The sequence below is a fragment of the Pinus tabuliformis genome, chromosome X (genome assembly GCF_031772625.1).
Source record: "Pinus tabuliformis cultivar Carrire ecotype Pingquan chromosome X, CPIR1, whole genome shotgun sequence".
In the NCBI taxonomy this organism is placed as follows: Eukaryota; Viridiplantae; Streptophyta; class Pinopsida; order Pinales; family Pinaceae; genus Pinus; species Pinus tabuliformis.
Genome location: NC_142308.1, coordinates 783,475,412 through 783,547,500, shown reverse-complemented (window position 1 = coordinate 783,547,500; position 72,089 = coordinate 783,475,412).

Genomic DNA, 72,089 nt, shown 5'->3' with positions numbered 1-72,089 from the left:
AAAGGTATTGCCATTATTTTTTTATTTCAAGATGCTATTTGGTTTAAATGTTGATTATCTCCTCAATTTCACTAACGTTTTCCCTCACATAAACATTCTTCTTACTTAATGGCTTTCATTCCACTCACAAGTGCATATATAACATTCTCAGAAAATCATTTTATAAATTGCAAACTTGTGTAGTCCATAATTTTTCTCATGGAGGTTTTCTTTCAAGATAAGTATTTTATTGACTTTAAATCCCTATGCAATTGTTTCAGTTCCATTTATTTAGCATACCCTAACTCAATTATCTTCTGGTCTATAGAGAAAACGACAATATTGGAATTTTTTCTCTAGTCCTATATGCCATATATGAAGTGTACAAGGTATGAGGTCTTTGCTTTTCCCTCGCATTAATTTAAGGAGAGCATGACTCGCATGCCTGCCATAGGATAATTTTTTAGGTCGTCCCTTCAAATTTGGTTTAGGATATCGTATTGTGATTTGTGGTGTCCCTTATTTCTCAAGCATATTATAGTGAGTTGGATTTTTGAAACCTGAACCCTAAGGCTCTCAATTGTCTTTCTACAATTGTTATATCCTTATGGCCATGGCGCTGAGGCTTCTTCCTTTTTTGAGAATTTATATTGATGCTTATTTGTTATTAAAACCCTATAATTTCCTCTTATTAACATATATATTTATGCTAGCATAGTTTTCTTTGGAATGAAGCGTCTAGTTGTGTCCCTGGTATGGTTAGAAAAGTGCAAACCCATTCTCGTTTTCAAACATATAAGTTGGCAAGAAGTCTTCTAATACTCTACTATGTTGGGTGTGTGTTATGCGAACCGAATAATAGTTGGGCAGCCCTAAGGATGGGATGCGAACCCAAAGATGGTGGGCGGACCTACCGATATTTTTTTTCATGGTTTTTGCACATGGTTTTGGGCATGATGGTTTTCTTCCTGTGGTATTTTGTAGATATGGTTAAGGGAACTACGATTATGTTCTAATCTAGGGTTAATGGGTTGGGGTTTATGAATTATTTAACATGTATATATATGTGTTGTAACATGATAGGAATATAATGAAAAATCATTCTGGTAGTCCCGGTTTTGGGATCTAGGGGAAAATATGTGTCTATATGTGTTTTCTATTCTCACCACTGTTTACTTTTCTATTTGAAGAATTCATTTGTAGGTAATTTATATACAGGGTTAAAACTTACATAGTGCTCTTTCCTTAATATTTCCAAAAAAAATATTTATTAAATCAATAACTAAAACATAATTACATCATCACATAGTTCCCATTTTGGCTTCCATAGCCAATAAATCCAATAATAGTTTAAAATTATAAACATATCGAATTTCTTAAAAAGAAAAACCTAGATGTGTTACATCTTTTCCCGCTAAAAATAAACACCATCCTCAATGTTTCCTATTAGTTCCTTTCCTATTGGAAGAATGTTGGAAATGCCTCACACCTTTTTCCCTCCATATCCCAGGAAGTGTTCAAAATTGATCCACACATCACAACCCATTAAGAGGCCTCTTACATGTCAGAGAAGTGATGAGAAAACTTTACGTGTCAAAAAAACAAATTAAAATTTGATTTCTACAGGTTTTTAAACTCTTTTAAATAATATTATAAACTACCTTATGAAGGGTTTTCGGTTTGCTAGACATTTCTAAAAAATCTAGTTATTAATTAACCCCAGACCCTAGTTGCAAGTTTCAACTGTTGAGAAATTGAAGGGCAATATAAATATTTTATTTCTCTTAACTATGACAACTCCTTGAAATCTTATTACTTTGAATTCTACCTTTTATTTTCTATATGAATTATTATCTGTAAACAATTACCAAAACAAGAAGATTAGAATACACAAGTACACAAAATATTGGCACCAAGCCAGGGAAAAAACATCTCCTAATCTTGCAAGGAAAAACCCTTTGAACTCTTTCTTATCGAATATTTATTGAGAAATTACATGACCCAAATGTTGACTCAGAAAATGCCTTCAACATCAAATGGAAATACCTCCAAACATGTACCCAAACATACTATATACTTCTGCATAGAATTAGGTCTGTAGCATGATCATGACAGTTAGCAATGATAGACTCGGATAGTCTCTTCTAGCCTCTTTCTATCTATTAGGTTCCTATAATAATAGGGATCATAATTTTGAATTGACCATGTTAAGTCTTGTAATATTGTACATACCTTTGCTTTTCTGCAAATGTTTTCCCATTTAAAAAAATGTAAAGGGGGTATGTCCTAAAAGAATAATCAAAGGACAAAACAAAACAAAGATCAAAAAAGAATATTAAATATGAACCCCGCCAAAAAGAGATAAAAATAGATCATGAAAGTGTGCACATTCAAATGCCACTACTCTCAGTTTATTTTTGCAAATACGATTGTGTGCAGCTTGTAAAAATGCCACAATCCATGATGATCAAATAATTTAATCTTGATTCATTCATGATTTAAATTTCATGCTGATAGATAGAGAATAAATATCTGGCCAAACTGTTTAATCTTGACAGATCATTAGTTAGGTAGAGAATAATAATGAGCTAACCAGTTTAATCTGAGCCAGATGTTATAATATTAGAATTAGATAGTTTTCTTATCAAAAGAAAAAAAAAGGGTCAGCAAGCTCAAATGCACCTAATAAATGAAGAGAAAATGTTAGGGTAAATAAAGGGTAGGTAGAAGCAGTTTCCACAAGGCATGGAGAGCATCAGTTCGATCATTTCATATTACTAACTTCCTTCAAAACTCATTTTCCCTTGTAAAAATATCCCTTCCCATTCATTTTAAACCTTTTCCCGTTACTTCACTCATTTTCCCTTACTAAAACCCCTTTCCCTGGTTAGAAAACACATTTCCTTTAGAAAAGTGTATTCCCCTTTACTAATTACCTTTTCATTAGAAACATGCAAAAACCCACTTTCTTCATGGTTTTAAATGGTTGAAATATTATCGCGCCCCATTGAAAAACCTTCTCCGATATTAGTTTGAACACTAGTTCTTACTGTATTTTAACATCTCGCTATCCCTAACATCCCGCTATCCCATTTACCCCATACCCTTTAAATTATTCCATGCTAAAATTTAACTAACCCCCCACTATTTTAAATCCCTGACCCCTTTACTATTAATAGTTTTAAATTAAATTCAATCACCTGACGTTGCACATACATCTAACCCCTCCGCATTAAAAATCCTCTAGTCCCACCTATCAGAACCCCTGAACTCCATTCACCGTCTGATCTCCCCACTCAGATCCAATGATCAACAATCCATATCGTGTTCTCCACTTCCCAATGTTTAACACTTAAAAAGCACGCGATATGGGTGGTTTTCCCCACTCGCCTTTTCGCTATGTGGCATCCCCACATCATATCGCGTCCCTCGGCAAAAAATCGTTTACCACTTTTGATCCACGTGATAATCCACCATACCGCTCTTCCTTCAACTTCTCTTCCCATCCGAAACCACCTCCCTTTCCACGGCAGCCCCCTCAGAAAACCTACCTCCTACTGTCACCTCCTGCCCGAAGGCCTACTCCGACTGGTACACTACGTATCCCCGGAAGTCTTATCATCCATTATTGTGGAGTAAACTACTAATCTATCCCTGCACGTTGTAAAAAATTACAGAGTTTCCACAAAAAGATATTTCGTCATTGCCCTACCTCTGTTTGAAATACATAAACCTGGAATACCATTGCCAACGCAGAATAAAAACCTCTAGAGTTTGGACTCAATCCACAGATTTCCCAGTACTGCGTTTTCATTAACTACTGGTTTATTTTTGCATGTGATCATTTAAGACTTGGACAAACAGTTTTTACCTGTTTTTTCTAGATTCTCAGGAAATGTATTCAAATGGTTTTCCTCAATAAGAGATTCCATACAGCAGGAGAGCAGAAGAAGTCATTTACACAGAGGCAGTAATTGTTAAAATAGAGATAAATCAACTTTTTGCGAAACACAATGTAACTACTTCATGAAGAATGTGGGATAAATCCCATAAAGTGTGTGTATATATATATAATCCCTCTTTTTACCCCTTACTTCACAAAACCATATTAATATAAAGTTTTGGACTTTATATTAATTTCTCCCCGCAAGCCTATACTACCTCTTCCCCCTAGAAAGTCAACCAATGGCCCACCCAACACTAATAATTAAACCCCCCTTCATTTTTATTTGCCTCAAGACTCGTAAAAATAAATGAACGGTTAAAATTCCATATCGCACGCTCAGCTCATCTAACACTTAACACTCAAACAACAGGCGAGATTAGTGCCAAGGTGGGTTGGTTTTCCCAGCCCACCATTTTGCTACGTGGCAGCCCCACGTTATATCGTGTCCTCCAAAATAATACCACCTACCACTTTAAAGTGGTGCGATAAACCATTAATTGTTTTGGTTTTGAATCTTATAAATGTTACAGAAACATAGGGTGGATTAATTTCAAGTGAAATACAAAGATATGAGAATGCGGTAATATTTCAGAGCTACAGGTGAAACCATACTTGAGGTAAAATTATATAGCTACAAGCAATATGAGACTAAGGTTGTGGAATGAGATTCAAAGGTAAAATGGTTTTACAGCGACACATGAAATAAAATTCACGGATGCCATGAATTTATCAGAGAAAATAAAAGGGAAAATTTCACATGAAATTAATGTACAGGAAAGAAAAGATAGAATTCATGTAAATGCATTTCACGATAAAAGGTCATGTTGAAATCCATTTACAGGCATGGTGAAATCAATTTAAAGGCATAAAAACATGTTGCGGGTAAAAGTAAAAGAGTAAAGTGAGAATACTCTTCCAACCATACAAAGCAACACATGGTTTTGCAAAACCATCCAGGTATTCTACAAGGGTAAAAGGAATTTACATGCATATAAAATGAATTTACAGAGGAAGGAGTAATAGGAACAAAACTACACATGGTTTTATGAATTCAAGGAAAGAGAAAACAAAACCACGGATTGGAAAGAACACAGGATCAGCCAGCCATCAGTGAGGGAAGCCTCGGATTATCAAGTCAAAGGATCAAAAAGCACTTGAGTGAATTACTAAGAAAAAGAGAGATACATCTGCATCTGCTAGTTCATCTGCCAGCACATCCACAAATTTGGGTCCACATCTTACCTGCTCCAACTTCCACAGCAACAGCATTTTCACAACACATTCCACCAGAACTATTAATCTGCAGCAACTAGAGCTTTTAGTTCATCTATAGTCTAAAAATGTCTTATCTGTTAGAGACAACATTTATTGTAAACAGTTTGTAAATTTTGTATAAATACTTATGCTTTTGAAGTATTAGAGGTGTGGATTTCTGAACATTTCTATAGGTGAACTCATCTACAATTTGAGGGTTTACTGTACCTTTTTAGTTGACAGACAGGGCAAATAGTAGAAGCATTTCTTTACAGGATTCATGTGTTGAACCACTTCAGTGAAGTATATTTCAATTGTTCATGTTCTTCTCTAAAGTATTCCATAAACTTGATTTTTTTCTAAATCTGAATGGTATAACAAGAATGTTATTGCAGAAATTTTTTAAGTACTCTGCTCTTACTATGATAAATTTCTATGTTTTCTTCTGATATCTAGATCTGAGAATCCTTAATTGCTCTCCCATTGTTGTTGACCTCTTTCACTTCCTTCATTATCCAGTTTAAGGAATCCTTAATTGCTCCTTGATCCCAATTGAAAATCATTTCACTATTCCAGCCTTGAGATCTGATATTGCTAAGCTACCTTTCCCTGTAGCACTACTTTGTTGTTTCTATTATATTTTCTTGATATATTGACTCCATAGCCCAATGGAAAATAGACAGTCATCTATCCATCTAAATCAGTAATTCCACCAACAATTCAAATCAAAACCAAATCAAGCTTACATAACTAGCCTAAAATCAATTAAAACAACAAAGTTAAATCATTAAGAGAGAGCCCTCTCTGAGCATTAGGAAGGCTAGATCCTAATCTCCAAAGTAGGTTTGTGGTTACCTCAGTGATTTCTTTCTTTAGCCTTGAGAAAATTACGGAGTGATAACATAGTGGCGACCATACTAGGGACGAGAGCATTTTATTCATGAAAGATTATACAAAGATCAGATCTGATCTATGATGGTGGACAGTGATGAGACACACAAAGGTTAAAATCATCCATCTGGCTACTCCAGCTCCAAATCTATTTCAAAATCAAGACTCTACTGGAGGAATGAACCTGAAAGAACAATATGGGAAGATCAGGTTTCTAACTTGGATTGTTATCCAAGACATCATGTTTTTTCTCATCAAGAAGGTTTTTCAATGTATATTGTATTTTAGAGAAGATCTTAGATTAATTTTTTATTATTTTCCTTGGAATATTGTAAATACAAATTCTCCTTATCCATTTGAGCAGATTTCTTCTAAACCTTATGATGATCATTTTCTGATTGAGAAGCCTCAAACAATCAAGACTAATCTTACAATTCCTGTACATATTCCTATACCTTGTAAAGTTCCTGATAGATATAAGCCCCTCATGTTACCTCCTATACTCCATGATTTTCCTGATAACTATTACAAATATCTCCCCAATTTTGATGGAGAGAATGGTATCACTGCCCAAAAACATATTCAAGGTTTTGAGAATTATCTGGACCTATTTGAGATTAATGAAGATGATGTTATTATCAGGATTTTTGCTCTTTCTTTGCAAAGTAAAGTAAAGAGTTGGTTCAAGAACCTGCCTATTGCAAGCATCTCAAATTTCCAACAGTTTGTCAAATTTTTCCTTGATAGATGGATAATCAAAGTCAATCTTTTTCTGATCATAGAAGAATATAATCAGTTGAAAAGACAGCCAAATGAAACAATACAACAATTTTCTAATAGATTTAATCAAGTTTATTATTCAATGCCAACAAATATAAGACCTCCTCCTAATTCATCTCTCTTGCATTATCCAAAAGCATTTGATCCAGAAATAGAATTTCAGCTAAGAGAAAGAAACCCAACAACTCTTGAAAAGATGTAGAACATTGCAGTAGATGTAGAAGTTCATATGCTGATTAAAAAGCAAAAGTTGAAAGTAGAAGCAGAGAAGAACAACATTGCAGAGGTAAAACTCAACATTTTGGTAAGAAAAATAGAGGAAATGATACAGAAGATCACCATGCAAGATAAATTTTTTGTGCAAAATCACCATGACCTATTTATTTCAGAAAAAGAAAAGGTTGATATCCATGAACAAATTCTTGCTAATCCAACTACCATAGATAGGAAAATGGATTTACAGATCAATATGTGGAAGAGGAATCTACCGATCTAACATGTATGTTTGATGGCATTCCTTATTTTAATGATTTGCCTAAGTATGATCAGTATGATGATACTTATGTTCTCTTATTTCAAGCTAACTTAACAGAGCAATCAAAAGCTAGTTTCGGAAATAAGGAAATTCAATTTCAATAGCTTGAAAACATTGATCAGCTTATTCATATAAGCTATGAAAGTGAGGAAGAAAGTGCAGAAAATTTGGAAATAAGTGAAGGTTCTTTGCCTCTTTGTTTTGCTTCATTTAAGTTCATCAAAGAAAACTTTAAAGCAATAAAAAACAGCAGCCTTTTGGTATTGTTATTGATAGCAAAGAAGACAATAAAACTCTTGATCAAGATTCTTCAGTTTCACAACTACAGTTATCAAATTTTATTGAAACACTTGATCAAATGAAATAGGAAACTTCTATACCACAACCCATCTACAACCTGAGGGTTTACTGTACCTTTTCAGTTGACAGATAGGGCAAAAAATAGAAGCATTTCTTTACAATATTCATATGTTGAGCCACTTTAGTGAAGTATATTTCAATTGTTCATGTTCTTCTCTAAATTATTCCATAAACTTGAATGTTTTCTAAATTTGAATGGTATAACAGGAATTTTATTACAGAAATTGTTTAAGTACACTCTGCTCTTACTGTTATATATTTCTATGTTTTCTTCTGATATTCTGATCAGAGAATCCTTAATTGATCTCCCATCCGGGTTGACCTCTTTCACTTCCTTCATTATCAATCCTTAATTGCTCCTTGATCCAAATTGAAAATAATTTCACCATTCCAGCCTTGAGATCTAATATTTCTCAACTACCTTGCCCTGTAACATTGCTTTTATAGTTTGTTTCTATTTTGTTTTCTTGATATATTGACTCCATATCCCAATGGAAAACAGACAGTCATCTATCCATCTAAATCAGTAATTCCACCAACAATTCAAATCAAAACCAAATCAAGCTTACATAACTAGCATAAAATCAATTAAAACAAAAAAGTTAAGTCATTAAGAGAGAGCCCTCTCTGAGCATTAAGAAGGCTAGATGCTAATCTCCAAAGTAGGTTTGTGGTTACCTTGGTGATTTCTTTCTTTAGCCTTGAGAAAATTATGGAGTGATAACAGTATCCTCGCACTACATGAAGATCCTCCATACTTTGATAGAACGATGATTGGAGCTTGTTTCAAGGCTTTGTAATGCTAAAAAAATGACTATCAATACAGCGAGAACAAAACCCTTTTATATCAAAGTGTAGACATATATGTGAGAAGGGTTAGGGCTCTTCTAGCCCTACAATATCTTCGATGTTTATGATAGTGATTTTCTCCTTGCAAATTCAGCTAGATCGGACCTTCAACTCAACAGCATACACAAGAAATGAGATGCCCTAACTTGGATCAGAATGCACAATAGAGAACAAGCTTGTGGATGAGGAAACATACCTCCTCAATGACTACAACTACCCTTATCATCGACCCTTTCACTTTGCTTGTATTCTCGAATAAGAAATGAAGTTGTTGTGTCTTAAAGAGGTGTCAATGCAACCTATATATAGGCTTACCTGCTTAACATTAAGCCGACGTGATCTTTTGACATGATCCTTTTAGCTGACGTGATTCTTAATTTAGTTGATGTTGTAATAAGAGGTTTCGAGAATTTCTTCAAGTAGTTTCTTTGCAACAAATCCGTGGGTACATGTTGGAGTATTTCATTAATGATATAGAAGGGTTCTTGACTTACATAAATTATATTTACATGAGTAATAATAAATGATTGTCTTCATTTTTACATGACTCATCTAAGACTCTCAATTGGAGCCAAAAATTCTTAAGCATGAAACCCATGTCTCAAGCAACAATAAAAAAATTTCCTTAATACAAAAAATACATTGTTACAATATTTGACATGATGAAGGCTGAACCTAGTTACACTATTTTCAACATTCCCTCTTATCTAGGGAGGTATTCATACATAAATGGTACATGGGCATTCTCAATACAAGATTTCTCATAAGCAAAGAGTCGGATTAGTTATCCATCTGTTATAGCATCATTTCAACCAACATTGTTTCCATATAGCAAGGCCTTGACTAATAGCTCTATCTCTGAAATAGATCAGAGCACATAATGTTTGCAAGACCAATGACTAATAGACATGCATCATGATTGTCTCTCTTAGGGTCATACTCACCTGGGTGTTCTCCAAGTATGCCCTACTAGGAATATTCTCATCTTGGCTTCCCAGCCCTCAAGAATATCGGTCCTCTTGCCCACTCTTGTCTTGGATGCCCTACCACATCCTCAAAGAGTATCAAATGCCAGATGATTACACAATCCTCCATTCTTTCTTCCAAGTTGAAGACAAGAATGTCGTGTCTAACTCTCCCTCTTAACTAGGGACGAGTTCCAAGTTTCTCTTAACTTAGAAACTTGCTTGAGTTCCTTTACTCATTGGAACTACCCAGAGCTCCCTCTTACCCAGGGACTCTATCATTAGTGCTTTATAGGGTCTTCTAGTTGATTGATGATCCAAGACTTCGATATCATCAATTTTCTCCACATGTAGGGTTCAGCCATCCATTACTTTCCTTTGTCATGTCATCCCAGAAAGTATCCTCCTTAGCTTTACATCTCAGGCTTCCTTCATAGGGCCATATATCTGCACCTTTCCTTCAATGGTGATTGTTCTAGGTCACGAGGTACATAGTTGTGACATCCTTCACAACTCTTCTTACCATAGCCCTGCATATATACCTATACTTTTCCAAGAGGCGAGACACCAAAAACAAATCACATGTTACCTTTTGGTGATGGCCTTTTTCCTGTGACATCTTCTTGTAGGTATCAACATCTTGCATACATGTTGAAACATCTCCCAACGATATATGTTGTCAACTATCTTCATATTTTCATACTTCCATTAGAGTCTTCACATCTTTCCAGGGGAGTTCTTGGTCAAGTCATCCTGATCCTCTAGATGCTGATTTCCTTCATCATGGTTTCATGATCTCGTCCATCCTCACATCTTCCATCCCATGAGCTTTCAATCAGAGTTCTTCAATCGTAATCAACCACCTCATACTTCATATGATGATATTATGTTGATTTCATCTAATGTCCTTCTGCATCCTTTCAGAGGAGGAGATCATTTTTACTTTTGATCATGCTTGATCTATGTTGCCTACAACCATATGACATGATATTACAATATTACATATAGCCACAAACATACACACCTCACTTTACCTTTTCTACTTCCAGCAACTTCCTTGATTTAAAAGATCTTCAATCCCTTGATCTGCTTTATTTCTCATGCCATTGGACCATCATCTCATGAATTCCAAAAAGTTGGATTTCCTTATGAAACACTTGCTGCCTTACCTGACTAGGGAATCCTTCACTGAGATTTCCATTAGAGAATCCCCATCTGGAAAATGCTTCCTTTGTCTTGGATGACTTCTTCCTTGCATTAATGAGATTCCCAAGTGCTATGTCCTTCATGATTCCCATATGAGCTCTTGCTTCCATGATGCCACGAAGCATATTCTTACTATGATCATATCTGCACAGACTTCTGATAAGATCCTTTTGAGAGGGATACCGTATCATTCATATTGGAGATATATTACTCCCTCTTTCCTTTAGCTTCCTCTATCCTTCAGATGACATGAACTCTTCTCCATAATCTTCCCATAGCACTAAATCTTAGCTATACTAAATTGTCTTGTTTGAGGACCAAACTTCCCTTTGCATTCTTTAATCTTTTAACCTTCAACACTTTTGTCCACAACTTATCCTTTTTCTATTTTTCATAGGTACCATAAGTTGTTAGATGAGGAAGCTTCCTTTTCCCAAGGACACTTGACATCTTGCTTATTAAGAAAATAGATGATTGTCTTCTTATCATCTTTCTCAAATCTCCCAATTGAGATCTCATGAAGATGACCTTCTTTACTGCATTTCAGAGAGTATGTCTTCTACCATTTCAATTAGGTCACTGCTACACCATGACTACAATAATCCTTGTTGCTCCTTCACTGAGATCATTATTGTTGTACCTTTATAACAACGATGTCTTTATGATAGCTACACCGAGATAGTGATCAAGACCTTGCCTTTATCATAGCCGATATCATGCCCATGACCTTGTCTTCATAAAAGAACAAGATCGCGACTGTTATTTTATTGTCACGTCTTTACTGAGAACTTTACTATTCTCTTACTAAGATCATGTCTACACTTTTACCGAAACCATAACTGTAACAATTGGATCTTGTTGAAATCATTGATGCACCATGATTGTCTCTTGAGATTACCATGGAGGTGATCTCGGCCTCTTCATCAAGCCCATGATCTTCCAAGAGAAAGATCATGATCTTTGTCACTAATCATCGCTGTTATCATAGTTTCTTTCATTATGCTTATATCCTAACAATTACTATCATTACTATTTCCTCCTCATCTGCATCTTTTAACGCAACTTAAAACCATCATCACTGCATTTTTATATGCCTCAACTTCGCAATTCTTTTCAACATGTTTATATATATAATATACATATGCCAAGACTGTGAGTTTGATACTACATAAGGATAGTGAAGGTTCTAATTCTACATACATTCACCGAGACTGTGATAATTTCATTGAGATTCTTACCTTTGATTCATGCCAATACTGTAATGGTTACTGTTCTATTTTATTATGCTGAAACTGTCTGAGTTACTTCTCCTTCTTTAGACTGTGATCTTAACCAAGATTGTAGCCATTTATGATAGAGGTTCCTTGTTGTGCCTATCTAGGATTTCAGACCTCTGAGAAAGGCATCAAAGTCTTGTTTGCTTGCACCCATACGAAATACTAAGCCTGTGCTTTATCACCAAGATCTTGTGTCCATCTAAGATCTGTATCACGTCTTCCTGTAGTGTAGATCTTTGTTCTTATACCCATCCGAAGTTCCTTTTGCTTTATTCAATCGAGATCTAGCTTGAATGTACCTTAAACCCATCCGAGGTGTAGTCAAGCCTTTCACTGAAAATGCCTATGACTCTTCTCCTCTATATATGTGAAATTTCATGAAAAACCTTCTTGTGCCTTTTCGCATTGACCCATACTTTCTTGTTCTTTTGATTGATGATGTTTGTCAACCATAGCCCAATACTTTCCAACTACTGCATGAGGAATTTGATCTTCTTTATGCCCTTTGTTGTACCACCCTCTAATACCATGTTGAGAAATTGAAGGGGAATATAAATATTTGATTTCTTTAACTATGACAACTGCTTGAAATCTTATTACTTTGAATTCTTCCTTTTATTGTCTATATGAATTATTATCTTCAAAAAATTACCAAAATAAGAAGATCATAATACACAAGTACACAAAATATTGGCACCAAGCTAGGGAAAAAAACTCCCCTAATCTTGAGAGGAAAATCCCTTTGAACTCTTTCTCTCAAATATTTATTGAGAATTACATGACCCAAACATTGACTCAGAAAATGCCTTCAACATCAAATAAAAATACCTCCAAAGATGTAGCCAAACATACTATATACTTTTGGAGAGAATTAGGTTTGTAGCAGGATCATGACAATTAGCAATGATAGACTTAGATAGGCTCTTCTAGCCTCTTTCTATCCTCGCACTACATGAAGATCCTCCATACCTCGACAAAACGATGATTGGAGCTTGTTTCAAGGCTTTGTAATGCTAAAACAATGACTATCAATACATTGAGAACAAAACCCTTTTATATCAGAGTGTAGACATATATGTGAGAAGGGTTAGGGCTCTTCTAGCCCTACGATATCTTCGATCTTTACGACAGTGATTTTCTCCTTGCAAATTTTGCTAGATCAGACCTTCAACTCAACAACATACATAAGAAATAAGATGCCCTAACTCAAATCAAAATTGTGAAACCCGGATCAGAGTGCCACAATAGAGAACAAGCTTGTGGATGAGGGAACAAACCTCCTCAATGAGTGTAACTACCCTTATCATCGACCCTTTCACTTTTATTGTATTCACGAATGAGAAATGAAGTTGTTGTGTCTTGAATAGGTGTCAACGCAACCTATATATAGGCTTACCTCCTTACCATTAGGCTTGCGTGATATTTTGACATGATCCTTTTAGCCGATGTGATTCTTGATTTAGTTGACATGGTAATAAGAGGTTTCTAGAATTTCTTCAAGTAGTTTCTTTGCAACAAATCCGTGGGTACATGTTGGAGTATTTCATTGATGATATAGAAGGCTTCTTGACTTACATCAATTATATATACACGAGTAATAATACATGATTGTCTTCATTTTTACATGACTCATCTAAGACTCTCAATTGGAGCCAAAACTTCTTGAGCATGAAACCCATGTCTCAAGAAACAATACAAAATTTCCCTTACTACAAAAAATACATCATTACAATATTTGACATGATGAAGACTGAACCTAGTTACACTATTTTCAACAACTACTTGCCTTATTCTTTGACTGATGTATAGACTCTAGATTCTATGGTACACATGTGGCAAGAGGTTGTTGGGGCATTAAAGAAATCGTAATAGGTAATGGAGCCTAGAGATGGTTGCGCCAGTCAGTGCTATTGATGGTTGGTAGTAGGTACATTTCTTTTTACCTAAGATGCACTTGGCGCGGTTGATGGTCAATCAGTATGAAAATAAAAGTTTAGAAATAAAAAGTTTTGATGGGTATTATATATATATATATATATATATATATACACACACACACACGTATATGTGCATAGCATTTGCATGTTTCACATGACAATTCTCCACAATTTCTCCCTCCATGCACCAACACCTCCTTTGCAATCATAGTCTCAATCTAACTCATCCCTTGTTTGGGTCTATTTCCAAATGGGAATGGTTACATCCTCTTTAGTCGCTACCTTTGCCTGTACCTTCGGGCTCAACCTCTGCTCATCCCAACAAATCCATTAATTCCTCCTATGTTGTCTTTATAAATCATAGGGGTCCCAATGTCAAGAAAACCTTCGTGATTTTACTCTACCATTGGCTGATTTTATGTAGATTGAAGGTATTTTTGGATCAGGAGGAGTTGGAACAAGGAGACTATCTTACCCCTCAAATAGAAATGGTTATTCAAACAACCACAATCCATGTGGCCATTTTATAAGCCAAATATGGGATTTCGAAATGTAGAGAAGAATTGTTTGGTGAAAGAGATGGAAGAACATGAGTAGAGGTGGCTCTTTTTGTGTCATCCTCTCGAAGTTTTGAAGATACATATGCATGACCACCTAAGAGACTTGGGAAGACATATTGCATGGTCTTCATTGGCGCCATGTCTTTGGCATTGGAAAGAGAATGTTTTTAATGATTTGCTGCAACTATCATCTATGAGTAGTCAATCAAATAATCCTTTATATATTATCTATAAGGATCCATGTCCAATTTTGTAGTTCTACATTGTTTTGTTTTGCAAGAACAAGCCTGTAATAATAATGATTTTTCGATAATGGATAAGTAATAATTGTGCGCAAAATTAGATTGATTCTTAGTGAATATCATGACAATGATAAATTTGACAACATTCAAATGATGAGGCTACACCTTGTTGATAGTGAAGGATCTCCCTTGGAACACATTCTAAATATCGTGAAGTTCCCAAATCTTATATGGCTCCGCTGGAAAGAGTTTCCATACTCTTCTCCCCCTCCTCGGATTCCAACGAAGTTAAGGTTTATTTAGGTGTCCAAGGACACATTAAAAGCATTGTGGCAACAAGAATCCCAGGTAAATTGAAATTTGTTGTGTAAATGTGTGTCTAGTGGCTCTTACTACCAAAAGATTATCTCAAAAGGATTCAGAATTTTTAGTAGATGAGAATCATGATCCACATATAAATATATTTCTTTTAGTTTCTTGTATGTGTGGAGGAGTTGTGAATAGATGGATGTTTGCAGTTGAAGAACATATGGCAGTTTCCTTAGTTGACAAAAATTCAACGGTTAGATGTTAGTGGGTGCGCTCAGTAGTGAACCACATATCTTACATGTCCTTCAAAGTGTCTCCATGTTGTAGATAAAGTTTTTGTAAGTTCGTCATCCTCGCTTTTGATTTTAATACAAAAATTTATAATAATTGTTTAATTATTTTGACACACTTGTGTTTTTTTTTTAATTTAAATCTTTATGGGTCGAAATGAAAGATGTAGATATATTTCTAATGGAATTTAAAAAAAAAAGGTGATTGTATATTTGTTGTTTTGAATTTATTAATATATATATATATATATTTTGGTTGGTTTATTAATATAATATATCTTGATGGTCCTCATGGATAATAAGGTTTTTTTCCTAAACTCATGTTACACATTTTCAAAACCCTTCATAAATTCATGAGCAAATTATAAATATGATTACACTCATAAACTTTATTTGTTCACCATTTTTAGAAGAAACATTAACCATATGTTTTCTTCATACAATTGTAAATATTGAGATGACTCTGATGATATTATATTCACAGCTACACAAATATTCTAGAGTTTTGACATTTCACCTAAATTGTAGAAAATAAATGTTGATTCTTTTATACATCCAACTGAATCAATGCCTTATTAGTTGCTATTTATGCTTGTGTTTTCTTAGTATATCTTGGTTAAGTACATTTTAAAAATATCAAAAATATCTTAGTATTTTCAAGAGAGGGCTAGTCCTAATTTAAAATTTTAAATATTTAGAAGGACATTATTTCATTTTTGCATTTTTTGTGAAGGGTTTATTTGAAATACACTTTTCAATAGAAGTATATATATTTTTTATAACATTTCATCTTTTAAGGGTTAGATGAATATATCCCCTTCCAAATAAAAATATGAACAACCCTTCAAATTTGACCATGGCTCCCAAGTGGCCTCCTCTTGGGTAAAGTGCTTCCATTGTACTTTACCCCTCTGATCTAATATTTGTTGTGGTTCTACCTAGAAATATCCTTCTGGTTCCACCTATACCACATTCCAATCAATCATGTGAGAACTGTCATGAACGTACTTTTTCAATAACGAGACATGAAAAACATTATGCACTTTTATATGGTTTGGGAAATGCTAGCTAATAGTGCACTAAGCCAACTCTAGCTATTATCTCAAAGAGACCACAAAACCTTGGTGGTTGTTTAGCACAAGTTCCTAGTCACAAAGTGTTCTTCTTCGGATTTACTTCGATATACATGTGTTTTCCCACTTTGAATTCCTTGTGCATTCTCTTTTGGTCTGCTTAGATTTTCTGTCTAGCTTGTGTTGTTTTCAAATTGGGTCTTATTTTCTTTACTGCCTATTCTATTTCCTGAAGGACATCAAGGCCCAATATCTACCTGTCTTCCAATTGACTCCAAATTAATGGAGTGTGGCATTTCCTTCCATACATAGCATCAAATGGGCTCATTTTTATAGGCACCTAGTAGCTTTTATTGTATGCAAATTTTTCTAAGTATAAAAAATCCTCCCACTTAGTGGGTTTATCCATAATATACATTCTTAACATGCCTTCTAAAATATATTTCATCATTTTTGTTTGACCATTCGTTTGGGTATTGTAGGTGATACGAAAATTGAGTTGTGTACCCATCCCGCCAAACAATGTCTTCGAGAAATTAGAAGTGATTTAGTGTCTCTATATGATATTACTACTTTTAGTATTCCACATAGCCAAAAGGTTTCCTTCATGAATATGTCTGTAATCTATGTTGTTCCAAATGTAGAGTATACAAGTATGAAATGTGCTACTCTACTTAATTTTTCCACAACGACCATAATAGAGTCATGTTGTCTTCTAGTTCTTGGAAGACCCTTGATAAAATCTAAAGAGATAACCCCCCACTTCCATTCTGGAATTGGTAACGGGTTTAATAGTTCAATTGGGTGTTGGTTCTCTACCTTCACCTGCTGACACTCTAAACATTTAGCCAAATACTATGTCACTTCTTTCTTCATGTTGGGCTAATAAAATTATTTTCTCAATGTTGAAATAATTTTTGATATCCAAGGTGTCCTGCAAAATGGTTCCGGTGATGTTCATTCAAAATAAGTTGTTTTAGTGCAGCTTTATTAGGAACATAATTTTTTTTCCTAAAGGTTAGCAATTTTTCTTGATATTCTGCATAGCTAAGAAATTTTATATGTTGTAGTTTATGTTGTAATTCCAGATAAACTACATCTTTCTATGCTGAGATTTTGATTTGTCCTGCAAAATTTGTCTTCGAATATGAACATGAACTGTAGTTAATTTATTTTCACTCCTACTTAGGGTGTCTGCTACTTTATTCTCTTTACCTTTGTTTTGCTTTATGTCAAATTTAAATTCACTTAAAAGTTCCATCCACCTAGTCTATCTATCATTCAAATCAGATTGACTAAAAAAAAATACTTTAGGCTTATGTGGTCAGTAATAAGTATAAACGTTTTTTCCAATAAGTAGTGCCTCCACATCTTAAAGAATTTATAACAAAAATTAATTATAATTCATAAACAACATAGTTATTTTCGTGTGGTTTTAGTTTTCTTGATTCATACACAACCACATAGTTTTCCTACATTGACAAACCACCCAACCCCTTAAGACAAGCATCAGTACATACAAAAAACTCTTTTTTTGGAAATGCAATCTTCAAAATAGGTGCTACTATTAACAAATATTTTAACTTATTAAAACTCTCTTGACACTTGGTTTTCCAATCAAATTTCACTCTTTTCTATTGTAAAGAAGTGATGGGATATGATAAATTTGGGAAACCCCTTAATGAACCTTCTGTAATACCCATGAAGGACCTGATATCTGATATTTGTAAACAATTGAATGCTTGAATTGTAACCATGGATAAATATTTTGAATATGACGACATAGTAGATAAAAAGAAGTTCAAGTTTGATGTTACAAGATTGAAAGGACATATCTTGCTATGGTGGAATAACATATAAAATGGAAGAAGAAAGAAGGGCATATCATGGAGTAGAATGGTAGCTAAGATGAAATCCAAATTCATGCCAAGGGATTACTACACACACCTAATTAGGAGACTTCAAACTTTGAGGTAGAAGGAAATGACTGTGAATTATTATACACAGAAATTCTACAAGTTGACCATAAGAGCAGGTCACATAGAAAAATATATGAATAAGTTAGCAGGTGTTGGACTAACTGTCACATCTCTAGGAATAGATCATGTCGACTAACTACCACATTGGGAACATGGGACTAAACCCCCACTCAAGGTAATGGCAAGGGCTTGGAAGTTTACTAATGCCTGGCTTGGAAGTTTACTAATGCCTGTGATGTAGAGAATGGAATTAAAGGAAACAATTTCATTGTAAGGGTTTGAAAGTTTACTAATTCCTACGAGTTTTAGTGTAATAGAAATCTTCAACAATAAAGATTGAGTTGCATATATTGAAATTAAAATAAATAAGCTCATGGTAAGAGTCTGGAAGTTTATTGATGCTTGCAATTTTTGAGGTGATGGCATACTTTAACAATAAAGATGGAGTAGTAGAGATTGAAATCAAAGCAAATAAGCTCAGTGCAATTATAAACCCCAACAATAAAGATGGATGAATTATAGCTTCTGTTTAAGGACATGGAATGATGCCATTGAAGTCAAATCATTATGTATGACTAGGATTGATGATCTGGTCCAAAGATCAAATTTTATAATAAATTAGCCTTTATAGCACAAGATTAAATATAACATTTTTCCTTAATTTCTTGAAACATAAAATCACACAAAATCACTAGAAAATCCATTAATTAAGGTCCATAAGCTTGAGTCAACTATCATTCAATTTGGATTCCAATCAAGTGTCTTTTAATAATGTTGATTGCTCTTGGATATAGCCATATATAACACTTGATCTTCATCGACCATGTGAAAGTCAGCAGGCTAACAAAATTTTTTGTTAGGATCCCATTTAAAGTTACGAGGTTGTAGTGTGACCCTATATTGAGAAAGTGTCTTTTAATAATGTTAATTGCTCTTGGATATAGCCATATATAAGACTAGATCTTCATCGACGATGTGAAAGTCGGCAGGCTAAATTTTGTTAGGATCCCCTTTAAAGCTACGAGGTTGTAGTGTAACTATTGGTATTTTAGAAAACTAAAATTAAAGAGAAATAATTTAAATATTGATATTTTAAAATAAGAGTTTATTTTTTAACGTATTGTTTTTAGTGTGATTTTTTGGCAGTTTTTCCAGTGGGTTTTTCTGGTCTAATTTTTGAAAAATCTGGCAAGAATTTATTGAAATCACAAGTTTGATAGGTTATCTCTACACAATCCAAGTGCCCTAGGGGTTTTTCAGGGTGTTGAATCCATATATAGAGTCAAAAGATCAGCTTAAATAACATAAATCAAGATTTCACCTCAAATTTCTCTAAAATCCAAGAAAAATTTATTGAAATCACAAGTTTTCCCTGCACAATCCAAGTGACCTATGGTTTTTCAGGGTGGTGAATCCATATATACAGTCAAAAGACCAATTTAAATAACATAAATCAAGATTTCACCTCAAATTTCATATATCAAGATTTCACCTCAAATTTCTTTAAAATCTGGCAAGAATTTATTGAAATTGCAAGTTTGATAGGTAATCCCTGCACAATCCAAATGCCCTAGGGGTTTTTCAGGGTGCTTAATCCATATATATAGTCAAAAGACCAATTTAAATAACATAAATCAAGATTTCACCTCAAATTCGGACACCATAAAATCCAAAAAGTCACACGAAAGACAACTCCATTTTTTAAATACACTTACAAATCATTTCAACCCTTACCAAAGAAAATACAATGATAAAAATGATGAAAAACAACAAAACCTTGTCAAATAAACTATTTTTAAATGAATGATATATTTTTTAATATTGATTAGATAAATATATATTTTTTATTATATAAAATATATTATAGGTACATTTAAACTATAATTATTTTATATTTGAATTTACTTTAAAATACTAAGATTTTTAAATTAAAAAATAATTTAAATTACTAAATTTCAAAGTTAAGTATTTTTAAGAATATTAAAAAATTAAGTTATATAATATTTAATCATTATATATATAATACATGTTTATTGTTTTTTTTAATGAATTACGTAAAAGTTAAAAATGAAAAGAATAAGAGCTTGATTTTTTTTTATGCTTAGTAGATCTAGATTTAAAATGGATCTAGGTTGGTCTTTATTTCTTCAAATATTATGTGCAAATTATGAGTAATTTAAGCATTTGATGTTTTAACATTTTATGAAAATTAAATTATATTTATAAGTAGAAAGTTCTTTAATATTTGTCTCTTTGAATATAATGTGTAAATTATATGAATAGTTTGAATATTTCGTTTCTTGAATTTTTTATGTTTTGATTTTCTAATTAGTTTTGTAACAATGAATTACTTGTTTTCTAATTAATTTGCCTAAAATTTGATTAAATGGTTTTTAATTACGTTGAGTTAAAATATATTTTTATGCTAAATAATTATTATGAAGTTTAATAATTACTTTCAAAATGGTTCATAGTGTAATGTTTTTATAAGGAAATTTTTCTGGTAAGCTTCTAGAAAGGTTATAAATAAAGGATCGATTTACTTAATGCATAATTAAGAGAAATGTTCAAATAAGTTAAGCAAACTTGAAAAGTTGTGTTAGAAAGAATATTTAATTTACTAAAAAAAAAGAGGTTTATTCATATTATTAATATTAGACAAATAATAACTATTAATTACAACCACATCAAAAATATTAATGTTTTTATATTAAACATAATGGTTTTTCTATAATATATATATTAAATGTATCTATTTAAATGAAAACATTAATATAATTAATGTAATATTAAATGTCATATTTATCACATAGTTTTACATTTCATTTACTTTTTACGCTATCAAATCTAAAAAATAAATACAAACCTAACGTTATGATTATTAATTATTTCGTGTAAGAATTAAAATACAATTATGATTTTTATTAATTATTTCGTGTAAGAATTAAAATACAATTATGATTTTTAATTATAGAAATTTTGAAAATTGGTTTGCTCACTTGAAACAAGGTTTAAGTGTTTAATCTCTTAATGTTGCAAACTTTAATTTTGGCTTTTATTTGCAATATTTGTATTCAAACCTTCTCCAATTTAATTGCACGAGTTTTTCCACTTAGGACAATGTTGCAAGTTCATGACAACCCAAAGTTCATTAAAACCGTACCATTTACGATGTACGTGCACAAATATTAAATATACCCAATAAAATTTCTATTAAATTAATCACAATGCCTGTCCTCAACTTAGACTTTAAATGAATTCATTGGCATTCTTAATAGGTGTAGAATGACACTATTGCGATGTGACACATGTACTCTAATTACAAAGTGGAGTCTGTTGTACATAAGTAATACTTACAAAATAAGGGTTATAAGAATTGAACCAATAATATTATAAATAAATAAATTTAAATATTATGAAAAAATAATAAAATTCAATTGGTAATGTTAAATTATAAAAGAATTTCAAAAAAAATTTGGTCAAACTCAACTAATAGCTAATCAATACAAACTGAATGTGTTATACACTGCCTACGATAGGTATAATAAACTAATAGGAACAAGCCTTCCAACTAAAACGACCAAGAATTTGGATTAAAAAAAATGAACCTATGTCAGACATTATTTGTCCTTTATTGTTTTTAAAGATTATGAATTTCAAAAAACTAATAAGAACAAAAATTCCATTCCATCTATAATGACTAAGAATCTAGATGAAAAACAATGAATCTGTGTCAGAGAATCTGGATGAAAAACAAGGAAACCATTTCAAACATTATTTATTACATTTCAAGGAATTAATTAGAGTTAAGTCTTTACATGTACTGAAAAACGACAGCACATAAAATCCATGTGGATGTTTTTAACAACATGGATTAAATAGTTTTTTTTCTTATTGGTTTAGGGGAGGTGAAACCATGAAATCTACCTTGCACACCAAGTAGGATATAAAAGACTCCAAGCAACATCTGGTTCCCAAGTTGATCTAAAATGGGGCACTAAAGGCTTCTTGTCATGCTTACAAGAACCTCTCCCACTCCAAAGCTTATATATTACCAAGATCTATGCTTATGATTGACAATTTGTGGAATAAATAACTTGAAATAGGTGTATGCTTTTAGTTTGCCTTTGACTGCTTAATTGCCTTAAGTTTATTTTCTTAAACTGATACATAAACACATATAACAGTAAATGCAGCAAATAAACAAACACGTAAAGACAACAAGTTTAATTAGGAGTTCACCCTGATATCTTGTGCTACGCCTCCATGAGCTCTAGTAAACTCAACTAGGCTCTTTGGGATTATGGTAAACTTCTTTTACAAGTTCCACACTCAACTCCATTGGTTTACAATTGAACCTATGGGTTTAGAATACCATCTTTTCCATCTGGCTGTCCATACTCTGTAGACAGATCTAGGCTTCTCTGGACTAGATTCCTTCAATCAATGCTCCGGGCTATCTTGAGCTCCTGGCTTGCATTAACTCCCTCATAATTCTTTTACTATCTTTGGAATTCCTTCTTTTGTCTTCAGCACACTTCGAGCATCACCAATAGCTTGATCATTTGATCTATTTATTGTTCTGCAACTTCATTACAACCCACGGCTCTTAGAAGTCTGTTTTGAGCTCTCTGGCTTTGCGGCTCTGGCTCTCTAGCTAACTGGCTCTGGCTCTCATCTCTCTGGCTCATCTGGCTCTGGCTCTCTTAGCTATCTGGCTCTGTTTGTCTGGCTCTGCCTCCAACCTCTAGTGGCTCTGCCTCTACTAGGCCCTCTGGCTTTGAAGCTCTCAAGCTTCCTAGCTCTCGGTGCTCAAGTTCTTGGGCTCTCTGTCCCTTCCTCATCCTGAGGAAATGTCCTTCGCAATTGTCCCAACCTCTGGCGACTTCTGCTTCTACTCGGCCCTCTGGCTCTGAAGCTCTCAGGCTTCCTGGCTCTCGGTGCCCAAGTTCTCGGGCTCTCTGTCCCTTCCTCGTCCTGAGGAATCATCCCTGGGCAATTCGCCCCCAACCTCTGGTGGCTCTATTTCTCTATCAGCTCTGTGGCTATGGGATGTTACAACATGAGCTCTTTGAAGAGAGAACTTCCCTAAAGGGAGCCTACTGTGAGCTCCTCGAAGGGAGACTCCTGAAGGGAGACTAACTTCTTCGCTTGGCTCTCTCGCCTTTTAGGAATCCTTTGACTTTGTGGCTTCCATGTATGTTCCTCTCTGTGCAATCATTCCTCTATGGCTTTGCGGCTTCTTCTTGTCCCTGTCTCTTCGGCTGGCCCTCTGGCTTACTAGCTTTGTGGCTCTGCGTGTGGCCCTCTTGCTCTCTGGCTCTCTGGCTCTGCATCTGGCCCTCGGGCTTCTGGCTCTGTGACTCTGCATGTTACATAACGCATTCCTGTTACAAACGCATCATTTGTTACAAAAAACCCACTTACAGTGTGGCACAATGATTTTAGAACAGGGATAGTTACAAAGGAATTGGCGACCTTTTTCAGATGAAATCCCGAAAATGACCATAATAACCAATACAAAGGAAATACATAGAAATCCCGACAAAACGCCTTATATCGGAACTCAAATTTTATGCAGCCGCATCTATAAACCTGTCGATTCCACGCTCTTATCACATATCACATATCGCGTTGCCCAAAGGTCATGGCCTATTTGTATTTGGGATTCCTGATCTCTGATCGCCGATATCGCTGGTCGGCCCATCGCATATCGCATGTCGCATGGGTCGCGGTACTCTACTCTTGCTTTGTTGCGATCCGATAGTCGATCGCATCAGCGTATCACTATCGTCTCCATTGCATGTGCATTGGCCCTTTATATTATTGCGATCCCGATCGCCGATCGCACTATGAGCGCATCGCATATCGCAAGTCACAATGGCTCGAGGTCTATGCCTCCGCCAATGGATGGCTCCAATGCAATATACATTGTCGATCGTCGATCCCCCGATCTGCTTTGTTGCAATCGCTAATCACAATGGCCGCTAGTCTTGGTCCCTTCCTCTTGGAAATCTGCGATGTGATATTATCATATCCACCGTTGATCTGCGTGCCCGATCTACGGTCCACGTTATATCGTGCTAATCACTAATCACAATTCCCTAAGGCCACGGTCCTTTAAACACTCCACTTGTCTTTTCTCTGATGCAATGAAAGGTTGCGATGCGATAAACTTTAAGGGATTTTATGTTTAAAAACACCTTTTCCCTTAAGTCCCATTTAGTAAGAAATTGCCTCCTTTTCAAAGGACAATGGGCAAATTTATTTTTACAATAACGCCTTCATCTGGAGTCCATTTTGGTCCATTCAAATTGCGCTAGATTCATAATGAAGAGATCTATGCAATGAGACTATTTTCAGGAGCATCCTTTGAATTTCATTTTTGAGCATTTAGAAAGTCTTCGAGGATCATTTTCTGATCACGCCTCCCCACTGGGAATCTTTTGGACCCCAAAAGACTGATATATTGATCTACACAGTAGATGAGAGTAATAGCACCCTCTTCTTTCAGCCTTCATGCACTTGCCTTGCATAGCTAGTGCCTCTAATCCAAAGCCTTTAAACACTTTCCTTACGGGATGTGCTTGTCCTCCGGTTAAGAACTGTCTTCCCCCTTGTCTTCCTATAGAACTCCTGTTGAGAAGGTTACAGAAGGTAGTTTGAACTTCTCTTCCTTGGTCATTGATCCAAGGTGGCTCAAACAAATGTGAAGTTACATCTTCTTCACAAAAATTTACATTTGTATCTGTTTGACATATTTTCAACAACAACTGTTAACAACAACAAAATTACAGACAACAACTGGATGGCCTAAACTTCTGCTTCAACAAAAGAAACAGATTTCACATCTTGTGAACACCTCCATGTCTTTACATATGCATACAAATGATGGACTAGATAACAAGCCCGATATTACATGCATGTTTAAAAACAAAGCAATCAACCCTTCAAGTTAATCACACATACATGTTCAAATACAAGGAAATCATTAGCATCCCTGTGTTCATGCACATCATTCTCATGCATGCATTTCATCCTTAAACTTTTGCTTAAGTACACTGTACTTTCGAAGCTGAAATGAACACAATGTTTGAAGCAATAAAGTGAGTTTGCCTACTCAACTTTTTCCATCCTGCAACTTGCATCTCATTAGCAAAGAAATGCAATAAATCAAAAGACAAGCTTCCTTTTGCAACAAACCTCTTGTGCTTCAATGATTGTCTTGAGCTCCTTCGGGATAAGGAGAATGCCTTTAGCCCTTCTTCCTTCTTGTCCTCTCCTAGAATTAGCTATCAGTAGCTTTCCCTTCACCTTTGCAACTCAAACGACAGTCAATTTACAAACAATCAAACAAAAGAATTTGACTATTTGAACACCTTTCAAGTCAAACAAGCATATAGATTGCTCTATCAATCGAGCATTCTGATCTGATACCACTTGCATCATGATACAACCTGCTTCATGATACAACCTGCTCTAGTATAACTTACTTTTATATAACCGGCTCTGATACCACCTTCTCTGAAGGTGGGGTTAATCAACCTGATGCTCTGATATAACCAGCTCTGATACCACCTGATCTGAAATGGGGCACTAAAGGCTTCTTGTCATGCTTACAAGAACCTCTCCCACTCCAAAGCTTATATATTCCCAAGATCTATGCTTATGATTAACAATTTGTGGAATAAATAACTTGAAATAGGTGTATACTTTTAGTTTGTCTTTGACTGCTTAATTGCCTTAAGTTTATTTGCTTAAACTGATATATAAACACACATAACAGTAAATGCAGCAAATAAACAAACACATAAAGACAACAAATTTAATTAGGAGTTCACCCTAATATCTTGGGCTACATCTCCATGAGCTCTAGTCAACTCAACTAAGCTCTTTTGGATTATGGTAAACTTCTTTTACAAGTTCCACACTCAACTCCATTGGTTTACAACTGAACCTATGGGTTTAGAATACCATCTTATCCCGTTGGTTGTCCATACTCTGTAGACAGATCTAGGCTTCTCTGGACTAGATTCCTTCAATCAGCGCTCCGGGCTATCTTGAGCTCCTGGCTTGCACCAACTCCCTCAGAATTCTTTTACTGTCTCTGGAATTCCTTCTTCTGTCTTTAGCACACTTCGGACATCATCAATATCTTGATCATTTGATCTCTTTGCTATTCTACAATTTTTTGACAACCCACGGCTCTAGAAGTCTGTTTTGAGCTCTCTGGCTCTGCGACTCTGGCTCTCTAGCTAACTGGCTCTAGCTCTAAGCTCTCTAGCTCGTATGGCTCTGGCTCTCTTAGCTATCTAGCTCTGTCCATCTGGCTTTGCCTCCAATCTCTGGTGGCTCTGCCTCTTCTCGGCCCTATGGCTTTGAAGCTCTCAATCTTTCTAGCTCTCGGTGCTCAAGTTCTTGGGCTCTCTGTCCCTTCCTCATCCCGAGGACACATCCTTTGCAATCGTCCCAACCTCTGGTGACTTCCGCTTCTACTCGGCCCTCTGGCTCTAAAGCTCTCAGGCTTTCTGGCTCTCGGTGCCCAAGTTCTCGAGCTCTCTGTCCCTTCCTCGTCTTGAGGAATCATCCTTGGGAAATTCACCCCCATACTCTGGTTGCTTTATGCCTCTATCAGTTCTGCAGCTATGGGATGTTATAGCATGAGCTCTCTGGAGAGAGAACTTCCCTAAAGGGAGCCTACTATGAGCTCCTCGAAGGGAGACTAGCTTCTTCGCTTAGCTCTTTGGCCTTTTAGGAATCCTTTGACTTTGCGGCTTCCATGTCCGTTCCTCTCTGTGCAATCATTCCTCTATGTCTTTGTGGGTTCTTCTGCTCCTTGTCTCTTTGACTGACCCTCTGGCTTACTGGATTTGTGGCTATGTGTCTGGCCCTCTAGCTCTCTAGCTCTCTAGGTCTATGTTTGCCCCTCTGGCTTCTAGCTTTGTGGCTCTGCGCGTTACATAACGCATTCCTGTTACAAACACATCATTGTTTCAAGATGTATCATTTGTTACAAAGCACCCACTTACAGCATGGAACAATGATTTTAGAACAGGGACAGTTACAAAGGAATCAGCGGCCTTTCTTCGGACGAAATCCTGAAAACAACCATAATAACCAATACACAGGAAATACATAGAAATCCCAACAAAACACCTTATACTGGAACTCAAATTTTATTCATCCGCATCTATAAACCTGTCGGGTCCGCACTCTTATCGCACATTGCATATCGCGCTGCCCAAAGGTCATGGCCTATTTGTATTTGGGATTCTCGCTCTCCGATCACTGATATCGACAATCAGCCCATTACATATTGCATGTCGCATGGGTCGGGGTACTCTGCACTTTATTTGTTGCGATCCGATCTCCGATCATTGATCGCATCGGCATATCGCTATCAGCTCCATTGCATGTGCATTGGCCCTTTGTATTGTCGCGATATTGATCGCTGATCGCGCTATTGGCGCTTCGCATATCGCAAGTCACAATGGCCCGGGGTCTGTTCCTCCGCTAATGGACGGCTCTGATGCGATATACATTGCCGATCGCCGATCCCCCGATCTGCTTTGTCGCAATTGCTAATCACAATGGTCGCGGGTCTTGGTCCCTTCCTCTTGGAAATCTATGATGTGATATTATCATATCTATCGTTGATCTACGCGCCTGATCTATGGTCGACGTTATATCGCGCTGATCGCTAATCGCAATTCCCTAAGGCCATGGTCCTTTCAACACTCCACTTGGCTTTTCTCCTATGTGATGAAAGGTTGTGATGCAATAAACTTTAAGGGATTCTATGTTTAAAAACACATTTTCCCTTGAGTCTCATTTAGTAAGAAATTTCCTCCTTTTCAAAGGACAATGGGAAGATTTCTTTTTACAATAACTCCTCCATCCGGAGTCTGTTTTGGTCCATTCAAATTGCATTAGATTCAAAATGAAGAGATCTATGAAATGAGACTATTTTTAGGAGCATCCTTTAACTTTCATTTTTAAGCATTTAGAAAGTCCTTGAGGATCATTTTCTGATCACAAATACTATGGCAATTTTCACAGTTACATCTAGACAAAAATAAAGCTTTTGGACATCTCCTCACTAGGCATGACATACCAATATTTTGTCAAAATTGAGAAGAACGTTAAATAAAAGAAAGATGAGTTTGGATCTATGAGTTACTCACACCAAAAATAGGGCAAAGGCAACCCTAACACACCACAAACAAATAAGGGTAATGTGATAACAAAGAAACACACAACATAGTGGTGCAAATTTCATAAGATCCCTTGGTATATCACTAATGAATTTTGCTCAAAGTACTCATTGGTGATCAAGCTAAAAGTATTAGAGTCAAATACCACCAAGGTCAAACCAAGTGAACCCAAAGAAATAGAGGAAGGTGAGCCCTTTTTCTCTCATAGATGTCGATGAAGGGTGCTCTATTGAACGCCATTATCAATCGAGGAAATCAAAAGAACATCAGCATAGTAGAGGTTGTTAAGTGGTTGGACATGCCGACATCACCACACCCACGACTATATACCATTGTGTTTCTCCACAAAGGGCTTGATCTCTATGACATCAAACTCATCAAGGATGAGGTATTGTGTGATATATTCGACATTGAACTTCGTGATGTTCTTCTACGCGAACCATAATTGTGGGAGTGTCATACTATATATGATATCAGACCTCGTATAGTCATTATTACTTTGGGAAAACAACTAAAAAATATACCAAAGATAGCTTTGTTTACTATCATTTCCTTGATTTCCACTAAGCAACACAGGAAGTTTATGTCCCAGATCATAAAATTTGATTTCTTCCTACTTCTTTATCAAACTAGGCAGGTCACAGGAAATTTCATGGCCTCCACACATGGCCTCTCCACACAGCAAAAGCAAGCAGACAAGGTTGTGGAAGAATATAAATATATCTTCTCCTCACGCACTAGGGTAAATATGCACTATGAATACAAGTAGTCAATTAATCTGATTATCATTGCACCTCTACCCAATGGGTGTGCCTATAACCACTCTCTTTTGAAAAATGAGGAAATCAAGCACCATATCCAAAGCCTACTACAAAAAGGGTGCATTTGACCATGCTTCTCACCCTACGGAAGCCCAATTATACTTGTACAGTAGGAAGATGGGACCTGGTAACTTTTCACTCAAGCAGGGATGGCATAAGTCTGCCCAATCTTGGCTATACCATTTGGGGAAAAAAGAGGAGATCATTTTGCATAATAAGGATAATATTAAAATAAATATTACATTAAAATTTAAGAAGAAATTATTGGTTGATAAATATTTAGAGGCATAGAGGAAACTAAAAGGAGGTGATCAACCAAAATCTTAAAAATCAAAATATCTCCTTGTCTTGACTATTATAAAGAATAAATAAACATTACTAATTAAGAAAAAAATGATGTGCTTCATAGTAAAAGCGGGCATTGGATAATTCCAAAAATACTATGGGGAAAAAGAGTCAAACACTTTTGCAACACTAAGAGGGTTGAATATGAAAATCACCTTCTCTTCAAACTTATACTCACAATACATCTAAATTTCAAAATATATGTCACACTACCAACTTTCCGTTATCGCTGCGATCAACACCCTCTAAAATTTTTCTCACACTTGAATTTTGGAGCCTACTAAAGATTTTATAATATGTCATTCTATCGTTACTCCATGATCGTTTGATGTTTTGCAAAGCGTTCAAGTCTTCTTCCTAGTTTCAAATTGTTAAGTCACTTGCACTCACATGCACAATATTTAATGATTTCATGTGAACACCTCCTTTATGAAAGATTGAACAGGCATAGCACTATCCACCAGGACAGTGCCTGTGTGATGTTCAACTCATGTTCACAGTCAATGTATTCTTTTATTAGACACCCCCCCACTTTGTTGCGTTTGTACTTCTATTTTGGTGATTTTTCTCAACTATCATCTTTTGCGCATTTTCGCTTTCACAAGTGTCATTTTCACATTCACAGTTGTCACTGATGTTTGCTTTTACATTCATAAGTGGTTTTTTCATGTTATCTTCACTTTGGAATCTGTCACTTTCAAGGTTGTTCATGTTTTGCAAGTGTCGTCTTATATTTTCCTCATGTCGCAGGTGTTGCTTTTTTTTATTTTCACTCCTGCACGTGTCACACCTTCGCACATCACTAAAGTTATTTATGATATACTCTTTGGCATTAGGTGGTCTTACATATTGTTAGAATATTTTCTAGACACATTCCTATAGCTTAGTGCACCGTTTGGTCATAGTCGTCACAGTTGTTGTAATTTGTGTTTTAAGTGTCGTAATGTGTCATTTCAATTGTTGCACTTAGAAACAAGTGTCATTTTGTTGTCATTTCGAGGTGTGATTCTCATTCATAAGTATTGCGTATATTTTGGCTTGTATTTACGGTATTATGTGTGTGATCCAAGTTTGATTCATGTACGGATGCATTCCCCTCTTTTATTCATTTGATCCCACACTTAGCCATTTTAGAGCCCTTCTTGGTGCTTTAACCCAATGCAAGTTGTGAAGCCTTCAACCATCTTATCGAGTGTGATATCAGCCTATCCATAAGCCTAAATGATGTGTTCCTACTCCCAAAGGTTCGTGCAATAATTCCCTCTCAAGATTACCCCAAATATGTTGCCCATTATGATCCTCCCAAGGGAAGTGTCTTGATCCTTCTTGCTCATACTGACTCACTTCATTAAGTTTGGTCACCTATTCCTTACATGACACATAGAGCACTCCTAGCTAGTAGCATGGACCTCTTTCACCCTTTTTCAGAGGAAAAACATGCAACGAAAGGATCCTCTTATACCCCCAATGTAGCGAAAACCCTCCTAAGCAAAGTAGCTTCATCCCTATGGCCTCCCTCAATGAAAAGTGCACTCAAAATGGTCAAGCACCCACTATTGGGTCAAATTTTTCTAGCCCAGGATGAAAATAACACTAAAAGGAAATAATTACCCCTTGTTGAAGAAAAAATGTCTCTCTCTCAAGCCTCCTCTTCCTTTGAGCACATGGTGCACTCCCGAAGGCTCAAGCTTCACCCTTCCACCTTCCCCAATGTGCTATGTGACCAAGCTTGGATTGAACTCTTCCTTTAGAGAAAATGGCACAATAGGAAAGATTAAAGGACACCTCCTCTCCACCTTTGACCAGTGAAATTTTCCCCTCCTTGAAGGCTCCAAACTAACATTTTCAAATTGCTTCCATTTCTCTTGCATAGTGGGATCTTCGAATAATTCATCAACGAAAACATCAACATTATCCTCTATTTGCATGAATTCTTCATAAACTTCCCTCTTGTTGTCTTTTTGGGGGGATTTACAAGATATAAGTAATTCCACTATGAAGGAATTTTTTATGGTATATGGTTTACATATCTTTAGGTTTTGATAATCATTATTGCCTCAAGAGGATTTGATTTCACACAAATTTCTAGGGTGGATATGGATTTTACCCAAGGTTTTGAAGGGAATTTTTTGTGGAGAACAAAATAATAATTTGACGGTGCTAGTTATTAGTAAGGGAAGGACTATTAGGCCAGAGGAAGGGTAGATCTAGCAAGAGGAAACCCTAATATCAAGGGAAGGTTTTAAAGGAAACCTTTCAACCTGAAATAGAGGGAAGAAATGAAGGCACACCAAGCCGAATACTGATGAAGTGAATATGGTATTTGGAGAGGATGTGAAAATGGAAGAGGCATCGGAAACATTAAAGAAAGAAGTGGTAGGACAGGCCAAAGGTCATTTCTTCTCAGTTGAGTTCCTTCATCCTGGAGGAAAATGAGGAAATGTGGTGTCTAAAAAGCCACTCCATTTGGCGAAAGAGTGGTGATGAAAATACAAATATTTTTCAATATTATACTAAGGGTCAATAGGCACAAGATACTTTCCCAACCCTGGAGAAATCAGAGGGTGGTTGAGCTACATATTTTGTAGATCTAGCAACTCTAGGTAAGAATCATTTCAGCAATACACTCCTCCTAAAGTGACCATTATAGAGGTCATTTATCTCGCTAGAGTCTTCCTTAAATTAGTTGAGAATGAAGAAAATGAAAGTTTAATGGAACTTGTCTCTCAGGAAGAATTACAAAATTCCATCCACAACTTTTAGACAAACACAAGTTTGGGACCTGATAGATGGTTAATGGAGTTTTTTATTCAACTTTATGATATTATTGGACATGATCTCCTGAGAGTGGTGGAAGAACCTAGCTAGATTTGTAGAATTCATGAACCTTTTAACTCTACTTTTATTTCACTTATCCCAAATCTAACTCTCCCCTATCCTTTGATGATGTTGGGTAGCGGAGGCCCCGCGTAACGGTTTTGGGGCTCAAAGCCCACAATTTTGGGTAATAGTATGGTAAAAGGCTCCGTGAGGTGCGTGGAGCGTGAATTGTAATGATTCAAGTCAAAGGGTTGTTTACCTAACAATAATGTAAGAAAATAGAAAGTGACTCAGCCTGCCCATGGTTCGCGAACCATGGGAATTTATAAATAGGGCAAGGCTCTAAGGTTAGAAGTCAGTTTTTGGATTTTGATCTTGAATGATATGGGTTTATGAAGGCAATATTCTCTCTACGTCTGTAAGTCTGAGTCGAGGGTGTTAGTAGATAGAGAGAGGCTCTACAACTGTGTGCACAGAGGCCTAGTAGAGTCCGAAGTTGTGTGCACGAACCCCTGCAGCTGAGTGCACAGGGTGGATCTGGTTGTATTGACAGAAGATAAATAAAGATAAGAGTTTCTGAATCAGTTATGTGTTTTATCGCGAATATATATGTTTGCTTATGTTCTATATTTATGCTTATTCATGATTGCGTGCACTGGTTAGTATTATTAAATGCTTGCTTAAGGATTGTAGGAACGAGATCAAATCTGTAATAAACTCATTAATAATAAAACGCAACAGCGTGGATCTACGCGGAAGCTTGACAGCAGTGCAGAGTGGCGCGAGGGCACAGATCGATTCGCGACCCCTCTAGACCACATCAAGACACCCCAAGGGTGCAGAAACCTGGTTCCAGCACCCTCCCCTACTACCTCAGGTGAGACTTCACTCATCACTCCGCGGACTGTTCCCAAAAGGGCCAGTAGTGTGGGATTTGTTTGGCTAAATCACTTACGAACCTGGGTCAGGCCCCAACAAGCCAACAAATGGTTCCGTTGTCGGCATCGAGATCTACCTAAGGGATGTCTGATGTCGGAACACTGGAACCCTATGAAGAAAGAATTTGAATATTGGTTGGATCAAAAGCTTCATGAGTTCGTGGTACAAGAAAACAGAAATCTGCAGATATCTGAGGAGAGGTGGCTAGATCGCTACATATACACAGAAATCCACAAGATATTCTTCGCGTCCTTTTCAATAGAGCTGTATGAATGGATCGCGAGGCTAGCTGACAGTCAGGGAAGGTGCACACTAAATCAGCCCATCGTGTGGACTCTAGAGTTGGTGTGTAGGCTAGAAGCATCTGAAGATAAAATCGCACGGGCAGTAGATCACTGGTTGGATCGAATAGTAGGAGGGTTTATCATCGAATTCTCGATAGACACAACTGTGAGTTACAGCAAAGCAGAAAGGCACTTTCTCCAAGGACTGCGGGGTAAGTACATCAAATCGTTGAATACTTGGATTAAAATGTTGTTATGTGAAAAATAGGTTATGTGCATCCATTGATGTCTAGGGTGACGTGGAGTGGAAGAGGCTACCAAGGGACGGAAGGATTAGAGAACAGTCCTCTGATTTCACTTTCGCGAGAAAGCGAGGAGGAGCTCGCAAGGTTCTCTCCAAGAAGTGCGATCCGATTGATAAATCAACGCATTCCACTGATACCACTGCTGTCCACACCATCACTTACTTCACCTACATCAAACCCATCTTCACCTACCCCACCTTCGCCACCACCAAGGGTTGGAATGGCGAGTTCGATCAAGTTGCCTGTATTTAGAGGCATAGGAAATGAGGAACCAGGTCAGTTCTAGTTCGTGGTAAAGGCAGTATGGGAAGCCCAAGGTGTTATGGATGATAACATCAAAAAGGTTACTTTGGTGAGCGTGCTACAGGATTGTGTGTTGACGTGGTATATAAAGCACTCTAGTGATCATCCGAATGTGGGAATAGCGGAGATCCAGGATGCATTAAACAAAGAATTTAGCCGGCCAAAATCAGAGACACAGTCAATCATCGGGTTCAAAGAGATCGTAATGCTACTTGGTGAAACCCCATTGGATCTGGATCAGAGATTAAAGAGTATAATTCGTGAGGCTAACATGACGCTGACAGATGCGTAGCACCGCACGTGGTTTGTGGCGTCTTTGACACCACATCTGAGGACGGCGCTGTCATAGCAAAAGATCTCAACCCAAGCTGAAGCATTAGAGATAGCGATGAGGTTGCATGAAACTCCAATACAGGATCCAGGGTTCGGAGTCCAGCAAATCCACGCGCAACTACAAAACCTATGCTTGGAGATGCAAAGTTTGAAGCAAGATAGGGCGCCCTGACCGGAGGTGCATGAAGAAGTGTGGTGTATCAAATGCAAAGGCTAAGGTCATGACAAGGACCACTACCCCGTATTCGCGAACTATCTGGCAGCAGGAGGGCTGATGCCATTAAGAATGGAGGTACAAGTTGGGCCAAGTGCGTTGCCCTTACTCTGGTGTGCGATTTGTCAAGTAGGAGGAAAGCACGCAACAAAAAATTGTCACATATTGTAGAAGTATACCCAGACCCCGCAACAGTTATATTGCAACTTTTGTAGATCAGTGGATCACGATGAGCGAACATGTCGAAGCTACCAGCAAATGATGGAAAGTACCCCAGCATATAGAATGCAGACTATGACGCAGGGTTTCGACCCAGCTGCGGGGCCACGCGGTGGATTCCAAGGACACGAATGAGGGAGAGGAGGAATGGGACCTGGACGAAGGCGCGGACAGCTGATCTGTTATAATTATGGAGGGCTGAGGCACTATGCTTGCGATTATACTAACCCGACGAGAATATCTTGTCCGTACTCTGAGTAGTTTGACCATGAAATGGTAGATTGTCCGACGTTGATTGCCCAAATGCGCGAAAAGGGGGTGCTACAGCCTAATCCAACTCAAAATATCCAAATGATGAGGTCTAAACCACACGAAGAGGACCCTAGCATAAATATGGTACTAAGGAGTGGCGCAACTACAAGGGGAAATGTGAGGAAACAGCCTAGAGGAGATGTGAAGGGTCGCGATTCTCCTACACATGAACCTGACTTTGAGATGGAACATGTGAAGGGGACGTCTAAGGAAGCTAAGAAGGGCTTCACAGAAGCCTCTACTCCAAGTATTAGGGATCCAATTGAGTCAGGGATGGATCCTTCTATGCTTACTACCTTTTTAGAGACATGTATGAAGTTGCTACGCGACAATAAGGCAGTTAAGGGACTACAAGAGATGATCACAAGGTGTGCAAGATCAGGGGAGCCGCGCGTAGTCCGAAAGCTTGGAAAACATGATTTGCGCACCGGGCAGGAAATGTGAATGACGACGCAAATTAGTGAGTATGAGATGGATTAGGTCATCCTGGATTTGGGGTCGGATGCGAATGTATTGCCCAAGAAAACATGGGAATGCATGGGTAGGCCCGCACTATAGTGGTCTCCTATTCAACTACGAATGGTCAACCAATAAAAGATCTTACCAATGGGAAGATTGCAAGGGGTGACAGTGGAAGTTGAAGGCGTAAGCACGCAGACATAATTTGAGGTAATAGAAATTGTTGATGACAGTAATCCCTACCCTGCGCTGCTAGGAATAGATTGGGCTACGGACATGAATGGGGTCATCAACTTAAAAAGACAAAAGATGACATTCGAGAAAAAGTCACTCTGTGTTATAGTTCCACTGGACCCAGCCGAAGGAGCGCGCTACACCGAACTGGTGCGCGACGAGGATAGTGACAATGAACTAGACTGCATCTACTAGATAACAGCGCAAGACCAAGATCGAGTGAATCCCACAGCGGATGGGAGAATCTCATGGGAGCGCGATAGTTCCTGCACATCGGATTCAGATGAGGAGATAGAACGATGGCAGAACTGATTGCATGAAGTCACAACGCTTAACTGCAACCTAATGATTAGATCACTGCGACGCATGACAACCGAGGGAAGGAAACGACCAGCGGACGATGGCACAACAAATGGGAGGACTTCGTCAACCACTACGGAGCTTAAATCATAGAGCAGAAGCGGTAGGGTGCACTGGAAGGAGCTCTACGCACGACAACCACACTAGTGTGGCATACACATAGGAAGATGAGGTGGGATGGGCACGAAGGTAGAAGGCGGATGCATGTACAGGTTGGAGGACCTCCGCGGTGAATGCAGCTAGGGCAGCCATGACGAAGTGGTTTGGACACCCGTCCACGATGGAGGGTACGACTATGTGTTGTACAACCCTCGCCCCAATTGAATCTACGCGTAACAGGGGTTTTTTGGGCCAATAAGACCATAAACAAAACAAGCTGTGTGAAGATAACTCTATCCGCAGTCAGACGCGATGAAACAAGGAAAGTAAAGAGAATTTCCCCAACCACTGCCCCTGCAGTTTGAAATGAACGAAAGGACCTGGATAAAAGGATCCAGCAGTTGCAGGAAGCCATTCAGCGCGGTAACTTGAGACTTCACAAACTTGCGGAAGAAGGGGTAAGGCTAAGGAGGAAAAGCGCGAGGTTGAACAAAGAAATTGGAAAAATAAAATCGGAGTCGCACAAACGGGCCGCACGAATGTGAGAATAAAGGAACTGGACCTAGCCGGCCCTCCTGCGATACTAGAACGAGCCGTAACCCTGCTATCATGGTTGCAACTACACCCTACTGAATGAGGGAGCACAAAACGCGATGCGCTACTAGATTCAAAGGTATGTGAAGGGTGCCCACAGGTCGAGCTGGCAAGGAAGAAGAAGTCTCGCACGAGGGGTGCGACCACCTGACTATCTATAGGAAGCCCAATCTTAGTGCTCCACGTAGTTGGAAGAGGGCGCGAGACTATAAAGAAGTCTATAGGATGGTTGCGTCGTTCAGACATGGTGTGCAGGACCCGTAGGAAGCATAGAACGTGTCTGCGTACCAGGGACTGCGCTGCCACGTGGGAAGGATGGAAGGTGACCGTTGCAAATACTGTTCATGACAAGATGTCCCATTTAAGACACCGAGGAGTGGGCGGTGGGCAATTAAGACACAGGGCTGAATGGATTTGCTGCCAAAATCGCATTAATGAGCCACAAATGGAGGGAATGGTCGAATTTAAATTCAAAGATGCATATAAAGCACAGATGGCTTGTCACCAAACAACCCTTGGCACCTTGCATATTAAGTCGTGTTGTTATCAAGCAAACATGAACAAGATGGATGAGGCACTCCTGAGAGAGAGTTCGTGGTTTCAAGCATTGCCGAAGGATATGCAGGAGACCCTAATTAAGATGTCAGCCATAACCAAGGAGGCGACACAAAACCCTTCGCCGCAGGGATGGAGTACAACTGAGATCCCTAAATCACCCCGGATGTCGTGAACCAAGAATAACCCACAAGTAGCAGGATCGGTGCGGATGTCTCCACGAAATCCGCAATTCAACAAATTGTTGATGGATGAAAATGTAAAAACCATTACTATTGAGAGCGATGAAGAGGAAGATAATCCCCCGACCTTTGTCGGAGAAATAGAACCAGAAGAAGAGAAGGAAGAAGATATCCAGCCAGTACGGGCTCCAACAAAGCGGCCTAAGTATGCTCCTCCAAGGAAAGGGAGGGCCAAGGTACCTAGATATTTGGATTCCATTGACAGCACACTCATCACCCCGTCTCTCCCTAAAGGGGTTCTGTTCGAAGGAACGATGATCGGCCGCATCCCTATTATGAAATTCGACGATTGGGACCTTGTAGATACTGAGAAATTTCCCCATTTGGAAACTAGCGAATTGATGGAGCAAAGCACGGAGGGGGTTGTTACGACACTATAACCCCAGGAATCGTTGCGAAAGGTGGAGGAGGCTGGGCTACTCTACCTCTTGTCAATTCCACATTTTCATCGCCCCCCCATTACAATATTGGTCATCAGGCAACTTCTCTGCCTAGTACATGATGGGTACTTATGGATAGACAAACCCATCCCCATCATGACGGAGCTCATTCATAAGATCTCTCGACTTCCCTGTGAAGGAAGGGACCCCGTGGAAATAGTTGGTATGAGTGGTGATTTGACGATGACAGAAGCCCTGAAAAATAAATACAAATTGGAGAAAAATCAAAGAGGGTATGCTATTACTAGTATTCAGGACAAAGGGGTCCGCATTGCTACCCAGTTGCTGGCAGGAAAAGTGATGAGGAAATGTCGAGGAAATGAGGTCCTAGCAATGGTCGTCGCGTTAGCTGAGCAATGCGCAGAAGGGGAACGGTTCAATTGGGTGCAGTTCCTCTGTGACGAATTCCTGACCAACTACAGGGAGGCCCAGGAGGAGGGTAAGACCTTCCACTATGCGTGGTTGCTTTTATCCATCTTATTGGTTACAAGTGAATTACCCAAAGATAGTCAGTTTCCTTCCCTGGACCAGGATTGGCCAGAGGCCACAAAATACGCATCGCTCTAGGTGATGAAGGACGCCACAAGAATCCGAGAAGTCAAGATTTTCTGGATACTGATGGACGCAAACATACGATAGTGGATCAACCAGCAACCCCATCTATCTACCGAGGTATATGACAGTGTGAAGAATGTAGCCGAGTTTAAGGCGGATATGCACCATGTATACATCTGGGCGTGCAAGGATCCAGAGAAGACGTGGACCACACTTCCCTTCATTGCCATCGACGATGTTGTTTTCGCGGTGCTGGATACCTAGCCACCAGAGTGGCATGGACCAAATGCGGTAGGGCGCGATGAGACCACCATCCAAAAACAAAAGGTTGAGGCCAAGCTCTTAGCCCAACAAAAGTGGAATGAACAGCACGCTACGGAAGTAAGGGCGGCTCGGGAGGCAGCGCAAGCTTCCACGGGCAAGGCGACAGCATGAGGGGCTACTACGACAGAGGAAGAAAGCGGCCTGAAGGTAACCACAGAGCCAAAAATGGATATAGGGATGGAAGGAGCGGTGCCATCCACCGCCTGTTCACCCTTAAAACGACCGCATGCGACAAAATGGTCAAAGTCACTGAAGAAGACCAAGGCGTCCAAGTTGGAGGGGGAACTTATCACATTTACCAAAGGTGACCTATATGACATAGGGGATACAATTTGCGAAGTCACTCAGGAGACGCTCGATGAGGCCATGATAGAGCAGAAGACTGTGTTGGGGGCGCTCAACGCACAGCTACAGGAACTCGGATCACAGGCCCTACATCTAGGAATAGTCACTACCCATGGAGCTACGGGTATGTCAGCAACTGAGCAACTGTTGTAGGCCAAAATGGCTAATGCTATCACACTCCCGGCAGGAGCATTAATAGTAGACAATGTGGCAGACAGAGCTGTCATAGGCCGGCTTACAGGGCTTGGATTAAATTTGGCTTCTCTCCCCCGCGAGAGCTTATACCAGCTTCAAGAAGGCGTAACAACGAAGCTCGGTGCTAGGGAAGGACGTGCAGTGCAAGTACTCAATGAGTAGAGAATTAACAACGAGCAGTTGAGCCTCCAACGTGATGAAGCAGTTGCACAAAATCAACAGTTGGAGCAAATTATGGGGGAAGCGTGTTGTCGTGCCCTTGAGCTCGAGATTGTGACAGATTTACCTATCGGCATACGGATCCACAAGTTGGCCAGTGGGTTCCATGAAGCAAAGGACAAAGCAACAAGGATCCAGTTGGCCCTCAGCTTGCAGATCGTAGAACTGAAACTGAAATCACAACCCTCTACACCATCGGAGGTCACAGAGTAGCGGAAAGGCATCATTCAGTCCAGGCGGTAAATAATAGCACGTGCCATGCAGGAGTGAGCCGGCTTGTTGGATCAGTCACTTCACTATAGGAAGACCCAAGATTACAGCGGTTGGAAATAGAAGCAAGGGAGTTAGAACTAGCCTATGATAATGTCAGAGGAACTGCGCAGACAATTGTTATTACGCAGCGCTTGGCCAAGATGAGGGAGGCCTAGGCTCTCAAGATACAAGTTGATGCCGCTCGGTAGAAGGAAGCAGTGATTAAAGAACGCATCCAGCCTTGGTTTAATGAGTCATTAACAGTTTCCACCACCATCAAGCGAAAGGTAGCACACATGCAGGCAGTATATGAACCCAGACAAGCAACTGAAACTGATACTGATACATCAGTGGCTTGTGTAGAACTGGTACAACAGATGGTGGAAGACTTTGTGGCGATTGTAAGCGAAGCACAAAAGTTGCTGAATGACCTCCGCGGGAAGATTGTTGCACTAGCTGAGTGACTCAGGATGAGTCACGATGATTGTGTTGGGGGCCTGTTGGGTAGCATAGGCCCCATGTAACGGTTTTGGGGCTCAAAGCCCTTAATTTTGGGTAATAGTATGGTAAAAGGCCCTGCAAGGTGCGCGGAGCGCAAATTGTAATGAGTCAAGTCAAAGGGTTGTCTACCCGAAAATAATGTAAGAAAACAGAAAGTGAGTCAGCTTGCCCATGGTCTGTGGACCATGGGAATGTATAAATAGAGCAAGGCTCTAAGGTTAGAAGTCAGTTTTTGGATTTTGATCTTGGATGTTATGGGTTTATGAAGGCAACATTCTCTCTACGTCTGTAAGTCCGAGTCAAGGGTGTTAGTAGATAGAGAGAGGCTCTGCAGCTGTGTACGCAGAGGCCTGGTAGAGTCCGCAACTGTGTGCGTTGACCCCTGTAGCTGAGTGTGCAAGGCAAATTTGGTTGTATTGACAGAAGATAAATAAAGATAAGAGTTTTTGAATCAGTTATGTGTTTTATCGCGAATATATCTGTTTGCTTATGTTCTGAATTTATGCTTATTCATGATTGCGCGCACTGGTTAGTATTGTTAAATGCTTGCTTAAAGATTGTAGGAAGGAGATTAGATCTGTAATAAATTCATTAATAATAAAAGACAATAGCGCAGATCTACGCGGAAACCTGACAGTAGTGCAGAGTGGTGTGAGGGCACAGATCAGTTCGCGACCCCTCGAGACCACATCAAGACATCCCAAGGGTGCGGAAACCTGGTTCCAGCACCCTCACCTACTACTTCGGGTGAGACTTCAATCCCCGCTATGCGAACTATTGCCGAAAGGGCCAGTAGTGTAGGATTTGTTTGGCTAAATCACTTCCAAACCTGGGTCAAGCCCCAACAAGCCAACAGATGACTTTCGATCCATTTCATTATGTAAATGAATATACGAGGTTATAGCCAAAATAATAGCAAATAGGTGAAGGTTATCCTATCAAAAAATCTTTCGAAGCACTAAATTTCCTTTCTGGAAGGTTGACATGTTGACAAGGCCATTAGGGTTGTTTACAAAGGGCTTCACAACGTAAAGATAAAGAGGCTCATAGGGTTGGTTATAAATATTGATCTATTCAAAGCATATGACATGGTCAATTGGAGATATATTCATCTTCTTATGACTCACCTAGGCTCCAAAGTTCCTTTTAGAGGTTGGCTTATGAGTTGTATCACTAATGTATTATATGTTGTTCTTATCAGTGGTGTGGAGACTTCATTTTTCATGTTTAGTGAGGATTGTAACAGGGTTGTCCTCTTTCTCCACTTTTATTTCTGCTAGTTGTTGAAGGCCTCAGTAGATTGTTAATGGAAGACAAAAGGAGGGTAGATATAAAGGATGTTGCTATGGTAGAGGAATTTTTCATCACCCATCTATTTTTTGTGGATGATATTTTATTATTCTATGATGGTACTTAGAAAGACTTGACCACCATAAAGGAGGCTCTTACTTGGTTTGAAAAAGCCATTGCAATGCCGCTAAACCACCTTAAATCATCTCTCTCTTCTCACGACTTATCGAGGGATGAATCTATCAATTAACATAATATCCTCCCCTATTATATGTTGTTCTTATCAGTGGTGTGGAGACTTCATTTTTTCATGTTTAGTGGGGATTGTGACAGGGTTGTCCTCTTTCTCCACTTTTATTTCTGCTAGTTGTTGACGGCCTCAGTGGATTGTTAATGGAAGACAAAAGGAGGGTAGATATAAAGGATGTTGCTATGGTAGAGGAATTTTTCATCACCCATCTATTTTTTGTGGATGATATTTTATTATTCTATGATGGTACCTAGAAAGACTTGACCACCATAAAGGAGGCTCTTACTTGGTTCGAAAAATCCATTGCAATGCCGCTAAACCACCTTAAATCATCTCTCTCTTCTCTCGACTTATCGAGGGATGAATCTATCAATTAACATAATATCCTCCCCTATTAATCTACTACTTTTGATGAAGGCCTTAAATACTTCGGTTTTCATCTAAGGCCTAATGACTATAGAAATACATATTGGCTTTGGCTCCTTCAAAAGATTGAAAAAATGTTAAAAGCATGGAGCTTCATATGGCTATCTCGGGCTAGCAGACTAATTCTCAAAAAATTTAAGCTTGAAGTTATCCCCATATTTTGATATCAATATCATGGATTCCAAAACACATTCTAAATCATGTTCATAAAATCTATTGCAAGCATTTGTAGGAAAGGAAAAAGGAAGGTAGGGTTTTCCCATGTGTTAAATGGGACAAAATTTCCCTTCCAAAGGAGTGGAGTGGATGGGGCCTTAAAAACCTCCACTTATTTTAAAAGGCTATGGCAGTGATGGTGGAATGGAGATTGATATCTACAAAAAATCTGTGGACTGAAGTTGTTTATCAAAAATACATCCATCCCTCGTCTCTTGAAGAATGGATCCACTCCCCTTATACGAATAAGCCAAATGTATCGGTGATCTGAAAGGTTGTGCTATATTCTTTTCAGGTGGTTGAAAAAGGTCTACTATGGATGATCAGAAATGGTAAAAGGATAAGGATAGGAATTAACCCTTTAGGTTGATGTGGGATAAACTTCCGCCTACTTCCTGAATTGATCGAATTTTTACACACAAATGGGAGGTTTACACCGGTGAAAATTGATGATAACACCATGACTTCATCTTGGGCATATGTGTGGATTGATGTAATCCAATTAGATATTCCTTTTGGAATTTATTGAACAATGGCATCAATACAAAATAGCTCTAAATTCCTCCCATGTTTGCCTCAAGGACAGAGAAGATACACTTATTTGGGCACAAGCCCCTACAGGGGTATACACTCCAAAATTGTGCTATTTCTTTCTTATTTATGACAAAATACCGAAGAAACTTGCTTGGTGTTGGAAGAAGCTATGGAAGATAGAATGCCCAACCAAAGCACATCTCTTTCAATGGTGCATTGTGGAAAATAGAGTCTCGCCTGGAGACAATATAAATAAAAGGGGAATTGTTGGTCCTTGTTGGTTTACCTTATGTAAGAGATCAGAAGAATTTATAAGCCACCTTCTCCTATATTTTCCTTTCACGCTAGGATTGTGGTCCTTTGTTAGAGCATCCTTGGGTGTTACAAATCAAATGCAATGTGCTTCTTATCTAGAGGGCTCAGAGGCCTGGTGGAACAGTGCAACTCCAAAAAAGAACCATTGCATGCCTCCTCTTATTGCATGGTGTGTTTGGCTCCTATGGAATGCCAAAAATTTTCAAGATAAAAGCATACTCGACAGGGTTGCAAACCATATAATCGCCATTTTTTCTCTTATCTTTGATTCAAAATCAATCCACCAGCCTCGTAATATCACTGTTGAAGATATTCACTGATCATATCCATGGGTGCAGTTTGGTGGTGCCTCCATTGTTGGAGGTGCATGTAGGGGAGGGATGATCCTATACTTAAAGCAAGATCATTTCTTCAAAATTACAAGCGGGCTAGGATATGGCACAAATAATTTTTCTAAACTTATGAGCCTAAAATTGATTTTGTTGTTTGCTATTGAAAAAGTAGCCCATTGGCTTCAAATATTTGGAAATACTAAAATTGTTGTAAATTGGTTCAATGATCCTCCAAAAGCCACATGCACACAGCAAATCCAACTATGGAGGAAATTTTTTCTTAAAATAGTCTTTTAACCCTATCACTTGTTACCACATTTTTGGGGAAAGGAACACATATGCCAACTCCTTATCTAAAGAAGGTGCTTCTCCAAATATGGGAAATTGGAAAATCTCGAAGCAAATAAATAGACAAACGTGTGGATATTATCATCGACCCTTCACAGAGGGCATGCAAATGGATCCATAATGGTTTTTTGGGCTAAAAACTCTTATCTATAAACATGCATTGATCAGTATACACTAGTGATTTAAATATATGTATATTTTGTTATATATTCACAGAGGGTGTTTTTTATTACATACTCTCAATGTGGGCTAAAAACTCTTATCTATAAACATGCATTGATGAGTATACACTAGTGATTTAAATATATGTATATTTTGTTATATATTCACAGAGGGTGTTTTTTATTACATACTCTCAATGTGGACTGAACAATCCTAGTTTTTCGACATGACATGGCTAGCTTACTGGCAGTTTTTTGAGTTCACATACAGAATGTAATTTTCAGCCTTAATAAAAAGTCACGACTTTTTCTTCGGAAAAATTAAAACCAAACAAAACACACTAATCAAATGTCCAAGTGGCAGAATAATTAAGACAACACGTGGCCACATAGGATAGGGCATGATTTACTCCACTTCATGTGAGAAAGAAGATTTATAAATGTAGACGAAGATGTTAACAAATAATTTCCCGTCTTAGATGTTTGTTTGTAGAGACAGACATAGAGCAGGAAAGGTTCACCAAATTTATGGAAAAAATGTGTCACACATCCACAAGCTAAACATTGAATGAGGACGAAAGTCAGTGTTCGGTGGGCGAGACAAAAATAATAACATGATTATTGAATGAGGATGAAAGTCAGTGTTGGGTGGTGTTATGGACATGATTTTCTCTGTATCTATATACCATCAAGAATTTAAACAACAAATTTTATAAAACTTAAACAAAAGTGTCGATTAAGGAGGCCCGCGACGAGAACTATACCTATGATAAAACATCAATTATCCCGCCATGCGTTAACCATTTGGAACATTACTTAGTTTAAATTTCTGATAGTTTAGCTACTACTTAACATTGTTAAACTTTAGGAAAGGAGGTTAGGGTATGCACCTTTAGACTTGAGCAACATTTTTATATTCTTTTTCAAAACTTTTCGATATATACACTAACTAAACAATATTTGCAATTATTTATAGAGCGAGTAAGGAATATAAAAAAATCAAAGGGCCCCCATATTATTGTATAAGTAACGTGGGGTGTTGTTATTTTTCCACAATAATTGGCGATAATATGGAAGCACCAATCTGATTTGTTAATGAAAATATGAGAAATAATGATTGAATTGCATACAATAGAAAACTTAAGGTTATTGAAATCTCATTAATAAATATCCATGGTAACTTATATAGATGAGAAAGAATAGTCATGTACATGAACTTATCCATTAATTCATAGGGAGATTTTAGAATTTAGGCATTTAGGCTCTAAATTTGGATATGAAGCATAGCCTGATTCCAATAATTAATGCAAATTGTTTAGCTCATCTCTCTTTGACTCGGCATTACTTCGTTGCTAACAAGTGTCCATACCCTTGATGATGTTTCCTTCATTTCATGCATGTGTTGACCTGCTGTCAATGAGCACCCATATCCTTGACAGGTTTACATACACTTCCCAAACCTTTGGTATTTTCAACTTCCTATATTTTGTAATTTATTACTCACCTTTTCATAAAATTTGTTTGAAATTGTTTATTTTAACAATGGAAAATAAGAAGCAAGGTGATATGAAAGTTACTTTCATGAAATGCATTTCATGGAGTATGGCTTACCTTTTCATCTTCATATTTGTGATTCCTAATACTAAATAAGGGAAAATATAACTCTGGAAAAGATTTACTTTGAAGTAATTTCCTATAAAAGATTCTAACGATATAGCTAAGTAAACTTGAAAAATCCATCTTGGATTAGTTATTGATATTAAATTTTTAATATTATATATAATCAACAAATAATAATTCACTTCTAGTAAAAGAATGCATGAACAAGATATAAAAATATAGTGTGCTTCTAGTTGTTGTTAAAAAACAAAAGAAATAGCAAATGAATTCACAATGATTATTTACATATTCACAATCAAGATGCATAATCATTTATGAAAAATAATATTTTAAGATAAATCCATTCACCGATAGAATCTCATCTGCACCATCTAACATTTGGAATAAAAGGTGGATGGACCTATCTTTTTGGAGATCTGAAATGGAACTAACAAAAGCATTTGAAATTTAGTGTGTTTGCCTTTTTCCTCGTGAGCCTTATCCCATTTGAATACTAGATCTCCAATGTTAAAACTTTTGTCACCTACAAAATAATTATCAAACAATTGATGAATGGATTTTTTTTAATTAGCATAAGTTTGATTGGTTTTATCTCTAGCTTCTTCTAATTTGAAAAGTTGGGCTAATCGATGTTGAAGGCTAGAACAAGGTTCTTGTTGGACAGATTGAACTAATGCTAATGATGGTAAGGAAACATTTAGAGGTAGGATAACTTATTTTCCATAGACTGGATAGAAAGTAGAATTTATATTTGTTTCCTCTTAAGTAATATGATCAACCTAGAAAGCATTAATAAGTGCCTTATGCCAGTTTTCTGATTGTTATCAACAATCCTTTCAATGATTTTCAATAGGTTTTTATTAGTGGATTCCGCTAACCCATTACCTTGTGGATAGTAATTAGCAGAGTATTTCAATTTATGCTTTTATGAATAGAAAATTATTTAAACAACACAGAAGAAAAATACATAGCATTATCAAAAAGTAACCTGCTCGAGAGGCCAAACATGGTAACGATATTTTTTTCAATAAAAGAAATCACTTGTTTAGAGGTAACACTTTTTAATGGTACAACCTCCACCCATTTTGCGAAATAATCCATAGTTGTAAGAATGAATTCATGTTGTTTCAAAAATTAGGAACAATTTCACCTATAACATCCAGGCCCCATTGTTAAAATGGTTTATCAATAATTACTGGTTGAAGAGGTAAAGTTGGTTTCTTATCTCTGGCTACTAAGGTTTGGAAAATTTACATCTTCGAACGTAAGCATGTGCATCCTTCAATAATATAGGGCAATAATACCATGCCCTTAGGATTTTATGTGTGGCTATATCGTCACTAGAATTCCCACCTACAAGACCATCATGTAAGTCATACAACACTTCATCAGCTTTGGAATTCTCTAAACATATAAGTAAAATTGAGTCATAATTATGCTTAAAAAGCACCACATTAATCAATTGATATTGATTAGCCTTTAATCTCAAGGCACACTTTTTCTTCAAATCTAAATAAAGAGGAGGAGTTGCATTGGACAAGTAATATATCAAGTCTAAATAAAAATAATTTGAAGAATCAAGAATAACACATACCTAAGATACAAATTTTTTTTTTTGTCCTTCAAAAATTTTGTTTGAAATTTTGACAGACTCGGAATCAATAGTCTAGGTAACCAATTTACATAGACCTTAACGTCATGTAATTTTTTATGGTTTGATTTCAAAGTCATGTTCTTGGAGTGTTGTGACCCAATGTGGTTGTTTTCCCCGAGATCGTCTTGAATTAGCAAAGTTTAAACAACAAACTATGGGACAGTTATTTTGGTGTGGGATTTTAATAAAAATAGTCTAAATTATTTTACAGTTTTAAAACCAATATAAGCTTGTTTCTCGACATCAAAATAATTAATCTCGGCTACTTAAAAACCTAAACTATTAAAAGTAATAGGTACATTACCTCCCTGATCACTCTTTTGAGTAAGTACTACTGGATAGGAGTGATCGAAAGCAAAAGTGTACATAATAAACTAATTATTATAATTTGGAGATAATAAGGTTGGAGCTTGTCTGATAGCTTATTTAATGGATTCAAAAGCTTATTTTTCTTGAGTATTCCATTTAAAAATATTTCTCAAGTAAAAAGGCACATACCCTTCCCTCCTTCCTAATTTTACCAATGCCAAATATTATCCAAACTATCAAAACTTTAAACAAAGTAATGTGTCAAATGGTTAACGCATGACAGGAAAATTGATGTTCTATCATAGGAATAATCCTTGTCCCAAGCCCTGTTTATTGGCACTTTCATTCAAATTTTATAACATTTCTTGTCTAAACTCTAGATGGTCGATACAAACTTTTATATGTTAATAAATGGAGAAAATTGTTTTATTATCTTTGTCCCAGCCACCGAACACCAACTTCTATCCTCATACAATTTTTATCACATATCTCAAGCTTGTTGATTCAGAATGGATATTTTCCTATCTTTTAACAGTAAATTTCATGTTCTAGCCATTGGTTGTCAACCTTTTCATTTGAATCCTTTCCTGTATACCTCTGAAAACATTTGATCTGAGAAAGGAATTTCTCCTTAAACACCCACTACCATTCTCCCACTTTTGGAATCTCAGGTACCAATCTTTCCAATCTCTTCATCAATTCCTTCATATTCAACCCAACCTACAATACCTTCTCATGTTTCTACCACAACTGCAATCACTTCATCTTCTACAATTTCAATTATTGTTACTACTACTCTAGTAATTACTCCCCCTATTGTGATTCCTACAATTGCTATGTTAGTTTCAATCTTTTCTGCCTCTCACCAGTGATCAAATATTCTTTTACCAAGTCTATCAGGAGTCTCAAGGTCAAATTTTATCATGTCACTAGGTTTTCAGAGTAAAATTTGGTCATTGGCTAGTTTTTCTAGGAATGTATCCATCCTTTTGGAAAAATCACATATGTTGGTCGCCTACCTCACTCAGATGAAGTAATCGTAATAAAAAGGATGTTTTCATTATATTATTCATCATCATTACCATTCCACTCAGTCTCATGTCCTCATTAAGTCATTAGGGTTTCAAGGTCCATCCTCATTCCATGTGTAAATCCAGCATTAAATGAATCATGATAAGCAACACTTTGCTTAAGTTTTATGAATTTTCATAAGTTCTTCATGGTTGCAATCTCAAGGTTCCAGAAGAAGAAGTATCACTGTTCAAAAATATAAAGAGAAACTCAAGTTTCATCTCTCCAAAGTGGCCTAGTTTTAAAGGTGAAAAATCATGTTTTGGAAAGGTATGTGGGGCCCATTTTTATTCAAAAGGGAATCATATTTTGCCTATAAAAACCCAAAAGGTCCCAAACTCATTTAATTTACTTCTTATTCCACTTTTTTCATCGATCTCTCCCCTTCATTAGTGAAAAAATATGGGTTTCTTGGGCAAATTTTGTCAAAATTTGGTGGCATTGCGCTTCTAGAGACTGCATTGCGCTTTGGCGCTGCGCTTGTGCCAGAGTAGCCCGAAACTCTTCCAAACTCACCCAAATTTTATTTTGAAACTTGTAAACTTATTTCTTTCTACCCTAATCTTGTTCACAAGTAAGTATAACTCTTTTGCTTACCTTTTCGTTTGGCAAGATGAATTCAAATGCAAGTTCTCTTCATCTAGGGTTTAGGTGAATTTTCATGCTGCAAGCTAGTGTAACTGATGATTTGGTTAGTTTTGATATTGAAAACATATAAATATTCCACCTGACACCTATATACATGTTTAAAACACAATTTGATTCATTAAATAACCTATCAATCCTCATATTGCCCTACCTTTACCTAAACCCTAGCTCATACCTAGCATTTTGAGAAGATTTCCTAGTAGCTCTGTTTTTCAATTTCTCCTAGACATTTCTTTCCCTCATTTGACTCCATTTAAGCTTCATACATTGCTTGCAGCCCATATTCATCTACTAAAAATTTCCCTACCATCATTTCATTTCCTCAAACCCCTCATTTCATCATTTCACTCATTCCTCATTGTTTTTCCATTTTCTTGTTATCTAGGGTTTCTGCCATCATGGATGGATATTATTCACCAGAGAAGAAAAAACACCATAAAGGAGGAAAAATCCTTAGATATGAGCCTACCAACTGCAATGAAATCAACTCATCACCCTTCATCAAGCAGTGCTTTGAAGATGTAAATTGTCTGGAGTGTTGTAAAAGGGTATGTGAAGTAGGTTTCCATGAACAGTTGACAGATTGTATTGCCACTCATCGGAAAGGGGAAAGGGCCATCATAGCATGGGTTGAGTTTAAATTTTTAGTGGCTGCCATTTTAGTTGCTATAGGGGTACCCGATCATGGAGAATACTGGTTTAAAGGTATGAATTTTTACCTTGAACATTACAGGTCTTTCTTGAAATCACCCTACAAGGAGACCCATACACACATCATCCCATTTAGGTACCTGTTGGAGAAGTATGCACCATTAATGAAGGTTGTCATGAATTTTTTCACCTGTGAGGGAATGTTTTCTAGATTGTATGCATATCACATTTGGCTTCTAATGCACTTCACAGCTAAAAAACCTCTCAACATGTGAAATTATCAATGTAGAAGCCTTGTTAAAATGTCCATGAAGTTACAGGTGAAAGACAAAGAACACTACCATAGCCTTTTTCATCATAGCTTGATAAAGATTTTAGTTCTCCATCAACTTGCAGAGAAGAACATGACATGGGATTCATTCATAGAAACAACTTTGCAATGGCATGAAACTATTGTTTCGCTTTAGCATCAAAACATACCAACACAACAGATGGAGGTAGGATCATCAAGCAAGTTAGAGGAGGTTCCTAAGGCACCTAGACTTGAGGTGACTAGAATGTATCAAAGAGGAAAAAGGCTTGTGTTTACTTCTCAGGTTGAGAAAAGGGCCAAGCCTTCTACATCAGAAAAACAAGGATCACATATACAGGATGAAGACTTGATTGAGCATGAATTTGAGTTGGTGGACTTGGAAACAACAAATGAGCCTTCAAACATGCAACAAATTATCAAAGAGAAGGATTCTCAGATCAGAGAACTCATGGACAACATGGCAAGAGCAAGGTTTGTTATCTCATTCCTTGAACAAGAAAACAGTCAACTTAAAGCTAGACAACTCATCATGGAGAAAGAGCAAACTAAATTGTTGCAGCAAGGTGGCAAAGGAAAAGCAGTGTTGGAACCTACTGAACATGAGGAAACTAAAAAGAAAGTCAGGAAAAAAAGGCCAAGGACCAAGGGACTCAAAAAGGCATTGAAGGAGGAGAAAGGACATAGTTTGCTAGATGAAGACCTAGACATGGAGGAAAAAATTTCCTTAGAGATCAATGAGGATAGAGAGTATTGGCTAGATAAGGTCAATGAACACTTAGAAAAGATTCTTGACAAAGCCAACAGAGATAACCAGCTACTAAGGCACATGGCACATCATTATCAAACCAGAAACATGATATGTAACATCAAGCTCAAGCAGTTGGAAAACAAGCTAAAGGAAACCCTAAAGGACAAAAATGAGAGGGATAACTTGGAGATTATTGCTGAAGCATCCATGAGGGCTTGACATACATCATTTTGCAGCTCATGACCAATTTTGAAGGATTTTTGAGCATTTTTGGTTTTTTGACTATTTTGGTGCCAAATTCAAAAAATTAGATAGTCACGGAAGCATAGCACCTTGGTGTTGTGATTTTTCATCATGCCTCCAAATGACAAATGGTTTGCAGTTTTGGAAAGATCATGGCCTCCTCTCAAAACCCATTTCATCATATTTCTCAAAGAGGGCTAAAATTTTGAGAAAAATGAGAAAAAGGGGTCAAAAATCAATATTCTGCTCCTCTTTTTTACAGGTGTTGCACTTCTGGAGACACCATGGGAGAATGGGTTTTTGAAGGCCTTGCCATGGGTCATTTTAAAAAATTAAAGGTGTTATGTAAACTAGAGAGGAAATTATAGGTGATCCTTCTCTCAGATCTCAATTTGTACTTCAGGAAGGCACCTTAAAGTGGGCTCAACATTGGCGCTGCGCTTTTGGAAATTTCTGAGTTTTTAATTTAAATTTCATTGTGTAATTTCCTAGTTTTAAGTTTGACTTGGTCAAAGTAAAAAATCTTGATATAATTGAAGTAGTTCAAGGTTAGATGATGTAATCATGAAATAAATAGACATGATAAGTTGTTTTTATGGTTTAATAAGCCTCATTAAGGAAGCAAAATCCAAAACAAAGTCTAAAAGAAGTGTTTGTAATTGACCTTCTCACTCTCACCTGTTGGTTGAGAGAATCTTGGAAACAATTCCACCACCTAGGAATTCGACTCTTGAAGGTGAGGAAGTGGTTCAATTGAGTCTATATGTATCATTTCTCATTCAGAGAGAAGGGTTGGACTTGTTATCACTCCAAAATTTCTCTAGAGTTGTTATGAAATAAATGATAGAGGTAACCACAAACCTACTTTAGAGATTAGGATCTAGCCTTCCTAATGCTCAGAGAGGGATCTCTCTTTATGATTTAACTTTGTTTAGTTAATTGATTTTAGGCTAGTTATGATTGTACTTGGGTTTTGATTTTGATTTGGTGGTGGGATCACTTACTTAGATGGACAGAGGGATGTCTTTTACCATTGGGCTATGGGGTCAAATGTCAAGTAAACAAGACTGGATCAAGTTCTAAAAATATTGTCTATAGGGAAAGGTAGTTGAGTTATTTTAGATCTTAAGGCTGGATGGTGAAGTGGTTTTCAATCGGATCCAGGGAGCAATTAAGGGTTCCTTAGACAAGATTATGAAGCAAGTGAAAGAGGTCAACCGGGATGGGAGAGAAATTAAGTATTCTCAGATATGGATATCAGAAGAAAACATTAGAATGATTAACTATTCAAGATAGAGTATACTTAAAAAAATTGTGAAATCAATTTCCAGTTAATTCATTCAATTTAGATAACATGTAAGTTTGTGAAATAAATAAGAGAATAACAATTTGAAAAAAGAAAATACTTCACTGAAGTAGCTCAACACATGAATCCTATAATGCAATCTCTTTATTACTCAGTCCAATCTGCTGACATGAAAAATTGGTACAATAACCCTCAGGTTTCTAATCAATACAACTCTACAAATGTCTAGAAATCCACACTCAATACTTCGAATTATGAAGTATTTATACAAAAATGGTTTACAAAATATCCCAAACTGTCTTGGGAATTAATCTAGGAAAAATAAATATCTTCATGCAAGAAGATAGAGACAAATGTTCAACTGATGTATGTTGTCCCTATTTATTTGGTTGTGTTGTCTTTATGCTTTGATAATTTGTTGTTTATTCTCTGCCTTGTTGCTGGTCTTCTACGTTGGCTGTTCACTTTACTTTTCCTTTTCAACTGATACACTTTCACCTGATACTCTTTCATCTGGCTGATCTGTCATTCTTCTTTCACTATGATGTTTTCACTTCTACTGTTCATTTTTACAGTAGGTCATTTAACTTTTCCCATGTGTCTCCATCTGGTAATTGAATATTTACTATCCTCCTGTAGATTTCATCTTCTTCTGCGTACTTGGAAAAAGTGAGTTTGTTCACAAAAGGATGTTTGACCTAATGCTGGAGGTAGAACAGGTTCTCAGATGTCTGATATAGAACCTTTCTAGTAGGCATCCCCTTCATAGAAGAATTATTTGCCTCATCCCTTGCCACCTCTCTAATTCTCCTGCTGTAGTCTTCGTGTGGCATCAATTTGTCATTTATCACCAAGGGATTTGGCAAACCTTTCTGCCTTAGAGCATCAAACTTAACCATGAACCTATCTATAGCTAGTTGCATGGTTTGACATTTGTCTTCAAGGTTCATCATCAAATTCCTCTTGGTGAGAACCTTTTTCACTTCTAGTATGGTGCCAGTCCTGTCAGGTACGTCCAGCTCCTGCGATTCATTTTTGTTTTTAGAGTTAAGGAAATGGATGATTCTAGTGGCTTCTTCTGGCATGTCTCCTAGTTCAACCTTAAGTCTTTTTATTACTTCTGTAGCCTCTTTGACTAAGTCATTTTGTTCAAAGATGACTTGAATGGATGGCCAAATATCATTGGAAGATTCAATGATGCTAGCCCATAATTGTTCTTTAGCTAGGCCAAGTGGCTCCTTTAATGTCAATTCTTTTTCCAAGCTCTTCATTCTTTCAGTCAACCTAGTTGACTTATGAACTTCATCCTTGTGCATAATTTGTGCCATTTTCTTCTCGTCCTCTAGACTCCTTAGCTGTTCTTTGAGTCTATTTATCTCAGAGGTGTGAATGGACATGCCCTCCATTGCTTTGACCAATTTGCTAGCCTCATCACTTGGCTGAGATGCTAATATTGTCGAACCTGTTGCTAATGTAGATGTTGTTGCAGCTGGAAGTGTTATATCCAGTGGAGCTGTAGGATCCAATGAAGCTGCCAAGGTGGATGGTACTGCTATAGTGACTGTTGGAATGGTAGTGGTAGTGGAAGTCTCAAGGCTGGCCTGTTTCAGTTGTATTAAGTTTTCCAACTCTTTCTCCATTTCTTTCAATTGGTCATTAAGTTGTAGAACAAGGTCCATCATTTCCTCCTATTGAGTTTGGCTCTCAAGGACCTCCTTGGTCTGTGGATGTTCTAAATGAGGCAGTTTCAATTGTTTTTTGAGAGCAGCAATATCCTCATCCTTATTTTTTATTAATTTCTCGGCAGCCTTGACATCATTGGGATCATGTCCAAGATCAACCACCAAGTCTTCCAGTGACTTGATTTTGTTGTCCTTGGCCTATGAGGAGGCCTTTTCCAGTTTGTACTATGCAGTGATATTATCTAATGAACTTTGAATTTTGTACAGAATAATAGCTTTATTTTTCATGGTGGAATACATCATCTCACCTGCCTGTTTGTGAAACTCAATTTGGTCAATGGGGTGAACATCCCTAGCAAAAACTTCAAAGTCTGTTTTCTTATAGTCTGCTGATGATCTTGGCTACTGGACTATAGGTTACATGAATTTAATTTGCATCTTCCCAGTCTTAATGTCAAAGGCTCACATTAACTTATTTTGATTTGCAGGTGTCTACTTGAAGTACTGGGCATAAGTCGCAGCCTTCAATGTCTCATTTCTCAACTTAATTTCCTTGTACCTTTCTTTAATATCTTTCTCCTTATCCATAGGTCTGGTGGATGAAGAGACTTCAATGTTGAGTTTTTTCTCAATAAGTTGAGTATTTGATGTAGATGGCTGGTGTGTTTCTTCTGAAGCTTCCGAACCTTTTCTCCTTCCCACCATTGTGTCAGTGTTAGTGATTTCCATTGTTCCAATGGTGTCTTCTTGTTCAGTTACAGGATTAAGCTTGGGCCTCTTCCTGAAACTGATCCCAAATTGTTCATCTTTGGTTTTGATGGTTGAACTAGAACCTTCTTCCCTGGTTCTTTTTGCATTTCTATCTTCACTTGCTGGAGTTTGTAAAAGAGGAGGAATATTTATTGGTTCTCCTAGGGCCGGAACCTGTAGAAAGGAACTAGTATCAATCTTCTTTTCCACATATATTAACGTATTCTCCACATCTACTATAGTATTGTCCATATCTATCAAAGTGTTTTCCAACCATTCTGACTGGTTGGAAAATCTCTCAATGTCTGGCCTGGGATGATGTATGAAAGGACCCAATTTGATTTTGAGCCTTAGTTTATTTATGGCTCCATGAGGGTCATATTGCCACATAAAACTATTCTTGAAATTCATCTGTTGTATAATCTTATCGGCCTCTAGTCCAGCTTCCTTATTATTACAAATAAAGGGGCCCAATTGGTTTTTCATTTTAAATTGAGTCTTCTTCTTGGATAATAGGAAATTAACTTCATCAGAGTTTATAATCTTCCTAAAGTACTCTAATGAAAATATCCTCATGGGGAGGTACTTGGGAAACTTGTAGGGAGCTAGTTGGCATCCATATATCCTGATCTATGTGTTGTTCTGGTATAAATACCAATCTCCCACTCTACTGTTATTTGCCAACTGTAAAACCCTTTTAATTTCCTGACTAATCCTGGGTTGATGGCTACTGGTTAGCATGTTTATAACAGGATGCACAAATGAATCAATGAAGTCTTTGTAAGTAAATACACTGGAATGCTATTGGATCAATGGTGTCCAATAGATGACTAATCTTGGATTGCCTTTGGTGTCTAACTTCTGAATGTTGATTGGAAACTTGTATGACTGATAATATAAGAACATGTGAAACAATACAGATGAGTATTTGAATACTCTCTCATTTGGTAGTCTGATGAATTGTTCATGAATTCTTTCTGCTATGAACTGAGCATAGCTATAAATTATAGCAGGAGGCTTGCTTGGGAAAAATATAGAAATGAAAGCCAAGACAAACTCATCCACATGTTCATTTGTGGTGTACCCTAAAATTCAGGAGAGCATGGTTATGATTTGTCTGCCTCTCTTAGAAAAAATGGTGGCAGCATAAGGAGGACTATTAGTAGGAGTATGAGACTCCTCTATGATGAAAGTTTGAAAAATCTGGGCCATTTTGGGCAAGTCCAGCTTGGTAGAGAGGTCAAGCAATCTTTCAATTGAAAGTGGGGTCTGATTTTGGATTGGCTAGATTTGCAACATTTGGTTAATAGATTCTGATGTAATGGTGAAGAAAACCTGTTGATCAGGGGTGACTATGGCTCTCTGACTTGGAATATAGCAGGCTTGGAAGAAGTGGATGATTTTTGGGAATGGGTGTACCTATGGGAAACAATATTTGGGCAAATTTGACTCCCAAAGGTGAATGTCATCATTCTAGTTTAAAACTTGTCTTTACTCCAGCAGTGGAGTTTCAGTAGGTAGGCAAGGGAAGAAGTATATTTAATTTGAAAGTCTCTATCGGCTAATGCAAGGTGGTCAATATCTAGGTGAGGGGTTTGCAGGGGTCTTACATCCAGAGAGGTGTGGGAAGCCATTTTAATGAATTGAATTATGCTTTCTTTGGCTTAGGGAGTAAGTTTTAGGAGCTTTGGACAGTGGGAAGGTAATTTCAGTCTGTAAAAATGGTTTGAGATGTACAATAGGTTTCTCTTGAATTCAAGAAGGTTTCTTAATTAATTTAATTAATTATCCATTCAATTATAACTGTGTGTTTTTCAAATTCAAGGGTCATTCTGGTTTTTCCAAGAATACCTGGAAATTGGCGATTTGGTATGCAGATGGGGTCTTGTGGTAGCTGTAGAGGGTACTGAGGCTTGAACTGGCTATATGCTACTTCAATTTTGGTGTCCGCAACATCTTTGGGTGGTAAAAGTGTCTGAATTAGTCGCTCAAATGTTTAGGGTGTCACAAATGGCTTAACAGAGTTTTACAGTGAAAATGAATGAAAAGAGAGATTTGGGGCTCTTTCAGCCTTTTAACTGATAACAATTACATTTTGGCATGGAATTTATTGAATGAACAGTGGGCAGTCTTTGGTTTAGGCGGGGAGGTGGTTTTTTGCGACATCGCACTGCTTTTGGATGGCGAGCAGTATTTTTTGTGAGCACACGATATAACCTGGCACTACCACGTAACAGAATAGTGGCCAGCCAAAACCACGAATCTCACCTGCTCTCGGGTTGTTAAAGGTTGGATAATGAATCCGCGCGATATGGCTATGCACTGTTGGATCTGTGGGTAGGAGATCAAAGGGATATCGTGTAGTTGAGTTGCACGGACTGAGTCAGGAAAGTGGTTGGTGGGGCCCAAGGTTTAATTACAATGAATTGTAATTAATTAATAAATAATTTCAGGATTTAATATAATCAGCGGGCTAATAAAGGTGGGACCATTAATTATGTGGCAGGGTTTTTTAACTGCACCAGGGTTTGTGGGTTAAAAAAGGGTATCAGGGAAATATAAAGTGGGGACGTTAATTACATAGTGCGGGGGCATAGTAAATAAAAACTTAGGATAAAGGGTTTTTGAGGGTTTTTAAGGGGAAAAGGAAATTAATCATGGGGGAAGGTGATATTTGTAATGGGGAATGGGTTTCACACTAGGGAATGGGGTTTTGGGAAGGGGGGGGGTGATTTTTGAAGGTTAATTTCTAGGGGAATGTGTGAAACCAAGGGGTAAAGGTCAAAATGAGGGGAAAAGGGTATTTATAATTAATCAAGGGATAATGGGGGAAATTAGCAAATAAGTATGTGGGGGTTGTTTCTAGGAAAACTAGTGTCTTTTCGATTGACTAGCCCTCTAGGATTGGCAGCTATCTTAGAAACAAACAGTTTAAAGCAATTTGCGATTTCCTCTATGTATAATAGATAAGAGAGAGGCAAAGGAACCAACCTGGATCTTCCGCTTAACTCCTTGCTTGATCTCTCTCCCCCTTGACAGAGCTTTCAACTCCTCTCCTACTTATCCCACTTAGAGAATACCTGTAGAAACACAGTAACAAAGAACTATCAAAGCATCTTGATCTATCATATCATAAGCATTGCAAAATCAAAAATACAATGAACATACAATGGCATTCACAAATACACAATTGTATGGAGGAAAACTCAAAAGGGAGAAGGGAGAACTACAACCCAATTGTCTAATCCAGCATCATCCTCCCAGCATCAAATCCCTCTTCACCTCATGAAAAGCAAGATCACCCAACAATACAATGCTCTTTCTCATATATAAACTATTAGCACTTCCTTGCAAATTACAAAATTCCAACCTCTAGATCTCTCAGATGAGGGATCCATTTATAGATGTGTGCAAGGGTGTGAGTCATCTCTGGGTTTTTTATTAGTGTCATTCCACTTGTTGTTTTTGGTTCCAATTGGATATTTCTTGGATCTCTTCACTCATCCCTGGGCGAATTCAGAGAGGCAAGTGTCATAGGAGAAGTTTCTAGAAGATTCCATGAGCATCCACTTAGCAAACTGTCTCAGACATTTGTCCATTCTCACTAATCGCACCCCACAGAAGGCCTCTTCAGTATGCATCACACCTAGCTAGTGTAGGAGTCAGTATGCATCGCACCCTGACAGTGGAGCAGTCAGTATGGTCTTGTTTTGGCCAGTTCTTGATGGTTTTTCAGGTGGAACTTTTGGGGAATGATGTAATCAGTTGACCATGATCCTTTAGGGTATGAAACAACACTTTTAGGGGTTAAAAATCCCTAGTTTATCGACATATAAGATTGGGGTTGAAGTGCCCAAATATGTCTATAACAGGGGTGTAGTGAAATGAGGGGAAATTTAGTAAACAAGCTTTGGTGAATATCCTTTCTTTTTCACCATTCCTCCTGCACATGAAACATACGATTAAGCATGATAAATGTGCTTTTGGCTTAGCAACTTTGTGCACTTTGAAAAACTTCTTCTACCTCCCCTTTATTTACCCGAACATTTTTTCCTCATTTCAATGGATGCATTTGAGTTTGCTGACCCTTTATTTCCTTTTATTTTGATAAGCAAACTATCTAATTCTAACCTTATAACTTCCAATGGCTCAGATTAAACTGATGAGCTCATTCTTATTCTCTACCTAACTACTGATCTGCCAAGGTTAAACAGTTTGGCTAGATCTTTTTTCTCTATCTATCAACATGAAATTTAAAGCATGAATGATTCAAGATTAAGCTATTTGACCATCATGGATTGTGGCATTTTTGACAAGTTGCACACAATATTATTTTTCATAGTAAAGTAAAAAATAGTGGCATTTGAATTTGCACACTTTCATGATCTATTTTTATTTCTTTTTTTGGGGTTCATATTTTTCACTTTTTTTTTATTATCTTTTTTCTTTCTTTTTGTCCTTTGATTATTCTTTCAGGACATACCCTCTTTACATTTGTTTATTTTTAATATGGAAAACATTTTTCAGAAAGCAAAAATATGTACAATATTACAAAACTAACCATAGCCAATTGAAAATGATGAATCCTATTATTATAGGACCCTAATAGTGGCTCCACATGGGGATGGCATTCCCTGGTGAAATTTCAATAACTTTAAGATCAGTTGCCTTTGAAATTCTGACTTTGGTTTCCTTGTGACTGCTCCTCTGTGACCTGCTTTATTCATATATATGATGGTGGACCTCTCAAAGCTCAGGGCCTTCTCTCTGGGCTTCAACTTTAAAATATTACCATCCAATCCAATCTAAACTCTGCAATGTTATATACAATGAGAATAATTAAAATGAATTACTGTTAATTTGTGGATAAGTAATGCTTCATCATTCTACCATTGACAGGTCCTCTTGGTAGATCTGTTCCATCTAATTGTCTCAAGAAAAATGCATTGTTACCTCTGTAACCATAAATGATATAAGGGCCTTGCCATAGGAAATCAAATTTTCCATGTTTTCCCTTCTCTTCTCTTCTAGAATCCCATTTGAGTACTTTGTCACTTATGTAAAAATCATCAGCTTTGGTTTTCTTCTCAAATTTTTTTTTTATTTTATCGTAGATTACTTGTGATTTGACATAGACTTCTTCTCTGGTTTACTGCAAGTGTATTTTCTGATTTATCCTCCTTTGGATATCATTTGGTTCTACTTGCAAGTCTTGAATTATTTTCATCACTGCTACTCCTAAAGAGGATGGAAAAATAGCATCCATTCCATATACTAGATGGTAAGGAGATGTACCAGTGGATTTTTTGGTAGTTAGTATGTCCGCCCATAAGGCGTTCACAAACTTTTTGTTCCATGTTTTCTTGTTGTCTTCTAGCAGTTTCTTGATGATATTGACAAGGCTTTTGTTTAAGGATTCTGCAAGTCCATTACCTTGAGGGTAATAGGTAGTGGCATGGCCAAGGGTAATGTGATATTTGTTACAAAAGTCTACTATTTTCTTGGATTTGAAAGCAACTGCATTATAAGTAATGATCTTTTGGGGGCATCCAAATCTTGAAAGGATATTGTTTTCAAGGAATGAGATAATGACAGAGTCTGTGGCTTGTCTAGAAGGGATGGATTCTATCCATTTAGTAAAGTAATCAGTGATTGTCAAAATCCATTTACGCTGAGCCAAGGAGGCTGGGTTAATTTCCCCAATGAAGTCTAAACCCCATTGTTGAAAAGGGATTTCTGTAGAGATGGGTTTGAGAGGTAATGGTAAGAGCTTCCTTTTTCCCTCAAATATTTGGCACTTATGACAGGAGGTCAGATGTTTCTTGACATCTGAAAAAAGGGTGGGCCAGTAAAAACCTGCCCTTAGACTCTTATTAGCATTTGTTTTCTAATATAGGTGTCCTCCACAATCTCCTGCATGAAATTATTACATAACGTTTCCAGCTTCATCTTTCAATAAACAATTTAATAGAATGCCACCATTATCTTTCCAAAATAAAGCATTATCTATGATACAATATTTCATTGATTTCAATTTCAAAAATCTAGATTTAGTTCTAGATAAACCAGGAGGAGCTTGTAGGTTTAGTAAAACAAATATGATATATGCATACCAAGGTGAATCTGTAAAAGGTTCATTGATCTGTGGAGTCACCATCTCTTCCTGATCGTCTAGGGCACCAATGAAATTTATATCTAAGGCCTGACGATTTGATTCAGCCATGAGTTTAGCTAAAGCTTGGCCTTTGATAAGTTTTGTAGGCTTTATTTCTATGTCATATTCCAAAATAGTGGCAATAAATTTGCCTCTCTTTCCTTCAGACCCATTTTGTGTCAAAATTTCCTTTACTACTGAATTTGGAACATAAGAATTCATGTGTGAATACAAGATGTACCCTCTGAAATCTTTAATAGATTTCACTAAAGCAAGTGCTTGTTTTTCCATTATGTTGTACTTTAGCATAGAATCTCTCAAAGATTTGCTGAAAAATGCAATAGGTTGCTCATAACCTTAATCATTCTTTTGCAACAAGACTGCTACAATAGTATGTTCTGAAGCAAAAGAAAAAATTATAAAATCTTTTTGGAAATCAGGACTTATGAGGACTAGTGTTTTAGTAAGGGCTTCTTTGATTGCCTCAAAACACTGTTTAGCCTCTATCATCCACTTGAGTGTTGAATCTTTCTTTAACATGCTATTTAGTTCTCTAATTAATTATGCTAAGTTTGAAATGAATCCCCTAAGAAAATTTATTTTGCCTAAAAATGACTATAATTCTTTTATGTTTCTAGGATGACTGATGTTCAAGATTGCCTCTATTCTAGCTGGATCTATTCTAATTCCATATTTGGACATTATGTGTCCCAAGAGTTTACCTTCTTCTAGACCAAAGAGTGTCTTTCGGGATTTAAGGAAATACCAAATTTTCTGCATTTGATGAAAACTCTTCTTAAATGATCTAGATGTTCATTATTTGATTTGGAAAACATTGTGATGTCATCTTGGTAAACAACTAGAAAGTCATGGATTTCTTTTGCAAAGTCTATGTCCATAGCTCTTTGGAATGTGGCTCTAGCATTCATTAATCCAAAAGGCATCTTCAAATACATGAAAGTACCCCAAGGAGTAGTAAATGTAATCTTTGCTTGATCCTCTAGTTGATCTAAGATTTGGTTGTATCCAAAGAATCCATCAAGCAATGAAATTCTAGATGAGCCTACTACCCTCTAGAGAATGTGGTCCATTTTTGGGAGAGGATAGTTGTCTTTTAATGACACTTTGTTCAAGTTTCTGAAATCAACACAGGGTCTAATTTCTCCTGCTTTCTTCCTAGTAGTGACTAAATTAGAGACCTAATCTGAATATCTAATGGGTGCTATGATCTGTGCATCATACATCCTTTTTACCTCTTTTTCAATTAATGGCATAAGAACTGGATTAATTCTCCTAAGATTTTGTGTTTAAATGGTTTTTGGTCTTCTTTGAGGGGTATCTTATGTTGAATAATGTTGGTATCATAAGACTTAAGGTCTTCATAACTCCAAGCAAAGATATCTTGAAACTCTTTGAAAAAACTTATGTATTTCAGCTTTTCATCTAGAGGTAATGCTTTCGATATTTTGATAAGCTTGGGTTTTTCTTCTGTTCCTATGTTACATTCTTCTATGTCTGCTCTTAAAGGCTCCATTTTTGGTTTCCTAGCTACATCATTTCAATTAAATAAATCTGCTAATGGGACTAATCCCTTAGGCAAAAAGTTATTTTTAAGGTTTAGAATTTCATGATCATCTTTCATTATTTCTTCTATTTCTATATTTTCTAAGTTATCTATTTCTACTTTAGTGAAACTAGTGGGTTTACCTACATCTAAAGCATTTATATCTATCTCACTTTCTATGTTGTTATCTATGGTACAATCTGTATCTATATTACAATTTTGAAACTCTCCTTCAGCATTCATGAAATCATAAATTTGAGAATCTTGTGAAAAAAGTTGCCAATATTTCAAATTGTTAGGTCTAATAGGTTTGTGTCTTACTTCTACAGCGTACTTATGGTTGGGTTGAAAAGGTAATTTGTAGGTACTATCAAAAGTGGCCAGACTGTGAGCTTGCATATTTTGTTTCCTAGGAATAGCAACAAAATTAGTTTCAAGAAGGTCCTTAAGCAAATCTAGGACAGTCTCTCTATATTGGCTAAGTCTGGGATTATTCACAGAGTATTCACCCTTGATTTGATTTATAATCAATTATGAGTCTCCCGTGATAGAAACTCTCTTGGCTCCAAGTCTTCTAACCATTTGTAGTCCTAAGGTTATAGCTTCATATTCTGCCATGTTGTTTGTGCATTTAAATTTCAATCTAAATGCATGACCTTCAGAATGATTATTTTCCATGTTGTGAATCCAAACTCCTGCACCTGCTCCTAATCTATTTACAGATCCATCAAAATCCAAATTCCATAGAGACTCATGAAAAATGTTTTCACTATCAGGTGCTTTGCAGTTTTTTTCTACAACCGTGATTTCATTTTTGTCATTGTCTAAATTATATGGGGTAATTTTGTGGTTTTCCTGAACTACTTACCATGTACTTCACCAATGTTTCTCTGTAAAGTTTTCTTTGTTAACACAAGACAAATATGGTGGCATATGACATGTCCAATTGTAGAGATCCCTGTAATTTTGCTCCCCATGAGCGAGATAATAGCATTCCATACTTGGGTGGGATATCAGCAACTACTATGTCCATGACAATATTGTTTGTTGGGCACTAGACTAAAGTTACATGCAAATCTTTAATCAGGCCAAGGCATTTAACTTGGCTAGAATCAAAGGAGAAGAAATCCTTGTATGGTTTGGTGATATCTAAGTTTAATCTCTCCATGATTGCTTTAGGCATTAAGTTATGGGATGCCCTTGAATCTAGCATATCATTATGTAGGATTTTATCATGAACATTTAAGCTAATGTAGAATGGAGGGATACCCCCTTGTTGATGTTTTCCATTTACTTCTAGACCAAACAATGACTCAGGTTGATTATCATTAAGGTTTACATCATCTTCTCCTTCACCTATGCTTAGTGTTTTAGTGATTTGTGTTTTGTATGATTCAGTTTCACTAGCTCGGTCAAAGGAACTGGTATTTTTAACTTGGCTATCTCAGTCTTTATTTTAAATGGCAATTGAGTTTTGCCTCACTATATGAAATCTTCCTTAACAATTGTGGTTTGTGTAGTTTTATCTTCTTTTTCAGCACTTGGCTATTCAGTGTGTGTCTCAACAATTTTGTTTTGATTTCTCTTAATTGGAATGGCTTGAGTAACAGTTTCAGTTTCATTTTCAGTTGAAATTATATCTACAATTTTTGGGCTGGAAGGCTCCTGAGTTCCTCTAGGGATAATTTGTAGCACTTTGGTCACAGGGGCTTCTGTTATCTTTTTAGTTTGGGTTTGGACTGATTTCTTAGTGGGAATTTCAATATTATTTTTGTTTCTAAGATTATACTATTCGTGGACTTCATAAATAGCAGATTCATAGCCTTGTTTGTAGTCAAAGGATTCCACATATTCTAAACAAAGAAAGCTCAAATGACATATCAAACTGAATATCCTCTAAACTTGATAATTCTTTGGGGAGTGAATTTGCTTTAACTAACTGACTCCTACTTCCTTGAGTTTCTACCTTATTTGTTTTTCCTAAAATTTTGTCAGGGTCATCAACTATTGTAGCAAGGTTTGGATCTGGATTGGCCCTTATATAGTGTGTTCTCCTGGAAGCCAGAATTTTAATTTTTAATTGTTAATGAAAATTTTTCAACAACTCTAAAATGACCTTAAGGGGCAATAGGTAAGATTTAAGATTTCCTTAAAGTTTTATTACACTGAGGACTAGTCCCCAGTATGTTCACCAATATGTTATCAATCCAAAATTTCTCTAGAGTTGTTATGAAAGAAATGATAGAGGTAACCACAAACCTACTTTGGAGATTAGGATCTAGCCTTCCTAATGCTCAGAGAGGGCTCTCTCTTTATGATTTAACTTTGTTTAGTTAATTGATTTTAGTCTAGTTATGATTGTACTTGGGTTTTGATTTTGATTTGGTGGTGGGATCACTTACTTAGATGGATAGAAGGATGTCTTTTACCATTGGGCTATGGGGTCAAATGTCAAGCAAACAGGACTGGATCAAGTTCTAAAAATACTGTCTACAGGGAAAGGTAGTTGAGTTATTTCAGATCTTAAGGCTAGATGGTGAAGTGGTTTTCAATCGGATCCAAGAAGCAATTAAGGGTTCCTTAGATAGGATTATGAAGGAAGTGAAAGAGGCCAATCGGGATGGGAGAGAAATTAAGGATTCTTAGATCCAGATATCAGAAGAAAAGATTAAAATGATTAACTGTTCAAGACAGAGTGTACTTAAACAAATTATGAAATAAATTTCTAGTTAATTCATTTAATTTAGATAACATGTAAGTTTGTGAAATAAATAAGAGAATAACAATTTGACAAAAGAAAATACTTCACTGAAGTAGGTCAACACGTGAATCCTGTAATAAATCTCTTTATTACTTAGCCTAGTCTTTTGACTTGAAAAATTGGTACAATAACCCTCAGGTTTTTGATCAATACAATTCTACAAATGTCTAGCAATGCACACTCAATACTTCGAATTATGAAGTATTTATACAAAAATGTTTTACAAAATATCCCAAACCGTCTTGGGAATTAATCTAGGAAAAAGAAATATCTTCATGCAAGAAGATAGAGAGAGATGTTCAATTGTTGTATGCTATCTCTATTTATTTGGTTATGATGTCTTTATGCTTTGATAATTTGTTGTTTATTCTTTGCCTTGTTGGTCTTCTACGCTAGTTGTTCTTTTTACTTTGTCCTTTCAACTGATACACTTTCACCTGATACTCTTTCATCTGGTTGATCTGTCATTCTTCTTTCACTGTGTTGTTTTCAATTCTACCGTGCACTTTTATAGTAGGTCATTTAACTTTTCCCATGTGTCTACATCTGGTAATTGAATATTTACCATCCTCCTGTAGATTTCATTTTCTTCTGTGAACTTGGAAAAAGTGGGTTTGTTCACAAAAAGGTGTTTTACCTCATCCTGGAGGTAGAACAGGTTCTCAAATTTCTGATATAGAACCTTTCCAGTAGGCATCCCCTTCATATAAGAATTATTTGCCTCATACCTTGCCACCTCTTTGATTCTCCTGCTGCAGTCTTTGTGTGGCATCAATTTGTCATTTATCACCAAGGGATTTGGCAAACCTTTCTGCCTTAGAGCATCAAACTTAACCATGAACTTGTCTATAGCCAGCTGCATGGTTTGACATTTGTCTTCAAGGTTCATCATCAAATCCCTCTTGGTTTTTCACTTCTAGTATGGTGCTAGTCCTGTCAGGTATGTCGAGCTCCTGCAATTCATGTTTATTTTTAGAGTTAAGGAAATGGATGATTCTAGTGGCTTCTTCTGGCATGTCTCCTAGTTCAGCCTTAACTCTTTATATTGCTTCTGTAGCCTCTTTGACTAAGTCATTTTGTTCAAAGATGACTTGAATGGATGACCAAATATCATTGGTAGATTCAATGATACTGGCTCATAACTGTTCTTTAGCTAGGCCAAGTGGCTCCTTTAATGTCAATTATTTTTCCAAGCTCTTCATTCTTTTAGTCAACCTGGTTGACTTATGAACTTCATCCTTGTACGTAATCTGTGCCATTTTCTTCTCTGAATGGACATGCCCTCCTGTTATCGGGAAATCTAGTGTCTATGCAGAGCTGCTAGGCCCACTAAGACGGGTAGCTATCTTAGAAACAAACAGATTAAAGTTACTTTCGTTTTCCTTTATGAAAAGTATAGGAGAGGATTAAAGAATACCAACCTCGATCTTTCGCTCAGTTCTTTGCTTGTTCCTTCTCCTCACCAACAGGTCTTTGCCGCTTCTCCCTTGACCACTCTGCTTCAAAGAGTACCTGTAAAGTCAAAGCAGCACAATACCTTCAAAGTGCAGAGATCTACAATCATAAGCAATATAGGACCAGATATATATTGACCATACAAATGCATATACTATCAGACATACAAGAATATGGAGGAAAACTTGAATAGCTTTATTGATGTAAATATTAGAAGAGAGGATTACAACCCATTGATCTGACCCAGTGTCATCCTCCCAGCATGAAAGCCCTTCTTCACCTCATGAAAAGCTTAGATCACCCAACACTATGATATTCCACCAGGAAACCAACAACACTTCCTTACAAGATACAAAATTCCAACTTGTGGATCTCTGGGATGAGGGATCCATATATAGATGACTGCAGGGAGGTGAGTCAGCTTCTGGGATTTTGATTAGTGTCTTATCTCTAAAATTTCTTGATTCCACTTTGAGATTGATGATATCTTACTCATCCCTGGGCGAATTCAGAGAGGCAAGTGTCACAGGAGAAGTTTCTGGAAGATTCCATGATCATCCACCTCGCAAACTGTCTCTGCCATTTGTCCATTCTTGCCCATCGCACCCTACAGAAGGGCTTTCTAGTATGCATCACACCTTTTACACTGGGCAGGTGAGATGCAACACACCCTTAGCACTGAGCAACCTGTATGGTCCAGTTTTGACCAGTTCTGAGCAGTTTTTTGTGGAGAACTTCTGGGAGATGATGTAATCAGCTGACCTCGTTCCTTTAGGGCATGAAACAACACTTTTAGGGACTTAGAAGCTCTTATTTTATGGACATATATGATTGGGGTTGTAGTTCCCAAAAATGTCGATAACAATTGCCCCCTAAAGCATGAGGTCGTTAATCTTTTGATGTCGGGTGAAATGCTTTATCATGAGGATCCGAGGTTTTTCGAACTGGAAGGCGACCTGTAATAAGATACAATACAATACATTATCTTCATAAAATTTTCATGATCTAGCTGAGGCGGGCATTCCCATGCTCAGCTTTATAAATTCATTTTCATGTACATAGGACAGACAACCGTCTGTGTGGTAGACTGATGATTCTGATAGAGCCATCATCCTTTGATTCAGATGATCATCCGTGTAGTAATGATGTACATTTGATGTCTTTATTTTTCCTGAATATATCGCAGCCCGGATGGATGAAACTAGATCCGGGGTCTTCAAACTCATCCAATCTTCACTCGAAGTACAAGTCAATCCATGTGAAAAATGTTCTGGAGTCGAACATGGAAAGACATCTCCTGATTATCAGCCAATGATTTAAGCTGTTAACAAGCGCGAGAGGAATAACCGATAATGATGATGACCCTCAAGGTACAACAGTACAATTCACGTGGTGTGTAAATGGGACTTGGTGTCAGACACCACAAAAAATATCTCGGTCGAAGGCCATTGATGTAAACCTGTCGCCGAAAGTGAGAAACTTGCCATTGAGGTATGTAAGCTTCAAAGTACTGAAAGGGTTGTTCCTAGGTCGATTTCTTGGATAATGAGCTGATGTCGACAAGAAGTGGCCCGTCGTAGGAGGACCTTAATGAATCCCACATCTACGACACGGAACGGAGAAAATGACTTTTGGAGGTGAAAATGATCTGATGATACAGGGTTCAGGGTGGCGGTCATGAAAGAACGAAGCATAAAGATATTGCAGTGCATGAGACACAAGATGGGTTGGTGAATTCTCTGATCGACTTCTCTTGAACATATCGGCGACACTGAAATGGATTGGTAGCGTTGACCCCAAAGATGGATAGTACAATGGACCAATGGTAATATGACCGGTGAACGGAATAACCCAACCCGACTCAATCATGGTGACGGAGTGAAAGTGTCATGTTCAAGAGCGACTCACTACCAATAAAGTTTCTTCAAGTTTTCTTCCCAATTTTCCCCAGTCATTGCTGACCAGTACCTCTTTATTTTTATCAAGCTTGAGGAGGATAACATATGCTCGTTCTATAATTTTCCTTTTGGGCAAACCTGTCGTTATGTTTTAATGAGCCTAGCGACAGTGAAACTCGTTCTTGTTTGCATGGACAAGTTTGTCGCTATTGGTTTTAACGAGTTTAATGACAAAGACAACTCAGTCCTTTTTCAATTTTAGAGAGTCTGAAAAGGGACAGAAAGGAAACTCCAATGATCCTTTTGGGGACATATTTTGGTAGCCTGCATGGGGCTAATTCACAGCCATAGATCCTTATTACGGTGTGGTTTTGGTAGTAATACCAGTCACCAATGCTGTATCCCTTTCAGGGATGTAGAATTCTCTGCATTTCAGCAGTGAGCCTAGGAGGAGGATTTGCTGACAAAAGGCAAGTGGCTGGGAAGACAAAGAGGTCAATGAATTCACAGTATGTGTAGGGGGAGATATTAACATGATGGAACACTGATGACCAGAATATCACAGACCTTCGCTCCCCCCTAGCATCCAATTTCTTAAGGAAATCTGGGAAACTTTCAGACTGATAGTATAGCAGCAAATGATAGATATATGAGGTGTATTTGAATACCCTTTCCCTCTCTAAGTTCATGAACTGCTCATGAATCATGTTGGCTATGAAAGTGGCATAGTCATACTTGACAGCAGGGGGTTGTCCTGGAGTGAAGATAGACATCAAGGCAAAGATAGTTTTATCTACAATTTCACTGGTTTTGAATCCCAGGATGTAGGAGATCATATCTATAAGCAATTTTCCCTCCTCAGTAAACCAAGCACGGTGATAGGGAATTGTGAATCTGGAGTAACACTCTTGTGGCATAAACATCCTAGCAACTCGGTTAATTTCTGTAGAGGACAACTTTGAGGCTTGATCTAGTAATTGTTTCATGGAAAGGGAGACCAGAGGCTGAGTTGGCTTGAATTGCAGCATCTCATTTATTGACTGAGGAGTAATGTAAAAGAGGACATTTCCAACAGGGTCCATCACTGCCCTTTGAGAAGGCTCATAGTTATCACAACACTGATGGATGAGGTCAGGGAAGACATTTACTAAGGGCAGGTAGTACATTGGCATGTTGGATTCCCATATTCCCAATAGGTCATCTTTGTTTCTGCATTTATTCCTTATCTCACAGAAAGCCTGAAGGTGAGGCTTGACTCCCTCCATATCAAAAATTTGATAGTCTCTGTCTACCAAAGGTATCCATTCCAACTCTCTATGGGGTGCATTTAGTGGTGCAATATTTAAGGCTACAGGGGCCTCCATGATTTTATTGGGATTTATAATTGAGTTTAGTGTATACTTTAACAAGAAAACAGAGTCCTGATAGAGGTTTTTTGGGCAAGGAACTTACAGTTTTGAGTTTTGCGCTAAGATGGCTCTGCTGAGTAAAACTCAATGGGAATAGAGAGCATATAGGGTTCTGCAACAAGAAAGCTTGAAAACAGTGGAGAGAGTGGGAATTTTACGAGTTTCTTATTGATTCTGCAGGCGAACAGGGCCAGATTTCGAGCTTTAACGACAATTTTGCAGAGGGTGACAGAGTTCCCAAGTTTTGGTTGAAAATGAAGTTATATAGTGGGGCAGAGAGGAGAAGCTCGTGGGTGCCAATGTCTTCAAATTGAATTTTAGGTGTATTGGCGATTTTTGCAAAGAAACTATGAAAAACAGGGTTACAGGCGTTTCTTGGGTAAATACCTGTTTTTGGAGGCTGTGCTATGAAATGCGGTTGCAGGCAGAGCCGAGGAGGTCGGATTGCAGGTTGACTACGCCCGGGTAGCAGACTGGAACGTCGAAGGCAGGTTGGATGTGATTTGCATGTAGAGGCTTTCGCTATTGGTCGCGTAAAAAACAACAAAACATCACTTTCATTGGTTTTTAACGAAAATTTGTGATTTTGCGGGCTTTTGGCGCTTTTTCGTGCTGACGTCAGCGTGACGTCACATGGCACTGTAGCAGGGTACGGTGGGTAACGTGGCGCCTAACGTGGATGGGTGACGGGGCGGCCAGGGCGAACTGTATAGTAGCGGGGTTGCTGACGTAAATGCTAACGCAAAGCTGACGTAGGCGGCGGGGAGGACAGGCGGTAAGCGGTTTGCTATCGGACCACCTTTGGTACGGGGGTGGTAAGTGTCAGTGCAGGCCCAATGCAATCAGAACGGGCCACGCGTCCCCGCGTACGGCGGCAAAACCACCTTCTATCGGGAGCTAACCCTCGTACAGCGGGGTCGCTCCGAAATCAGCGAGGGCCGTCGGATCTGGGAGGGCGGATCGGAGGGTTGACGGGATGCAAAGTTGTGGGTATGATACGGCGCGGGGACCCGCCCGTATATTTAAACATTATAAAATTATGTCGAGGGATAAACTTTAGGTTTAA